A 72,089-nucleotide genomic window follows, 5' to 3' on the forward strand; every position below is an offset into this window, starting at 1 on the left:
GGCCGCACTTAAGCGACTGCAGCTGACGAGCTCGGTATGAGTATTTTATTATGGTGTAACTTCGTATAAGCTTATTACGATTATTGCTGATTTTCAAGTCGTGAGAGACTCTAATAAGCGCCCTGATATTCCAATCTGGTGACTTGGTAACGAAGTTCAACCTCAACATCAACAGTTTTAGGCAAATCATTCGAAGTCGATGTACGTTTCAAGTTCTGTAGCAACCGATCGGTGTAGAATAACAGGTAACTTTCTAAACACTGAATGGAAGCATTAGTCGGAGAACAGTAATTCTGAATCCAACTGGATGACCCCAAAAGAGAGCCTCCTACCGAGCGAGTTGGCTGTGGTGTTAGAGACTCACAGCTGTGAGCTTGCATTCGGGAGATAGTAGGTTCGAATCCCACCGTAGGCAGCCCTGAAGATGGTTTTCCTTAGTTTCTCATTTTCACACCAGGTAAACTCTGGGGCTGTACTTTAATGAAGGCCATCGCCGCTACCTTCCCAATCCTAGCCCATTCCCATCCCAAATCTTCGATGCGTTAGTGTGACGTTAAACAAGTACAGTAGGTAAAAGAAAAAAAGGAAAAACCTTCCTTCTTGGCAAGAAGGACTGGGCTACATGGAAGGCGCTCAACACACTACACATTGGAGACGGAAGGACAAAGTTGAACCTGAAGAAACGGGGGCTTTCGAATGACTACAAGCAGTTCAACGCTTATCAATGTACCTTGTGCTCAACAACATGTAAGATGTAAGATTTAATACCTGCCGAATAATGCTACTGACGTTGCCCGATACTGGGCACAGGCCATTTAATTACAACGAGCATTTGTACCAGTTCTTCGCGCGAGAATTTGCAGTGGATTATATGTTTCCTTCAGGAATTTATGCGAAGTAACGCGGGTTTATTCACACGTTTAATGCGATAATCTTAAAATGATATTTTCCTATGAAAGCACGTGGCAGTAACGTGAAATAAGATAAAGCTGAACAAAGTCGAGAGAGAGAGAGAGAGAGAGAGAGAGAGAAAATGACGATTTCCGAATTTATTGTACGGTACAGTTCTGTGAAATTCTCCGTGGTCCTCAGGTTGCATATTATATCTCTGACCACTGGCGTGGCGCTCTCACGTTGATGATACCTCTCTTAACACCTGCTCTATCGAAAAGTGTAAAATGGCCGTTTAGCTTTTCCCTTTACCCACCTTCAAGTGACATGCACGACATACCCCACGGGACTTGGATTAAGGATCTATACCAAATGAACAGGGAGAAGCTATAACAGCCCCTATATAAAAAGGAAAGGGTGAGAGACATAAAGAAAATTACACGCCAGTAAGTTTGACGTATGTTGCATGTAAGCTTTGGGAAGGCATTCTTTCTGATTATATTAAACATGTTGGCGAAATTAATAACTGATTTGATAGAAGGCAGTTCGGGTTTAGGAAAGGTTATTCCACTGAAGCTCAACTCGTAGGATTCTAGCAAGATATAGCAGATATCTTGGATTCAGGAGGTCAAACGGACTGTATTGCGATTGACCTGTATTAAGCATTTGATAGGGGGGATCACGGGAGACTACTGGCAAAAATGAGTGTAGTTGGACTAGACAAAAGAGTGACTGAATGGGTTGCTATATTTCTAGAAAATAGATCTCAGAGAAGTGGAGTACGCGAAGCCTTATCTGACCCTGTGATAATTAAGAAGGGAATTCCACAAGGCAGTAGCCTATTATTGGACCTGTATGTTTTCTTATATATAAATATCAATGATATGAGTGAAGAAGTGGAACGAGAGAAGCCTTTTTGCAGATGATGTTATTCTGCATAAAGTAATAAATAAGTTACAAGAATGTGAGCAACTGCAAAATGACCTCTATAATGTTGTGAGATGGACAGCAGACAATGGTATGACGATAAATAGGATTAAAAAGTCACGTTGTGAGTTTCACAAATAGGAAAAGTCCTCCCAGTTTTTATTACTGCGTTTATGGGGAGAAGGTTCCTTGTGGGGATCACTGTAAGTACCTAGGTGTTAATATAAGGAAAGATCTTTAGTGGGGTAATCACATAAATGGAATTGTAAGTATAGGGTACAGATCCTTGCACACGTTTATGAGGGTGTTTAAGGGTTGTAGTAAGTATATAAAGGACTGGGCATACAGTATATCTCTGGTAAGACCCCAACTAGAGTATGGTTCCAGTGTGTGGGACCCTCACCAGGATTACTTGATTCAAGAACTGGAAAAATCCAAAGAAAAGCAGCTCGATTTGTTCTGGGTGATTTCCGACAAAAGAGCAGCGTTACAAAAATGTTGCAAAGTTCGGGCTGGGAAGACTTGGGAGAAAGAAGACGAGCTGCTCGGCTAAGTAGTATGTTAAGAGCTGCCAGCGGAGAGCTGGCGTGGAATTACATTAGTAGACGAATACGTTTGAGTGGTGTCTTTAAAAGTTGGAAAGATCACAATCTATATATATAAAATACGAGTTTTGTCTGCACATTGCTCAGAATTTGAAAAGAATTGTATTTCTGTATCGATCATGTCCACAATAACCAGGAAATACACTTTACTTTTCCGTAATTTCTGTCTGTCTGTATGTTGCGATCAGCGGTATTCTGTAAGAAGGAAGTCAGCTGCCAGACGAAACTATCTTTACATCGCTCTGTTTTCAGACCAACTTTGCTTTACGGGAGCGAAAGCTGGGTGGATTCAGGCTACCTTATTCATAAGTTAGAAGTAACAGACATGAAATAGCAAGAATGATTGCTGGTACAAGCAGGTGGGAGCAATGGGTGGAGGGTACTCGGAATGAGGAGATAAAGGCTAATTTAGGAATGAACTCGATGGATGAAGCTGTACGCATAAACCGGCTTCGGTGGTGGGGTCATGTGAGGCGAATGGAGGAGGATAGATTACCTAGGAGAATAATGGACTCTGCTATGGAGGGTAAGAGAAGTAGAGGGAGACCAAGACGACGATGGTTGGACTCTGTTTCTAACGATTTAAAGATAAGAGGTATAGAACTAAATCAGGCCACAACACTAGTTGCAAATCGACGATTATGGCGACGTTTAGTAAATTCAGAGGCTTGCAGACTGAACGCTGAAAGGCATAACAGTCTATAACGATAATGTATGTACACGACCACTAAAAAACGGCCAAAGAGAATTTAATGAAAATCGGTATGCAAAGGAGTAAGTCGCTACAATCTAGCCTATGAATAATTTTATTTACGCTGAGTGAAATGGTAGTTTAGGGGAAGGCCTAAATGTAATTCTCAAATATTTATATGTTGTATCGATATATACTACATAACCGAAGTTAAATAATGTTATTTGCTTTACGTCCCACTAACTACTCTTACGGTTTTTCGGAAACGCCGAGGTGCCGGAATTTAGTCCCGCAGGAGTTCTTTTACGTGCCCGTAAATTTACCGACACGAGGCTGCCGTATTTGAACACCTTCAAATACCACCGGACTGAGCCAGGATTGAACCTGCCAAGTTGGGGTCAGAAGGCCAGCGCCTTAACCGTCTGAACCACTCAGCCCGGCATAACCAAAGTTATAGAGAATTAAATTTCCGACCATTTATACATTTTTACCGTACCGGCTATAACACAGATATTCATGAATTTGTATTTTTGTTGCTAAATCCATATCAACGCCGAGCCACGAGAATTTAATGAAAATCGGTATATAGAGTCGAGTAATAAGAAACTACAGTCTAAGCTATAAATAATTTTATTCACCCTGGATGAAATTGTAGTTTAGGGGAATGTGCCTAAAATGTAATTTTTATATACCAATGTTATTGGTCCTATCGAAAAGCACTATATAAAATAGTTGTAGAGAATACAATTTCCGATCATTTATCTTTTATTCAGTTTTACCGTACCGAATATAAGTGGTATTTCAGAGTCGGAAGAAAACAAAATGTGTAGGCCCATAATATCGAAAGTGCATAACATTGATCAACAATAACATTAGACTGACCATTGTTTGTTGTAGTGTTCTTTGTCTCTTATGCTGCCTCTCAACTCCGATAGATGGGATTACTGATGCGTACCGAGTATAACAGCGTAACTGAATATTGGCGGGAAATAGCCGGGAAGTTAGAAAACTTTCTTCTTTAGCATGCCCTTCCTCTGGTTCATCTATTTTCTGATACAGCTGGTACGTAACACACTGGATCATCATAGTATTTCAGCTATTCTATCCCTCCTCTGACGCGCTGTTTTGAATGAGCAGTGTGCATACTTAAGGCAGAGTCTCACTTAGTAATAACAATACAGCAAAGAATTTCACTACTTTATTATTATTATTATTATTATCATCATCATCATCAGCATATATATATACTTATTATTCTTATACTTTATTTTCTACAACAGGCCAGGTGAGGAGCGCAACATTGCGCACCGGTACTGGAACCGCACTAGGTACCCCCTCGGGGGTGCCCAAACTGACATATGGAGAAGTGGTGGTAGTGGTAGTAGTAGTAGTAGTAGTAGTAGTAGTAGTAGTAGTAGTAGTAGTAGTAGTAGTAGTAGTAGTAGTAGTAGTAGTAGTATAGCCTGGTCTAGAATAACTATTGAGGCCTTTTCCAAATTATAGCACCACAATATTCACTAAAGAACTCAAAATTCAACTCTGAAAACAGCCGTTTCTTAAGAAAAGCTTATTTCTCTTCACTGTTATTAAATTCTACATACAATTTATTCCGAACTAGCAGTGAAGAGGTTTCTCTTCTGGCTTGGAGGAAAAATTTGCCTTCAAGTCCGATAGATTTTTCCGCCGCCAGTGTAGTGAACTGATAGTTTCCGATTCATCGGGTACTCCTAGGAAACAGAATAGTAATTTGGCATAGTTTTTGCCCTGGGAGTCTCCTTCACTATTCGACCCTCTCCCCGCCGAAGTGTGTTCACGGATCACGGCTGCCTGCGGTTTGGTGATTCCAGGTCTCGAACTTTGGACTGTTAGATAGGCATCTTAGTCCTGTTCGTTAAAAGTGAGAAAATGTGTGGTGTTCCATTTGAACGAGTATTTTGTAATATGAAGGCATTGCTTTAAATCGCGCCATTCCTATTGACGTCATTGTATGTTCATTTCATTTGGGAAAACCACTAAGACAGTCTTTCTGAGGATGTAAAAAGGCATTAGGTATAACGAAAACATCCCAACCTGATTGTGACTGATGGTATGAAACTGGGTCTACCGTTACAGTGAAAATTATCTCAGTCTTCATATGAGAAAAGATGTTTGGTGACCTCCCGTCGCGTTTCTAGGGTAACGTTAAGAGCTACACAATTTAAGACAATCTTGCTCACTACGTGTACACTACCTAGCGTAGAATTCTGTATACAATGTATAATTCCGTAGCGAAGCACGGGTACATCAGCTAGTATAAAATTTTGTCTGTACATTGCTCAGAATTTGAAAAGAATGGTATTTCTGTGTCGGTCATGTTCACAGTAACAAGGAAATACAGTTTTTACTTTTTCGTAATTTCTGTCTGTCTGTATGTATGTATGTACAAGCATCACGAGAAAACGGCTGAAGAGAATTTCATGAAAATCGGTATGAGCCACTAGAATCTAGGCTATAAATCATTTTATTCACGCCGAGTGAAATTGTGGTTTAGGGGAAGGCCTAAAATTCAATTATCAAATATTAATATTATTAGTGGTCCTATTGATAAATACTACCAGTGTTCTCCCCAGAAATGTTCGTTAGTTGGGTGGCAGGAATGAGTAGTCGGGCGGGGAATACTACGTAGAAAATGAATATGATAAAACTTACTCCCCTCAGGCCATTAATAATAATATTAGACAGGTAAACATTAACTGCAAAAATGAACTATTTTAGCGTTATCATGAAGACATAACAGAGTATTTTGAACTTCTAGTGTTCTACTGCTCGTTCATAATCACTCGGTTGCTGTGGAGAGCCAGACGGGTTTGTTACGTCCCTCGGAATCTAGTGCTCGCATGCGATTCCACGCTAACCCAGACACCGCTCGCGCACGACACTACGTGATAAGCTGAACTCCGATGTAACTCGCGCAGTTATGCTGACAATAATGAAGAATTTACATTTAAATAAAGTTTTACAGTTTTTATATTTTAATTTGGAACACATAATGACTGAAATGTGTAGCCTCCGTGGCTCATGCGGCAGCGCGCCAGCCTCTCGCTGCTGGGTTCCGTGGTTCAAATCCCGGTCACTCCATGTGAGATTTGTGCTGGACAAAGCGGAGGTGGGTCAGGTTTTTCTTCGGGTACTCCTGTTTTCTGTCATCTTTCGTTCCAGCAGCACTCCATAAACATTTCATCTCATCTGTCTGCCCCAGAGGAGTGCAACAGGCTTCGGCAGCCAGCAGAGTTCCTATCATCGCCGCAAGATGGGAGCTTAATTCATTCCATCCCTGATCCGGTCACTGACTGGAAAACAGGTTGTAGGTTTTCAGTGACTGAAATATGTATTAATATTACGTAAACCGAGCGAGTTAGGAGCGCGAGTTGTGAGCTTGCATTCGGGAAATAGTGGGTTCGAACCTCACTGTCGGCAGCATTGAAGATGGTTTTCCGTGGTTTCCTATTTTCACACCAGGTAAATGCTGGGGCTGTACTTTTACAAGGCCTCGGTCGCTTTCTTCCCAGTCCTAGCACTTTCCTATCCCATCGTCGCCGTAAGACCTACTGTATCTGTGTCGGTGCGACGTAAAGTAACTTGGAATATTGTCTGTCTGTCAGGTCATCAGCCCAGAAGCTGGTTGGATCCTCAAATAGCACCACCAAAGGTGTGCAGTTATGGGGAAACTGCAAAAACCAATGGCAGAGCCCAAATGAGGCGTACTAGGCAAGATGAGGAGTGAGGTAGTCTGCCATTGCTTTCCTCACTGGACCAGAAGGTGCCACTGCAGCACGACTGATCCTATGAGCAACACCTTTCGTAACATTCAGACACTAGTTGTGCTCGAAATGTCATTACTCAGCACCACCCATACCCCAGCAGCTTCCATATTGTCACAGCCATGGATGAGACTGGGACTTCGGTGGAAGCTACACTTTGCTCTGGCCTGTACCAAGAGACGGATACAAAAATACTGCATCCATCAAGAAATGGCAACAGGCCAACTTGGAATATTATGTAGGCCTAATTAGTAGATATCTAGGTTATGATAGCCGGGCGGTCAGTGTAAACGGCTGGGCGGTGTTAGAAAGGTCCTAGGGAGAACACTGACTACATAACTAAAGTTACACAGAATTAAATTTTCGATCATTTATTATGTCTCATACATTTTTACCGTAGTGGCTATGATGACACAGATAGGCTGTTCATGAATCTCATTTTTTGTTGCTAAGACCACACCAACGCCGAGCCACGAGAAAATGGGTGAATAGAATTAAACGAAAATCGGTATATAGAGTCGAGGAAGAAGAAACAATAGTCTAAGCTATAAACAATTTTTACTGACCCTGGATGAAATGGTAGTTTAGGGATAGGCGCCTAAAATTTAATCTTTAATGCCATTGTTCTGGTTCATACATTGTCTGATACTAATGGTACGTAACACATTGGTTCATCATAGTATTCCAGCTATTCGATCCCTACTCTGACGCGCTGTTTTGAATGAGCAGTGTGCACATTTTGCAACGGCTCACTTAGGAATAGTAGTATGACCTGATCTAGAATTACAATTTAGGCCTATTCCAAATTATAGCACCACAATTCACCAAATAATTCAAAATTCAACCCTGAAAAGAACCATTTCTTAAGAAAAGAGTCTTCCTATTCACTTTTTGCTAAATTCTACATTCATTTTATTCCAAATTAGCAGTGAAGAGGGGTTTTCTCTTCTGGCTTGGAGGAAAAATTTGCCTTCAAGTCAGATAGATTTTTCCGCCGCCACTGTAGTGAAATGAGATGTTCCAATTCATCGGATACTCCTAGGAAACATTAGTAAATGGGCATAGATTTGCTCTGGGACTCTAAACTATTCGACCCCCCCCCGCCGAAAAAAGAGTGTTCACGGCTCACGGTTGTCTGCGGCCTAGTCATTCCAGCTCTGGAACTTTGGACTGTTAGATCGGCAACGTAGTCCTGTTCGTTAAAAGTGAGAAAATGCGTGTTTTTTATTTGATCGAGTATTTCATATTGCCTTTAATCGCGTAATTGCTACTGACGTCATTGTAATGACCTATGTTCATTTCACTTGGGAAAATCACTAAGACAGTCTTTCTGAGGATGTAAAAGAGCAGGGGGACTGAGTGTCTGTCATAATGAAAACTCCCCAACCTGATTGTGACTGATGGTAGGCACGCGGGCGTACCATTACAATGAAAATTCCCTAACCCAGTCTTCATATGAGAAGACGTTTGGTGACTTCCCCGTCGCGTTTCTAGGGTAACGTCGTTGTACTTCCTCTTAAAACAAAAATCACCACCACCAATCTAGGGTAACGTTAAGAGCTATGCAATACAATATAATACAATCTTGGTCACAAGGTGTACACTCCCTAACCTAGAATTCTGTATGCAATGTAGAATTCCATAGCGAAGCACTGGTACATCAGCTAGTATGAAGATAAAGCTGGAATTCAAGAGGAAAAATTGGGGCAAATATTCGTTTATAGGGAGGGGAGTTAGGGATTGGAATAACTTGCCAAGGGAGATGTTCAATAAATTTGCAATTTCCTTGCAATAATTTAAGAAAAGGCTAGGGAAACAACAGATAGGGTATCTGCCACCTGGGCGACTGTCCTAAATGCAGATCAATAGTGATTCGATTTGATTCGATCTTATTCGTAATCATCTGCGTTATCATCCGTCGTACGATAAATACGTACATGGCATTAAGGAACGGAATTAACATATTCTTAAACGTGTTATATACAGTCTTTTGATAGACCTAATGTTAAAGAAAATATTTGAAAATAATCTTCCTAAAAATACCAACTCCATGTGGTTACCATGATATGTAACTGATAACACAATCCTAAATGAGTAGACTCCAAATTCATAGTTTGGTTGAAGTAAGTACAGCAGTTTTCCACTTTTAGGAATATACGAACAGATAGATAACCAGACATACTGACACCGAAGGGAAAAGTTCTACCTCATGTTTCCCCAGTGTTCATTTACATTAGGTGGGGTTAATCTTTAAGCCAAGCGAAATATTATGCATCCTCTGACTTTCTTTCTCAAGTCTGCGAGGATGTCGGTCAATGGCTGCAGAGCATGAAGCCCGTAGAAAATAGTAATTTTCTCCGTCATTTGAAGAGTAAGCGGAATTATGTACATATCAAAAATTATTTAAAATGAAGGGGCGTTTCACATATAGCCTACAGATTTTACATAATCAATAGTGTAACAGAAAATTGATAAACATATTTTTATGGTCTTCCTATTCAGGGATTTTGAAATGATATCGAAATCTGCTCCTGGATGAGTAGACTCTAGACTAGATATGAACTTGAGATATATTCAATAGTGTTAAATAAAATTGAAAAAATCTCCCAGTCTTCCTAAAAAGCCCCAGTCTATTCAGTACTTTTTTAAATGATATGCATATCGAAACCTGCTCCTGAATTAAGGTATGGAGTTTGGTCGAGATCATTCAGCCATTTACCCTCAATGGTGGAACGAACAAACACAACTACTGATATGATCTTAAGTTCATCGAAAACGGACAAATATATAATAATATGGCGAAATGAATGGCATTACAGACAGCGGACCTACAACTTGATAAGATAAAGGCTACCCGACGATCAGACGTTTGTGAATGGTTCACCAGACTTATGCCTTGTTGATGTACTGTACGTATCTTAATTTATGGATTCTACTTCTTCCTGTTCATCATTTGTGTTGTATTTAACTTGTTCCGGAACACCAAAACTGGTGCTCCTGATACGAATAAAGAAAGAATTTCGGAAACAACGCTGGTTCCCAAACGTGATTTGTTAAGATTCAAAAATGAAATCTGTCGCATTAATACGGAGAAGCCGATTCATAATATAACAAATGCATTCCAAATATCTTCTTGTCTTTTCGTAAATGTAGGCGAGCCGAACATGTCCTCGAATACTACCGGCACTTTGTAAGAGCCATACGCTACCGCTTCTAGATGCTTTACTTGTCCTTTCGTACATTTCCCGCACCTTCCCACATTTGCAGCCAACAGAAGTTTGCAGTTTGCACTGTGTTTGAAAAGGAGTGCAGTAGTGAACTGCAACGTTTGACCGGCCTTAGAATAGGTGCTACCTGTCAAAGAATGAAACTAAATCATCGCGTAGTTTTCATCCCAACTCTGGTCATAATCCTGGATAGTTTCATCCTGAATCAAACATCAGTTTACCAGATAGGTCATCAGACAAATTTCATAAACTCATCAAATAATTGGGGTAGAACAACCAAATTTCGTATATTAAAGAACAATATGACAACGGAATTATCAGACTCAATAATACATCAAATCAATCGAATATAAAAATGACTGATAAGAAGCATGTTTGCGGTATTTCCGAAGTTTGCACGAATTCGTTTCAAGAGCTGTCTACTAATTAACAGCTCTCAGAACTTTTCAAGGTTTTAAAACTAGGAGTGTTGACAATTCCCGTGACAACTTCAACAGCTGAGAGGTTTCCCTTATAAAGACTTACGGCTTATTTCGTACAACTACACGACAGTAGATTCATTGAGCCTTCTGCATATAAGACTACACAAGAAAGCTGCTAAGGGTTACCCATTTAGAAGGTAGTGGATGGTTTCATATCAAGAAATGAAATTAGAAAGCGGGCATTCCATCAGAGAATGGAGACTGCTCAGGCAGTACATCCGATGGTAAAGCTTTTCATATTTTGTAATCATGAAATAAACAACAGGCCTATACAGTAAAAAGACATTAATTCAGAAAACGTATATATGGAGAAAGTTCTACTTTTTTAACTTGTGATTTTTGATAGCTTCGTACATAAAACATCCTTCAAAATATTTATCTATGAATCAAGTTCTATTTTTCCGTTTTCTTGTGAATATTATTGAAAGCTCCGTACACAACACCCATTCAAAAATGTATTTGAGAAACAAGCTCTATTATTGTTCTGTTTGTGAATATTTTTATTAACAGTTGTTCCGAATTTCATATGCCTGTGTACATGTTAATCATGCTCCCCCCACCGCAATCCTCTATTAACACTAATCAGAGAGACAAATATGGAACGAATCCAACACTTCGAAAAATGAAGGTATTAGCCAAAGAAAGGCATGGGCGTGAAAATGAGCACCGAAGTGTGCACGTAATATTGTGGGGGTCGGAAAAGAACAAGAGGTGACCAAGGGATGTCATATAGGATACGTGAAAGTGAGAAACCTGACACGTGGAAGCCACGACTCAGCTAAGGGCTTCGTGGTCGCCAACCCACGCTCCCAAGAGCCACTGGGGCCCCTTTTAGTCGCCTCTTACGACAGGCAGGGGATATCATGGTGTTATTCTACCGTCCCCACCCACAGGACGACGTCATAATCAGCTCAAAGAGTAAAAATACGATATTCTTTCCTAAAAAACCGGACGTGGGGCTGTTCGCTAGGAACTAACGTTTATGGTCACATGATCATCCGAATTATTTGGGTATGTCAAAGGAAAATATAATACGCAATGTGCATGAATGCGCAAATATACCTACCCCTGCATAATGGCATGGGAACATGACGAATGCACGTTGGATTAATTATGCCACCCAACACAACAGCTGCACGACCAGCCTGTAAAAGGAACGGCAACAAGGCAGTAGCGGTTACGCATCATTGCAGAAGTCGACCGGTCAGTCCTCTCGCGCTCTTTGCTATTGGTGTAGGTACAGCTGGCCAGTGACCCTGAGCTGGGAAGATCCCATCCAAGATACATACCGCGTGTTATCAGACTCAAGGACAAACAACGACCTTCCGTTAACAGGCGTGTAGACTCCAAGAGGCAGTTGGTAGTTTACCTTTTCAACAGTTATCCTCAGAAAACTGTGCCCAGCGCTTTGACTGAATGGTCGGCGTACTGCCCTTCGATTCAGGGGGCCCGGGTACAATTCCCGGCCGGGCCGGCGTTTTAGAACACGTCTGGTAAATCCTCTACCTCGGGGGCTGGATGCTTGTGTTCGTCTTAATACACATCTACAAATGCATACGAAACGTCACACGACAAACAACTATAGAAACGCACAAATGTGAATACACCTTTCCATACAGGAAAGGCATCCGGTCGTAAACCTAGGCTAAATCTATTACAAGTAGCAAGCTCAGGTAATTGCGAAAAGCCCAGGAAGAAGACGACAAAACTCACAAAACGGTGAGCTAAATCTTATAAAACATGAAATTTAACGGAATCTTCTTAAGTAAACATCTTCATTATATACAGTACTGTTATTCATTTCAGCGTTCAGTCTGCAAGCCTCCGTAAATATACTAAATCCCGCCACAATCCTAATTCTAACTAGCTCTGTGGCTTCGTTTAGTTCTAGAGCCTACCTCATTTTTAAATCGCTATAAACTGAGCTAAATACGGTTGTCTTGGTCTCCATCTGCTTCTATTACTCTCCGTGGTAAAGTCCATTATTCTCTTAGGTAACCTATCCTCCTCCATTCGCCTCACGTGACCACACATCGAAGCCGGTTAATGCGTATAGCTTCAATCAATAGAGTTAAATTCCACTTTAGCATTTATCTCTTCATCCCGAGTACCCTTCTGCCACTGTCCCCACCTGTTTGCATCAGCAATCACTCTTGCTACATTCATGTCTGTTACTTCCTACTTACGAATAAGATATCCTGAGTCCACCCAACGTTCACTCCCGTAGAGCAAAGATGGTCTGAAAACAGACTGATGTAAAGATAGTTTCGTCCGGAGCTGACTTCCTTCTAACAGAATACTGCTGACGGCAGCAGTGAATTCACTAAATTTGCTTTGCTGCACCTTGATTCAATCTCACTTACTATGCTACCATCCTGGGGGAATACACATCCGAAATACTTGAAATTATCTACCTGTTCCAGCTTTGTATTGAATCTTGTCCTGCAGGAGCTCTTTTGCTATCGACACGAGGCTGTCGTATTTGAGCACGAAAATACAACCGGACTGAACAGGGACCGAACCGCCAACTTGAGCTCTACTGTCCAAACTACAGCCGGGCTCAACAAGATTGGTACTTAATAATTAACATAATGTATTGGGAATATTTAGGATACAGTATAATTTAAGGTTTTTACAATAAAAATTACAATAAATTACAATTTACAATAAAGATTTTAAGAGTACACTCTCAATGTACATATGAGGAAGCTCTGTAAGCTTTCGTTACAAAGGGAATAACTATTCTTTTGAATCGTCACAACGGCGAAAATGAACGTTCGACTGAACTGTCGTGTACAACGGTGTATAGTAACAAACGCAAACATGTCCAAACCATTTTATCGAATAAATATGTATAAAACAGACGACTTGCCTTTGAACTAATATGATCGGTGCCGAAAAAATAAAGAAGTTACAAGGATACATTCTGTGATGCACGTGACGCGTCAAATTTTAGTCTGGAAGTATCAGTGCCCGTATTGTAGGCTAACACGTTTATTCCATAACAGTTTATACCATGAGCGCGAATACTCAATTTATAAATTTCTTACCTGTCGCATAATTTTAAAAAAATATTGATTTGAAAAACCTGTCGGCCAAGGCAATTATTTTCGTTACTTTCATGCCTGTCACCGCTAGCATACAAGCCCCACATTTTCACTATTTCCTGCAACTTCAGTCTGAAACAGGTGTTTTAGTGAAAATTTAGTCTTCGAATATATTTTTAATGTAACACCAACGTAATGTTAATTAAATGGGAGAGGTCTATCTCTTGACTGAAATTAATCAACAACCACGAAGAAGGTGAAGATCAGACCAACGTAATGGTAATAAAAATGGGAGAAGTATCTCTTGACTGAAATTAAATAATCCACAACCACGAAGAAGGTGAAGATCAGACATGGATTAATAATCCAGAACTTCCAAAGAAAACTGAGGAAATATGCCCTCAATATCAGACAAGGTCATTTAAAAAAATCAAAACAGAGGAGGAAACAGGATTAAACAGTAATGGTATTGTTTGCAGTAAACTTCTCGCCTGACATACAGTACTCCATAATAAAAATAAACAATTAAAACCGCTCGTACGATCAACGGCTAACTTTCTTGAGTCGTGCAGTGTCCAGCGGTCAGCTGTGAATGACATTTTGCTACTCCAGGAAAGGATGAGATCCAATTACCGTACAATGCTAATGGGCATAGCCGAGAAACGAACTTTCAACCCGTGCAATCACAGTTTGGTGCTAACTGCAAGCCCAGGAATGCGGTCACTATTAACCGAAGCAAACTTGGTAGACAGCTAAAACTGTGAATCTAGCTACATTAATTTCGAACTGCAGATTTTACCAGATGAATGTTACCTTTTCCAATCAACTTCCTTATTTTCGAATTATGTTTCTAAAGAAAAACTGGCGTTTGGTCAGAGGGATCCCGGGTTCGATTCCCGACAGGGTCGGGGATTCTAACCATCATTGGTTAATTTCACTGGCACAGGGGCTGGGTGTATGTGTCGTCTACAGCATCATCTCATCCTCATCATAACGCGCAGGTCTCCTAAAATAGAAAAAAAAACCTGCACCTGGCGAGCCGAACATGTCCTCGGACACTCCCGACACTAAAGGCCACTTCATTTCATTCATTCTAAAACAGAAGAAATCCGCGTAGTTATATTCTACTTACCCAACCAATCATTAAGTGCAGTAATTTACAAGGAAGATTAACAGTATAGAATAAGTGAAAATACGAGATCTGTGAAAATCAGAGCAAAAATAGTGCAAGCATCCTGACGTTTTGGTCATAGTAGGCCCTATTCGTTTCTTATGGCTAACACGCGACGATGTACATTTCGAAAACAGCCACTACTAATTCTTATTCAATTTGCGCTCCTGGTAATTTCCCCAATTTATTGGGGTTGGAACTTCGTGTGGATTTGGCCCCGCTTTATGACTGTATGTCCTTTCTGTAACGATTGGTAGTTTGGTGCAATGTATTTAGGTGAAGACACATCAAATTCCCGCCCCCACCCCAACCCGGCTAAAGGAATTAACCATTCGCATTTAAAAATTCCCTCCTCGGCCGGGAATCGAACACTGGGCGATCTGAACCGAAAACCACTAAGCTGATCATTCAGCCAAGGAGCCAGACCTATTATTATTGTCCGACTCCATGGCTAAATGGTGAGCGTGCTGGCCTTTGTTCACAGGGGTCTCGGGTTCGATTCCCGGCAGGGTCAGGAATTTTAACCATCATTGGTTAATTTCGCTGGCACAGGGGCTGGGTGTATGTGTCGTCTTCATCATTTCATCCGCATCACGACGCACAGGTCACCTACGGGCGCCAAATCAAAAGGCCTGCATCTGGCGAGCCGAACTTGTCCTCGGACACTCCCGGCACTAAAAGCCATACGCCACTGCATTTTTTCATTATTAATACTACGAGCAATCCCCATGAGTTTGGTAATTACGATGTCTCCTGCTTTTGGTCAAACTTGCAATAATCAGCACCGCACTTGTAGAAAGTGGGAATCCTACCAATTATAATATTTTCCTCAGTACCTTCCTGGCGTTATTAGACAATTAATAAAATATAAAACATGCCCTTCACCAAAACGTTATGAAGTACAGAATGCTTCCCAACCAGATTTTTTTTTTTTTTTTTTTTTTTGCTTTACGTCGCACCGACACAGATAGGTCTTACGGCGACGACGGGACAGGAAAGGGCCAGGAGTTGGAAGGAAGCGGCCGTGGCCTTAAGGTACAGCCCCAGCATTTGCCTGGTGTGAAAATGGGAAACCACGGAAAACCATTTTTAGGGCTGCCGACAGTGGGGTTCGAACCTACTACCTCCCGAATACTGGCCGCACTTAAGCGACTGCAGCTATCGAGCTCAGTCAACCAACTAGAATTATCACAATGCTAGTAAATTAAGAAGAGTCGTATTCATATACATAACGCACGTTCACACGACCAACAGGCTGGATCGCAACACAGAAAACCATAGTTCATAAAGAAGAAACAATTACACCTACGGCAAACGTTTAATTCAAAACTGGTTTCGCGAAAATTAAGCAATTACAGCAATTATGAAAGGACAAGAGAGGAACAAAATCGCTTTAAAATGGTCTCGCAGAAAGTAGGAAGCCCCGACGAAGGTCGCTAGAGCAGAAGAACACCGCCAGCAGTGACAGGAAAGTGTCACGGTACTATTAGGAGCGCAGCACTGCCTTTACAATTAAGACTCTTGCCTCCTAATCCAACGTTGCCAGTTCAAACCCCGGGCCATCATTATTATGAATCATCATCAAGACTGTTCAATATGTACGGTGTAATATTCGACCGACATAGTCACTACCTTTATCAATCACCATTGATCTGCATTTAGGACTGTCGCCCAGATGGCAGATTCGCTATCAGTTGTTTATTTAGTCCCTTCTTAAATGATTTCAAAGATATTTATCGAACATTTCCCTAGATAAATTATAGTTCAACCTTTCTTTGCCCTCCCTATAAAATATTTGTCCCGATCTGTCCTCTTGAATTCCAATCACGTCCCGGTGTTTTACACTACGCTGTGCCACTACATACAATATGATTAATAGATTTATGGCAGCTAATAGCCATATATTATTAGCTTGCTTGCATTCTACCCTGTAGAACCGAAACAGCTGGTTTAAGTCTAACGGCATACACACTCGATTTAATTTTACTCCAAGAGTAAGTTATTAATAATAATTAACTATTTTACGGTTTTCGGAGACCCCAAGGTGTTCTTTACGTGCCACTAAATATACCGACACTATGCTGATGTATTTGAGCACCTTCAAATACCACCGGACAGCCAGGAACAAACCTGCCAAGTTAGGGTCAGAAGGCCAGTGCCCCAACCGTCTAAGCCACTCAGCCCGGCAATAAGTAACAGAAGTAATTGCTAACACACAAGCCCCCATCTAACACAATCAGTGACCTTAAACTAATATACTATCTAATAGTTCAAATCGCTTTGAATTACCTGTATGAATGAACGTACCTTCCACGAAGTCCATAAACCTTAGTAATCATAACAGTGACTTTAAGGAACATCTTAATGTAATAAAATTCTATATAGAGGAAAATAAAACCCACGACCCAAAACTATCATAATCCATGGTAATAATTTCGTTTAATATGAGTTTACCAAAGAGACCACGAATCCTCCACACGTCTCAATAACGAAAAGTTCTCAATGACAGTAATTCTCGACTATGGATCTAACATAATAAATACGATTCCATTTCAGAGTTGGTCAATGACAGTTCATCCAAACTATGAAAATAAGCTTATTTCTCAATGACATCTAGATTACATGTACGGTGGAAACACGACAATCCAATTACAATGTATTATACATACACCTTCGTAACAAGAATATGTTTTATCTGTGTCTAGAAATTATTGTAAAACATACCTGTCCATGATTCGTGAAGCCATGCTTTCTTGCTATTTCTTCTGCATCACTAGACCCGCTAGGTATATGCACTGCAAACTGATTCATAAACACAGCAGAATCACGGCAAAGTCCAACCGACAGAAATGTCAACAAGAAACACAGGCACGAAATAAAACACCACTCTTGATGGAATTTCATCTTCAATGATTTACAACTGTCTCACGATGTCGAAGTTTTAATGAAGACTTCCCAGTTTATTCAAACCTGAAATCATACGGAAAAATTAGACTCATTCTACGACGAAAAGTATATAAATGACATGCCAATACTTGTCATGCCTTTTGGATAAAAGTACAAAACACAGCATGTTTGACATTCTGTCCTAATCACGTGGGAAGTTAATTGAGTACTGGCAATCGCACAACATTCACCTTAGACACAATTATAACATTCCACATGGCAAAAAACTATACTTAACTATAGCGTAACATTAGTAAATACTTAACTAATTAACGGGTGATGTTTGAAGAAGCTAGGAAATTTGATCAGATGGAGAGTAACCAACAAGCGCAAATGCTCTACTTTCAACTAGAAGGAACAAGATGAAATAAAACCATTACTGAGACTTAGGCAGTGACAGCTTCATATAATTAGGCGTTATCTTTTTGTCCTCAACAACATGTTGATGAAACAATTTCGAACATTCGTAACACACGCACACAAATAAAACTAATGTATACTGAATGGGAGCACCGAGCTCACCAACCACCACAACCCAAGTGTCGCACCTCACTATTCACCAAGGTGACGAACAAATGCAAGCAGCCTGTAGTTTCAGTGCTGCCAACACAAAATTCATAATTTGTACATGCGCACGTTCATTTTCTCTGAATACGAGTACCATGCCTAATAATAGTTTTATTGCAGCCAAATACCTAAAAAACTGAGTTACGGGAGGTCTATAGCATTAAAATAGCCTCTGAATTGCATGAAAAAGAGAATCATAACCAAACAGATTCATTTATGAACACTGTTTACATAGTTTACACCATGCACATTTGTTTTACAGCTGATGCTCGTCAGATTATATTTCACAGAGTACGAAGAGGACTGAAATGAAAATTATGCACAGCATTTGCAAAGATTGTTGCGAATTTTGAAGCTCACAGACGAATAACAAATACAAGCTAACGTTATGTAGGAATGTTGGATTCCTGTTTGTACCTAGAGTCATCTATGATAAAGAACAGGAACTAAAATATCGCAGGCTGACAGTCGATTCGATTGTAACCGGAAGTCGTCGCCATTGTCGTTCTTTCCCAGCATTCATTGCTTGTTCCGTCTTCTTTGCTGGTGAACCGTGTGTCGGGCATCATGGTGAGTTGGGCTATTTGCATGAAATAATCTTGATTGATCTGAGTAATCGTTTCTTCCTCTTGCTATATATTAGGATTATCTTCATTTTTTAGTACCTAGCGTGCTTTGTTTTGCTCGCTCTGTTTCCTGTTCTGCTTTAAAATTTATTCAACTCTGAACTTCAATGCTGTTTTAATTTGATGTTCTAGGGTCGTGTCAGGACCAAAACTGTGAAAAAGGCGGCTCGCGTTATTATCGAGAAATACTACACCCGCCTTACGTTGGACTTTCATACAAACAAGAGGATATGTGAGGAAATAGCAATCATTCCAAGCAAGCCTCTAAGGAACAAGATAGCTGGGTGAGATGACATTAGCACTAGTTCACTTCCGGGGATTCATTTGTATATAATTACGCTATTTGTGAAAGGGTGTGGTGGTTTATTATGTCATGTAGCGCTGATAACTTGGTACAGAACTTAATTTGGATATGCTCTGATTAATGTTAATCTTATGCATTTTAATATGCAAGTTACAGTTTCTACTGCACCATGCCTTCTGTATGTTAACATCTCATTGGCTTATCTGCTATTCGGTTTTGACCATGAGAACTGATGTGTATGAGCAAAGCTATACTAGGCGCAAGCATGAATGGTATATTAACACTAGAACAGCTGAGAATCTCGCATTCCTAGAACAGCTGTAAGAGGTCATTTTGACACTTAAGAAGAAATGCTTGGAAATGTTAAAAATAAAACACAAATGAATAAGCACAAGCAACTGCACCACCTTTCTGTTTCTCGAAGGAATTTTTCACAAATTTAAACAACTGAACACCTTTCTTTGGTCAGTCCTCTATGGTGCAACAATTATATATTTTCAGAAATACTTTAAGAAAACTAAAAACACCCTAAACAAATTTTGCTCTCTCAACTTCTACTTTTCATGCACATTTTCCACACTGCTTTGAGAGACTTGCTGTAGGCATCGCTGGATTTTTTGCCTTTACACAGACCCTTCTTCCGCTTTTTAGGTGGACACAGTCCTACTGCCTCCTCTTGTTGGCCTTGCTCGTCCCAGCCTGTTATTTTACTTACAAGCTGGAGGGTGAACCTCCTACCTATTACTTGCTTGTAAATGACCCAAGCATTGACAGCTGGTAGGTCTAGGATATTGTAAAAGACACCACCTGCATGCAGCCTTGGTAGTATATTTACAATCATTAGTCCAGCCCAGGGGCCACTCGCGCGTAGCAACTGTCGTTTTGTTTCCTCGCTGCGGCCTACTCGGAAAGGATGCTCTCCAGCAGTGCTCGTACTGCCAGCCTCTGTACTTAAGAACTATGCTTGCTTGCCATGGACAAGACCATTGGTCTAGACGGTTAGAAGCGGCGATTAGAACTTCAGTACATGTCACGCAAGATTAGTACCGCGGTAGTACCATGGTTACCGCTTTCATCGGCAATATATACGCGCGGTATGACTGTCCTATGTTTATTTTTCTCGCAGACGACTGGCACGACTCGCCGATGCTGCCAACCACTGTACTTAGGAACTAAATGGTACTGAGCCCTGGACCACAATTACATTTATCGCAGGTTAGGTTAGGTTATTTATTTTTCTCGCAGACTCGCACGACTTAGCCCTGGACCACAATGACGTTTCTCTTCACATTAATACACCACGGCATTCTATGTCGCTTACTGGTCACGAAATGATAGGATTGATAGAAGCAAAGCCTACTACTTCTTTCTTCGTACATAGCGCATCCAGTGCATCTGGCCATTGTTCATATAGAAAACGTATCTAATTATATTGACATGGCATCGTGTGATGGCTGTGTTATTAATGTAACAAGTTTTTCAGCGAATTACAAGAACAATTTCAATGATTTACTTCAATTCTATGTACGTCACAATTTGATTTCAAATAGCAGAGTATGTGAATGGTGTGGCCGTCACGTCAAATTATTAGTGAATGAGAAGTTCAATCGTGTTGTTTTTTCGTGTCGTCGCCTAACCTCCACTACATTAAGGTTGGTTCCATTTACATACATTCTTCTTCTCTATTATACATTCTTTATCATTCAGGTTACATTTCCTTGTGATTTTTTTCTTCCGGTGTGGGGAACGCTACGTACTACTAATAATTAGGCCTCTATTTCTTTTTTATATTCAATCACAAGTCGCTCGGATTTAAGCCTCTATTTCGTATTCATATTTAAGCATAACTAGCGCTATATGGTTTCAAGTGTTTAGAATCGTAATTACTGCATCGAAACGTCTCAACTATTTCATCACGTTATATAATCGTGGCTGGCGTTGGCACGAATAGACTCTCCATGGCCTGAAGATTTGCCCTATGAAATGTCACTACCATAGTTCAACATACCAAGATATAGTTACTCTTATTTGTTTCATATGCTCATTCTTTGACATTGCCTCACTTAGGTCTTTTCATTGCGTAAGTTGGTCATAACTTCTCTCTCTATTGAATTATGGGAATGACATTTTATTGGACTAGCCTTCAACCAATGAGTGTGTCCATTCGCCCACCGTCAGCCATGATTAATGTAATACAAACTTGCGTGACAACATCTGAAGTTTTACCGAAGTGGCGTTAGGCCCGTAATTTCGTGAGGAAAGTCGATCGGTCTGTACAGTTAGGATTCTTGCCGTGGACAAGACCATTGGTCTGGACGGTTAGAAGCCGCAAAGCGGCATTAGGTCCCTAGTTTCGTGAGGAAAGACGATTGGTCTGGACGGTTAGGATTCTTGCCGTGGACAAGACCATTGTTCTGGATAGTTGGGATTCTTGCCGTGGACAAGACCATTAGTCTCGACGGTTATAAGCCGCGAAGCGGCCCTAGGCTTCTAGCTTCGTGAGCGCGGCCACTTGCGCTTTTATTGTGCTGTGGTTGGTAGCGCATTATGATTAACTTCCTTCACGGGATGGAGATCACGTGCTACTTCACATTGCCAATAGGAATACAAGAAGCTACTTGAGAAATGAATATGGCGTGTAATAATATTACTGAGGTTATAAAAGTACATGTACTTCTTGGGGCAGGGCGGTGGGTTCCTGGACATCGCAGTGAACACATCTCTCCTCTCAGACGCTCTCCAAGTAAGATTGCATTAATTTCCACTCATTTATAACATTACAAATGTAGTGGCCCCCGGGCTGGATTAATACCAGTTCACTTTGACTCGACATCTGAATTTACAAGACACCTTGTCAGTAGAAAGAAAATCGTAACACGACATGTCTGTAAGAAGAATAATTTCTAAATAATGAGATAAATACAATAAATCCGCTAACTGGAACACTCATCTGACAGTAAGAGTTCAACAATACTAATAATCCAGGTCGGGTACACTGTTATCTGACAATGCAAACGGCTGTGTTGTAATAAGGCATTGTACAGGTGTCAAAATGACCCCAACCGCTGTCCAGAGTATGTCATATGAACAATCTATGAAAATGTAAATATTTTGCTGGGTGCGATACATCACTTTTTCCAGGACGGCAAAAGTTCAGAACAGCTTATATTTTCCAGTGCTACGCATCCAGGTGCAATTGCACTGTCATTTGTTTCTCTCTCGCTCGCTTAGGACTTGATCGTGCAGTGGACAGAGCTGCCAACGGTTCATATAGAGAAGTAGTCGTAGTGCAGTGGCGCTTCCTTTTTTTATGAATCTCGTGACAAAGCCATTGGTCTGGATGAAGCAAAGGGGGTCTGGGGGCATAAGCCTCCAGGTCAGAAGCCGCAAAGCGGCCCTAGGCCTCCAGTATCCCGCGTGACAAAGCCATTGGTCTGGATCAAGCAAAGGGGGTCTGGGGGCATAAGCCCCCAGGTTAGAAGCGGCCCTAGGCCTCTAATATCTCGCGTGACACCTCCATTGGTTAGGGTAGGTTAATGACAAAGCGATTGGTCTGGATCAGATTGCATTCACCTGTGTATTGTGCAGTTGTGTATTTCTTGTGCGCGGGTTGGTAACGGAATTCACTTACTTCATTGCTAGGAATGACGTCATATCCCATAGTGCCTCACCCAGTGGAAATGCTGGTACGTAGTTAGGCGATGGACTATGGCGCGTGATAACTTCTGTTAGGTTATAAAAGCAAAATTATTTCTGGGGGTTGGCGGGCGGGTTCTTAGCTGTCGCAGTGTACACATCGCTCCTCCACAAGGTATTCCACTTAAGATTTCCAACATATTACATCCTTATACTGCTATAAAAGTAATGTAAGTCTTACTGAATTTCTACTGAAAAATTTAAGGCAAGTGTCGTTTTGACCCCTTCTGCTGTTCTAGTGTTAAGGTGGTGTTAAAAAAAAAGAATTATCAACAAGGTAAGATTATCTTCACGGTTGTTATAGTGTTGAAAGCTATATTTTTGACTCGCCTCCATTTACTGTAAGCGGTAACCACAGACCTAATGTGTGAACACCACTGCATATGGCCTCAGCTACCGTGTGCAGACATTTTAATTTGACGCCATCTGGCTGTCTGCTTGTCAATTTCGACGTTCCGTTTTACTCTAGGCGCACTAGATGGCAGACAGAGTCAAGTTTTAATTAGAAACATTAGATGGTACACAGCCAGCGACTCATGATTGGTGTGAAAGTATGGCCTTCAAGATTGTTTGGATGAAGGGCAGGTTGTGGGTACGACAGCTTTGCTGACTCTTGCTTGGGCACCTTGTGGCTTCGCAAGAAAAGAAAGTGTACAACACCTTACTGGCCTCTTTTTTTCTTTCCGTAGTACGATGAGTCCGTCGAACATAAGGGCTAGCATCTTGTCTGACCACAGTGCTGCCACATTCTGTCAAAATAATGAAATTGTGAAGTTAGAAAGTGCCATGGCCTGTGCCACATGCAAGTACTGTGACTCCGATGTAGCGTGTTTAGTACGAAAGGAATGAAATTCACAATTTTCTTTTGATAATTTGGGTCATAGAAGTTGATGTTCTAGTTTTTTCCACTGTCGCACGTTATATGCTGATCTCTTGAGGAAATTCTTCATTAATTCTTGTCCACTGTTGAAGCGGTAACCACAGACCTAATGTGTGAACACCACTGCATATGGCCTCAGCTACCGTGTGCAGACATTTTAATTTGACGCCATCTGGCTGTCTGCTTGTCAATTTCGACGTTCCGTTTTACTCTAGGCGCACTAGATGGCAGACAGAGTCAAGTTTTAATTAGAAACATTAGATGGTACACAGCCAGCGACTCATGATTGGTGTGAAAGTATGGCCTTCAAGATTGTTTGGATGAAGGGCAGGTTGTGGGTACGACAGCTTTGCTGACTCTTGCTTGGGCACCTTGTGGCTTCGCAAGAAAAGAAAGTGTACAACACCTTACTGGCCTCTTTTTTTCTTTCCGTAGTACGATGAGTCCGTCGAACATAAGGGCTAGCATCTTGTCTGACCACAGTGCTGCCACATTCTGTCAAAATAATGAAATTGTGAAGTTAGAAAGTGCCATGGCCTGTGCCACATGCAAGTACTGTGACTCCGATGTAGCGTGTTTAGTACGAAAGGAATGAAATTCACAATTTTCTTTTGATAATTTGGGTCATAGAAGTTGATGTTCTAGTTTTTTCCACTGTCGCACGTTATATGCTGATCTCTTGAGGAAATTCTTCATTAATTCTTGTCCACTGTTGAACATAGAAGGCGCTGCTATTGCAGAGTGGCACTAACCTACAGGCTTAAGCCCCCCCCCCGTCCAGTGGTATTGTTGTTTCTAGCTGGACCTAAGTTCAAGCTGGCAGCCTTGTATAGCGGCCTGTGACTATTCTAGCCACACCATGTTTCTTCTTAACCCGTACCGGGCTAGTTGGCCGTGCAGTTGGGGGCGCGCAGGTGTGAGCTTACATCCCGGATATAGTGGGTTCGAACTCCAATGTTGGCAGTCCTAAAGATGATTTTCTGTGGTTTCCATTTTCACACCTGGCAAATGTTGGGGCTGTACCTTAAGGCCATGGCAGCTTCCTTCCCATTCTTAGGCCTTCACTATCCCATCGTCACCATAAGACCTATCTATGTCGGTACAACGTAAAGCAAATGGTAGTTTACTGACCCATTTGTGGGCAGTGGTAAAGAAGTAGGGGACTGGAAATAATGATATTGCATTGAAAATTACTCACATGTGTTTAGGACTCCATTTTGAATATTATTAGGTCCCGAAATGTAGCATTATTAGTGATTTTGTGCGTAATATTGGTAATATTTGCACACAAGAAGTAGGAGGATATATTTATGATAGCCGTCTTTGTTTCCAGAGATGTTATAGTATAGACTGGTTACTATACGCGCACTTTTTCTTGAGCCCGATTTTTACGGGGTGAGGAGCAAGGAGGGAGTGCTGCAAGTTCCGGTTATACTGCCAACTGGATGGAAATGAAATCTGAATTGAATCGATAATATGATCGATCGATATGAATTTTAAAAACATTTATTATCCTACGTCAACAATTGTGTCACATATACATTATTTATATTATATAACATTTCTCAATGCGAATCTTGTTACTAGCATGAATTATATAGTTTGGCTTTGCTGTGTAAACAACAACAGTACTAGTTTGCAAAGTGTACGCCAGATGTCGCACAGCGATGAATAAGCGATACATAGTTTGTGTTTCAAAGGTTGCCGATATGGATTTAATAGATAAGAAAAATGTTCCACCGATCAATACATTTATTGTGGATGAATTACTACACTAATACTGGTTTCGACCTATCTTGGCCATCATCAGCTAGCACACAAATTTACAGTCATTAAATGAATTACAAAGAAGTTACTTAAGAGCATCCGGATGTCTGATAAAAAATGGAAGTAAAATATATTGCAGTATGTTGCGTTAAAATGGCTCTAATTAAAAGTAGTGATGGTTAGAATAAACTAAAACCTATTGATTGAGCATGGACATGAGTACATAAACACATTAAAATATATATGCCACATCATAAGACACTAAAAATATATAGCACATTAAACACATTAAAACATGGTATATTTTAAAAACGTCTATTAAAATTTGAGTTCATGTTGCGTTGCATTCATCCTTCAATCCTCTTGTAGTTCTTGTGTTGATTAAGTTGAATATCGAGAATGTTCTATAGTTGGTATACTTTGCATTGATATGTTATGAGAACTCTTGTCAGTAAAAATTTGAAAATTGAGTTGATGTAGCAAGATAGGTTTTAATATCAGAGTAGTTGGTGGTGACACTTCTCTCGTCTATGTACGTTATATGGTCGTTATCTGTAAAGAAAAGCTAATATGAGTATCGCGTATGTATGAAGGAATGCCTGGATGTATGTGTGTAATGAAAAATGTACTTACTGTTGTTGCTGTGGAGGTTGTGTACCGATACGTTTGGATATTTGTTGTGCTCTGCTGTGAGTACGTCTAGGGCTCATGTGAGCTGTGTGGATGGATGTTGGTGGAGGGGATGGAGGAGTGGCTATTGTGAAGGTAGGGGCGGGGTTAGGTTTGTGATTCGTTGGTTTGTTATGACGTGTGTTTACTAATTTGAGATAGTCGTTTTTTATTGCAGGAATGACTTTGTCAAAAATGATACTGGTTTTCTCTGTAATGTCGTTAATGTTATGATTGGGGTTAGCGTATTGATCCAAAGTAATAAAGAAATCTTCGGTTATGTTGAGCAGGGGGCCTTTAGAGTTTATGTTTAATATCATCATGTCATTATTGATGTCTGTGAAGTTGTGCTTAGACTCTTCTACATGTTGGCCTATTGATGAGAAATGGTTGTGCTTTACTGCATTTACATGTTCATTATAACGGACGGTGAAGTTTCTACCTGTACGTCCAATGTAGCTTGTGTCACAGTTGTTACACTTGATGCGGTAGACACCTGATTGGTTGTACTTATTATTATTATTGACTGTTTTGGTGTTGTGTATAGTGTTGGTGCTGTTGTGTGTGGTTTTGAATGCTATTTTCAGGTTGTGCTTCTTAAAGATATTAGTTATAGTATATATATTGGTGTTGTTGAAGGTAAATAGAACATAATCTTTTTTCGGTTTGGCTGTTTTGATTAATTTAGTTTTAGGTTGGGATTTTATTTTGTGGATGATTTTGTTGACCATTTCTTTGCTGTATCCATTGTATTTGGCTATGTCGTGGATTAATTTTTATTCATTATTTCGATCTTCTATTGTCATTGGGATATTGAAAGCTCTATGTATCATACTATAATAGGCTGCTTTTTTGTGTGTGTTGGGATGAACTGAGTCATTCTTTATGGTATTTAAGGTGTGTGTGGGTTTCCTATAGATCTTGTAAGATAAGTGAGTGTCATGTCTGGTTATTGTTAAGTCCAGGTAATTCAAGGTACGGTTATTTTCTGTTTCTTTAGTGAATTTAATTTGGGGGTCTAAATTGTTAAGATTGTCTAGTACAGTATCTGCATCAGTGAATCTATTATCTATAATTACAAAGATATCGTCGACAAATCTACACCAAAAATATATATTATCTATTTTATTAATTGACGTGTGTTCTAGGTGGTCGATATATATTTCTGCTAATATTCCGGAGGCAGGAGATCCCATTGGTAATCCTTGTTGCTGATATATGGTATCATGAAATTTGAAGTAGTTATACAAATACCAAAACCTAAAAATCAAGCTAATGAACGCAACCAAAAGCATTGCCTTCTTGAAGGAATGCCTTTCAAACAACTTAACACCGAAATTTCTCCAGAAATACAATAGCAAACATAGACGAACTGCTCAGACACGCAAAACACTAAACAAGACTAATGAAATTTGGTTAAAAGAAGAAATAAAATTCCAATATCGTAAGAAACAACATCTCAATAATGAACTTTATTCAACACATCTCAAAGTATCCCATGAACTCCCACATAGCTATTGGAATTACTTCCAACAAATTTCTAGAAGTAAAATAGAAGATTTAGCCATAAAGAAACAAAACACATTAAACAAAAAACTGGAAACACTGAAACAACAAAGCAAACCAAAACCATTAACCATAACTGAAAATAAAGATCCTTCCCAACATAAATTCCATCCACCCGTAAAAAATCTCACACTAACCGCATTTGACGATCGAGAGACGGCCATGTTGAGCAAGGGACCCAAACATAACTGGGGTAATGCATCATCCTATCAGAATATAATAAATGCCGTTACTGAAACAGAACTCGCTTTACAGAAAATTCCGTACGATATACGAGACGAAGTTAGACACGAAATCAGTAGAAAGATCCCGCAATATATCAATAATGTTCACAATAATAACCTAAACATGAATACCGCCAATAAATCGAACCTAAACAAACCCAAAAACAAAATAAAGCAGAACAATCTACTAATAACAAAAGCCGATAAAGGCAACACTACGGTCATTATGGATAAGAATGAATACATAATTAAGACTAAAGAATGTTTCCAGGACAACACTTTTTCAATTATATGCCGAGATCCAACCAATAATATACAAAGAAATTTAAAAAATCTACTCAAGAACACACACTTTATTCTCACCGAAACAGAATCTGCTAAACTTATAACCATGAACCCCCAATTACCATCCGCAAGGGCCTACCCTAAAATACACAAAGAAAATGTACCCATGAGACCGATTATAAATTATAAAGCCAGTCCAACCTATAAGTTATCACAATTCATTCAGAAATTTTTGAAAAAGCATTATTCATTTTTAGCAAACAAAACAATACAAAACTCAATAGATTTTTGCAATAGAACCAAAGAACTAAAGATTGAAAAACATCATACCCTTACTTCATTTGATATAACAAACATGTACCCTAACATTCCTATTAAACAAACAGTCAAAATAATTGAATCTAACCTAAAAAACCATAGTAACTTGAGCACCTTAGAAATAGAAGAATTCGTGATTCTGCTTAAATTCGCCTTAAACAATAACTACTTCAAATTTCATGATACCATATATCAGCAACAAGGATTACCAATGGGATCTCCTGCTTCCGGAATATTAGCAGAAATATATATCGACCGCCTAGAACACACGTCAATTAATAAAATAGATAATATATATTTTTGGTGTAGATTTGTCGACGATATCTTTGTAATTATAGATAATAGATTCACTGATGCAGATACTGTACTAGACAATCTTAACAATTTAGACCCCCAAATTAAATTCACTAAAAAAACAGAAAATAACCAGACATGACACTCACTTCTCTTACAAGATCTATAGGAAACCCACACACACCTTAAATACCATAAAGAATGACTCTGTTCATCCCAACACACACAAAAAAGCAGCCTATTATAGTATGATACATAGAGCTTTCAATATCCCAATGACAATAGAAGATCGAAATAATGAATTAAAATTAATCCACGACATAGCCAAATACAATGGATACAGCAAAGAAATGGTCAACAAAATCATCCACAAAATAAAATCCCAACCTAAAACTAAATTAATCAAAACAGCCAAACCGAAAAAAGATTATGTTCTATTTACCTTCAACAACACCAATATATATACTATAACTAATATCTTTAAGAAGCACAACCTGAAAATAGCATTCAAAACCACACACAACAGCACCAACACTATACACAACACCAAAACAGTCAATAATAATAATAAGTACAACCAATCAGGTGTCTACCGCATCAAGTGTAACAACTGTGACACAAGCTACATTGGACGTACAGGTAGAAACTTCACCGTCCGTTATAATGAACATGTAAATGCAGTAAAGCACAACCATTTCTCATCAATAGGCCAACATGTAGAAGAGTCTAAGCACAACTTCACAGACATCAATAATGACATGATGATATTAAACATAAACTCTAAAGGCCCCCTGCTCAACATAACCGAAGATTTCTTTATTACTTTGGATCAATACGCTAACCCCAATCATAACATTAACGACATTACAGAGAAAACCAGTATCATTTTTGACAAAGTCATTCCTGCAATAAAAAACGACTATCTCAAATTAGTAAACACACGTCATAACAAACCAACGAATCACAAACCTAACCCCGCCCCTACCTTCACAATAGCCACTCCTCCATCCCCTCCACCAACATCCATCCACACAGCTCACATGAGCCCTAGACGTACTCACAGCAGAGCACAACAAATATCCAAACGTATCGGTACACAACCTCCACAGCAACAACAGTAAGTACATTTTTCATTACACACATACATCCAGGCATTCCTTCATACATACGCGATACTCATATTAGCTTTTCTTTACAGATAACGACCATATAACGTACATAGACGAGAGAAGTGTCACCACCAACTACTCTGATATTAAAACCTATCTTGCTACATCAACTCAATTTTCAAATTTTTACTGACAAGAGTTCTCATAACATATCAATGCAAAGTATACCAACTATAGAACATTCTCGATATTCAACTTAATCAACACAAGAACTACAAGAGGATTGAAGGATGAATGCAACGCAACATGAACTCAAATTTTAATAGACGTTTTTAAAATATACCATGTTTTAATGTGTTTAATGTGCTATATATTTTTAGTGTCTTATGATGTGGCATATATATTTTAATGTGTTTATGTACTCATGTCCATGCTCAATCAATAGGTTTTAGTTTATTCTAACCATCACTACTTTTAATTAGAGCCATTTTAACGCAACATACTGCAATATATTTTACTTCCATTTTTTATCAGACATCCGGATGCTCTTAAGTAACTTCTTTGTAATTCATTTAATGACTAAATTTGTGTGCTAGCTGATGATGGCCAAGATAGGTCGAAACCGGTATTAGTGTAGTAATTCATCCACAATAAATGTATTGATCGGTGGAACATTTTTCTTATCTATTACATTGAATCCAATCAATACGGAATATGAAACTTATAAATAATAATGCCGATATGGATGTCGAAGGTAACCGAGGTCTACCGATTCAGCACTAGGGAGCTCCGGGCTCAAGAAAAAGTGCGCGTATAGTACTTTGACTTTACAACAAAGCATGGATGTTACAACTCCTCTAATTTAGTAGCTGTAATTTATCTTTGCAAATTTAGGCCAACCTCTGTCATAAGGGGACCACGCTCCCTTTGAAAGGCTCTTAACTATCGCCGCGGCGCAATCTGCCCGCACGGCAAGAGAAAATATAATTTAGTAGCTGTAACATATCTTTGCAAAATCCAGACCAAGCTCTGTCATGAGAACAGTGGCCCCTGCACTCCCTTCGAGAGGCTCTAAACTATCGCCGCGGCGCATACTGCCCGCACGGCAAGAAAAAAGTATAATTTAGTGGCTCTAACCTATCTTTGCAAAATCCAGGCCAAGGTCTGTCATGACAATAACATATTTGCATTGCAACTTCCATGCTTTATGTTGCAACATCCATGCTTTCTATTGTAACTTCCATGCTACCATGCGTTCCAATGTCAAAGAAACCAGTCTATTCCATAACATCTCTGGAAACAAACAAAGATGGCTATCAGGAACACATCTTTATACTTAATATGTGCAATTATTACCAATATTACCCACAAAATCACTAAGAATGCCACATTTCGGGACCTAATAATATTCAAAATGGAGTCCTGAACACAAGTGAGTAATTTTCAATGCAATATTATTATTATTATTATTATTATTATTATTATTATTATTATTATTATTTCCAGTCCCCTGCTTCTTTACCGGAGCCCATTTGTGTAGTGTGCTGCCTCTTTGGTGTGTGCATGGTGTGGCTGACAAGAATCCGTTGTCACGGGTCTTTACCAGAGATTCTTTGAAGGGGAGTGAATATCTGCTCATGTCGATCAGTGTCCTGTATTGTTTAGGATATTTTCTTCTGCAGTAGTTGGTAATGAAACTTTTCTGGTTGTTTTTTCCCCTAGGAGTGATGTCATATTGCATGTAATTCCATCCAATGCCAGTTGTACTAGCTGCAGAAAATTGTGAGGATGATGTGCGATTATCAGTCTTAGGGTATAAAAGTAAACATACTACTTGGGGCATGTTGGTGGGTCTTTGGCATACATAGTGAACCCATCTCTTCTCTAAGTTAATCAGGGAGTGATATGTTTGCTGTGTGGGTAAAGGCATTAGGTTGAACTGACAGTGGGACAATTGGGGGTAGAAATCTAGTGTATTCACTCCAATTTGTAACACACAACTTCGCTAAGAGATATATATGAATTATACTTGAAAATGCTTGTAGAAAACAGATGTGTTCATTACCAGTGCCACGGACCCGCCCAAAAAGGCACATTTTCTTTTATAACCTAATGAAAGATTTCACGCGCCATTGACTACTAGCCGGCTAGGTTGGAGCACAGCCATTCGCCAACATGTCGTCATTCCCAGAATTCCTAACTCACTGCTTCCATTACCAACCCGCGCAAAATAAAATTTAAAAAATGTAATTTAGTAGCTGTAACCTATCTTACTGCCTTTGCTGGCAGGACCTAGTGTTTACAGTGCACTGTCTTCTCGTATAGGCTAGAGCAATTTTGTTACTTACATAGATCTGTCTTTGACAATATGAAAGTGACTGAGGTATGAGCGATGCTAGTAATGCCAATCCTTATGCAGCCAGTCCCTGCTATGAATGGTGTGAAAATGTTGCTCATAGGGTTGGTTGGTGTATGCATTTCAGTGGGCTTGGCAGGCTGATATGTAAGCAACTCTGGCTCGGTGAGGAAAGCAACGGGAAACTACCTCACTCCTCATTTCCCTATTATGCCTCTTCAGTGTTGCTTAGGCCATCTATGACAACTGGTGGCAGAGCTGTTGAGGATCCCACCAGTGGCATCGCTGACGGACTGAACATACATACAACCTATGTTAGCAAATCCAGGCCAAGCTCTGTCATGAGAACAGTGGCTCCCTTCGGGGACCACACTCCCTTTGAGAGGCTCTTTAACTATCGCCGCTGCGCATACTGCCTGCACGGCAAGAAAAAAATGTTTCTACTAGTATCGTATAATGTCATAACAGTTTGAAGATCGCTGGTAGACGCTCCTATCGGCAATCTCGTGAACGAAAAAGAAAAGAGCATCACCCGCCGCAGAGCCTCTGTGTACAGCGAGCGGAGTGAATACACTAGACATCTGCCCAATTGGGAGCTGGTGCAGGTTAATATCCTCCTAGCAAGTTGTTTTCTTTCTTTCATTATAGCCTACTGATTACTTGTTGCTAGGAGAGGTGTGGACATTACCATACAACAGATAATACTGAATTGTATTTTGTTATATTTAAGAATATTTTACGCCCACGTTGGAGCACTTTAATCAATCCGTATACAGTTAAGTCGTAAGGCTACATATTTGGCTGTGTCTTCTTCCGCTCTCAGAACTACTTCATTCTTTCTGACCTGGCTGCCCTTTCTTCGTCCGTTCTGGTGTAGTGGTTGCGTGTAAAAGTTTTTTAGTTTAAGTCTCAAGTCTGTTTCTCAGGATCCCCTTCTCTTCTCGGTCTTAAATTTGCTACATTGTCAAGCCTAAATCATCGTGGACTTCTTTGAACCAATTATTCTTGGTTTTACTTTTCCAAAAGTAGTTGAAAAGATGTTTCAGTACCCGGGTTACTGGTAGTCTTGATTATGTGGCAGAAAAATGCAACCCTCCTTTTCCGCATTGCATCTATTGACTCTGTTTCCTGGTATACAACTTCATTAGGTAATAATCACCATTGTCCCTGTACTTGGTGTTTTGTTTATGGTTGTTCTAAAGCTTCTTCTTTCCGTCTTCTGTAATTTATTTGTTGTTGATTTGGTATTCAAATTGAATAGTGTTTCACTAGCATAGGTTGCTTCAGGTTTAATAACGGAATTGTAGTGTTTGAATTTTACATTTATCGAAAGAGATTTCTTCTTGTCGGGTTATGTAGCGCAAATATATGTACGAAATGTCACTGTAATATTTGTCCCAATTGGAACATAATAATTGCTTTTTACACAAATGAAGGAATCTGCAATAAATTAAGAAATACCGTTGTTACTAGAGAAATAGGTATACGTACTTAGTAGACAGGAGTCCCTTAACGTTGTATTCCGCTGCTTGCGCCGTCTTTTGTTTCTTGAGGTCCAGGGCTAGCACCGACGAATGGGAGTGCTATGTCAGTGAATTCTCATTGTCTGGTTACGGTACACAATCACGCCATCTCCAGTTCACTTGTAGGTGCCGTCATATGCTATTAGATCTGTTCATTAGGGTACAAGGAAGGAGTAGAAGTGCGAAAGTATAGTCCGCACACTTTATGTTGGTGCATTTGTGTACGGGGGTGAGGAGTAAGGAGGGAGGTGTCCCGGTATCGATAGTGCTACCAACCGAAGGAAAATGAAATCTGAATTGAATCGAGAATATGATCGATCGATACGAAGTTTCTAAACCGTTATCATCTTAAGCCAACAACTATGTCACATACACATTATACAACATTATAAAACATTTCTCGATGCGAATCTTGTTCCTAGCATGAATTCTATACTTTGGCTTTGTTGTGTAAACAACAACAGTACTAGTACGTACAGTGTACGCCAGATGTCGCACAACGATGCTTAAGCGATTCATAGTTTGTTTCAAAGGTTGCCAGTACGAATCTCGAAGATCGCCGAGGTCGACCGATTCAGCACTAGGGTGTAAATGCACCAACATAAAGTGTGCGGATAGTACTAGGTTGTTGTACTATTACCTGCCGAACAAAGCCCATACGGAAGCGATGCGACGTAGCAGAAAAAAATAGTTTGAAGGTAGTAGAGTAATACATATTATTCTCTGCAAGTAAAATATTTTGTACTATTTCTTAATTTACCTCAGATTTTAGACTTTCATTGTGTAAAAGCAATTATGTTCCATTTGGGACAAATATTACAGTGACATTTCGTAGATATGTTTGCGCTCCATAACCCAGTGTGATAGTTGGTGTTTCAGCCTTGAAGGATGGCATCATTTCAGTCTTTTCAAATATTTGTAGTCGGGCTTTTGCTGCTATTTTTTTTGCATTCTTCAATTTTGTGTTTAGCCTCTTCCACACTATTTGCGAGCAGCGCAAGGTCATCTGCAAATGCCAGGCTATTGAGTTTGTTTTTCCAAATCTTGATGTTTGGTTGGCATTTTTTAGTCCACGCTCGCATGATTTTCTCCAGTGTGCATTTAAGTAGTAATGGTGAGAAACAGTCATCCTGTTGGATATCCAGTGATTCAGACAACTCCCCTCTGAATTCAACTTTTGATTTAGTGTTCGTGAATGGTAATTCCAGTTAGGTTGATCAGTTTCTGGTGTAATCCAAATTCCTTGAAGATTTTCAGTAATGACTCACGATGGATACTGTCATACATTTTCTTGAAGTCAACAAAGGTGATGACTTTTTGTTTCTCACTCTTTGATGGTTCATCATCCGCTTAAGACTGATGATTTGATCTGGACAACTTCTTCCGGGGCGAAATCCTCCCTGTTCTCCAAGTTCTTGGTCGAGTTGTTCCTGAATTCGTGTTAGGATAATTCTAGACAGGATCTTATGTGATATCAAGTAAAGAAATTGTGGATCCAATCTATAACCCCTTTCGTGTATTGGATGAATTATAGATGTGTTCCGTTCTTCAGATTCTGTGAAGTGTTTGTGGAGGTTTTTAAGTGTTTATTTGCATTCTTCCACTGCTCTGCAACCACTTGATTCTCTTCTGCTACCTTGTAGTTCTTGAGCTAACCCATAACTTTGATTATTTCATTCAAATCTGGTGGTATAACCTTTCCTAGACGTGTTCTATTTTTTTGGATACAGCTCAAATTCTAAGTATTCTTTTGGTTGCTCAGCGTTTAGTAATACTTTGAAGTGATCGGCTAGAATTTTGACGTTCTCTTGATTGTGTGCTTCCCTTGTTTTTCATCATGAGTGTGGGTGGAGTATACTTTGATTGATATTGTCTAAATGTCCTGTAATAGTCCCTTGTCTTATGTTGTTTGAATGACTCATCTGATGTTTAGGTTTTCTTTTTGATGGTCTCTTTTGATTCTTCTTATTTCTTTGGCTGCTTGTGTTCTAGAAATGGTTCTTCTCAAGATTTTTTGATTTGTTGGTCATTTAGCCATGCTTTGTGCCTTTTCTGTATTGCCATATTACGTTCCTCATTCCACCAGGCCTTTCTTTCTCTGTCTAATACGAGTAATTTCTTCTGCAATGTTTTTCAGCTTATCAATAGTCGTTTCCAGTTAGTCGCTTAGTTGGATCTCTAAATACAATGCATTGTTTATTAAGTAGCTGGGGTCATATTTCCTCCTAGTGTATTTCAGTGGTTTGCATTTCTTTCTTGGGTTTACCGGGCGAGTTGGCCGTGCGCGTAGAGGCGCGCGGCTGTGAGCTTGCATCCGGGAGATAGTAGGTTCGAATCCCACTATCGGCAGCCCTGAAGATGGTTTTCCGTGGTTTCCCATTTTCACACCAGGCAAATGCTGGGGCTGTACCTTAATTAAGGCCACGGCCGCTTCCTTCCAACTCCTAGGCCTTTCCTATCCCATCGTCGCCATAAGACCTATCTGTGTCGGTGCGACGTAAAGCCCCCTAGCCTTTCTTGGGTTTGACTAGATTTTTGTCTTTGAAATAGCCTATAGTGGTCTGAATCTATGTCCACCCCATGAAGGGCTTTGACATAGATTTCTTTGTGGTTTTTATCCATTGCTATGTGGTCTATCTGAAATTCACCCATTAAGGAATGAAATTACTTTCAACGATGTGCAACTGTATTTCCACCATGTCCTTACGATGCGCCCGTTTTATGTGATTCCATAAATTTGACGTTCCTCCACCTGTACAATAGATTTAATTGCAAATTTTACAAGTAGTGGATTTTCTACCTGGACTGTTAGTAAAATACTGCCGTGCTTGGGAGGACTTTCATGGCATTATTGCTTCTTTCTTATTACAAATATCGGTAGAAAATATAAACATAGATATATGTAGCATAAGGAAACACAAATAGAACGGACGTCTCAGTCTGGAGTCTGAACAACAGCTCAGTGGTGTTGCAAGTGTAGCCTGGCTGGAAGGTTTACTGAAGCACCCGCAGCGCTATACGGAGTATTTGAGTTGAATCGGTGCTCCGCTGTGACATCACGTAAACCTGAAGAACCAAGTTACTCTACACTTCTACTCGCTCCGTCCCCACCACTAGTGGGAGCGTTGTGTACCCTTGCAGTAGTATCCGCCTGACAACACAGGTCCCCACACAACTGAATGCCAGGAGGACATATTATTTTTTCTCTATACTTAGTGCTCTGTATACTCTATGGGGCAAGTGCTATTGCAGGTGACTGTAGGGAGGGAGTCCTAGTGCTCATTGCCTCAGTCATCCCGTATTAGGCATCGTCCAACATCGGACCCTGAGCAGTACCTGCTATGACCAGGTGGGTATTGCCTTGGCTGCTTGGTTCGGCTACAGGGACCTGTGATCGGAGTGGGTGGGATTCGGGGAGGATGATTTCGGGCATGGCTTCGAAATGTCATCGCCCAGCCCAAGGTGGTCCCCCACCAAAGTTTTTAACTTTTGCTTCCTTGAGAAGTTCGACTCCCTGGGAACATACGCAGTGTGAAGGAATGATATCCAGCTTCCCTAGGTTTCTGGTTGCTACCAGAACCGATGGGCATGATTTTAAGCTGGTAAAATCTATCCTTTTTAGTAGACACATTGAAGGCGTCTATGGCGAACTTGAGGATCTCAAGAAAATGCTCAACAGTAGTTTGCTTTCCAAGACTCGTACAGTACTGCAAGCCGATCAGTTGCTTAAGTGCGTTCACTTTGGCAAAATCCCCGTCATAGTGGAGGAGCACAAATTCTTGAATCTGGTTCATGGAGTTATCTTCCACCGCGACCTTATTTTGAGCACTGACGAGTTGATGGAAGACCTGAAGAAACCTGACGCGACACGTCTGGCGCATTACGCGCAAAGTCAACGGTGTGAAGAGATTGCCACTGGTGCCTTCATTGTCTCATTACCAGACAAAGTCAAGGTAACAACTTATCCTTGCGATGTGAGGCCGTACATTCCACCTCCTATGCGATGCTATCAATGCCAGGGATTGGGACATACTGTATGGTATCTCATTCAAACATGTGGTACATGTGGAAGAGTAGTTTACGGCACAACTCATTCCACTGTTGCGTGGTCAAATGAATATAGTAATGGCCAGATTTTAAGGTACATGTTTCACCCCTCTTTTACTGGCCATCATCAGCCTTATTCAATACTCAAACAAACTTTGGTCTGAGGACTTTATCAAAATGACATGAACTGAATTGACGAACTCTTAATGGTATTGACACTGTGGATTCATTATATTTACAGTACAATTAGATAAAGCATATGTACAATACTAAAATCACATTGAAAATTAAAATGTTTGTCTAAAAGAATTATTTCTTAAAAGCCAGCTCCGTGGTGTAGGGGTAGCGTGCCTGCCTCTTACCCGGAGGCCCCGGGTTCGATTCCCGGCCAGGTCAGGGATTTTTACTTGGACCTGAGGGCTGGTTCGAGGTCCTCTCAGCCTGCATGATTAGAATTGAGGAGCTATCTGACGGTGAGATAGCGGCCCCTTTCTAGAAAGCCAAGAATAACGGCCAAGAGGATTCGTCGTGCTGACCACACGATGCCTCGTGGTCTGCAGGCCTTCGGTCTGAGCAGCGGTCCCTTGGTAGGCCAAGGGCTGTAGTGCCATGGGGTTAGGTTTGGTATTATTTCTAAAAAATAATTCATGTCTGACTCTGAAATGGATCCTCTTTGTAATAAGCTTGAACAATATGCAATGCTTCGGGACCAGGTTATCAAACTCAAGGCATCCGCGGATATGATACATCGTATATGTTGTGGTTGAGATTTGTTATTAAAACTGCTAAAAATAAGTGGCCAAATTGAAGGCGGCATGGATTAAGCTAATGCGAACGCTTTCAATAAGTGTAATATGAACATAGTCTTCAGAACGATTAATACAACTGAAGACATATTCAATTATAAGAAGATTAATTATAACAACAACAGGTATTCGGGTTGAGGAGTCTTTAGATTAACATGTTCTCTGTGGAATTTCCTATGTTGGATAGCTTGGACGAAGCTTTTGTATAAGGTACATGGAGCATTTCAGTGCAGAAAAACATAAATATTTGGCAATGAGTGCGCATATGAGGGAAACCGGGCATCGTTTCACGTCAGTAGAAAAAGATCTCACAATAATCAGAAATACGGGCAGAGGTAAACTTCTAAATAAATTAGAGTATAATACATCTTTTTGGACAAGACATATATTAAAGATCAAAATCTTAATGACACGAAAGCCATAATAGTCCTTCTGATATTTAAAACCTTAGAATTAAAAGCTTCCTCTATTTCGCTAAATATTAAACCTACAGTTGCTCCTCCAAACAACCCCCCCCCCCCACGTTAGCATCGGCATGGAAAGATCCGCCTACCCCCTCCCCCTCGGCATTCCCCTCCACCTCTACCGCATCTATACAACACTAGGGGTAAAGTCCAAACAGACTAATGCTGCTGAAACATTAGGACGACCATAGTATTTGGTGAATGAGTAAGTACCTATTTCGTACAACAAATTATTTTTTAGTGAAATTTACATGATCTAGTCACACACCATCATGTTCGCTTTCTGTTTCATTACAAAATGACCCCGTTCTTTTCCACGGGCATCTACATCTTCAAGGGGCATTACGTTTTTATGAGATTGTCATATGAACATATCACTAACTCTTCTGAATAGTCTTAGCAGTGATTTTGACCAGCGTTCCATTAAAAAACTGCCTAGCTCTTGGTGCTGATAATGCTCCAGTAAAGGTAGGTTTTAAGAATGGTGTGGCAGGATGTTTGAAACAGGAAAATAGTAACATAATCATGGTGGGCTGCTCGTGTCCCCTAATTAATCTTGCTGCACAGAAGGGTGCGGCATGCTTGTCTGTAAATGTAGATCAAAGTACAATTGATAAGTTTTATTATCTGAAAAGCAGTGCAAGGAGCAAAGAAAAGTTCAGAGAATTTCAGACTTTACAAAACACAGAGATCGGGAAAATTCTGAAGTATGTGCCTACTCGATGGTTATCACTAAGGTGTTTAGATAGGATTTTGCTGCAGTGTGACCTCAGATTTCCTAAGCACATTCTAAGTGCAGATATCTTGTTTGTCTGAGAAGATGTGAAGCATGGTCATAACATTTCACCACACTCCTCAGTTAAAAGGAAAACCCAGTCATCATTTTCACCCACAAAAATGAAACTACTGACGACACTAAGAGCCATGTTTTGTCACGTGAAGAGCGACTGTTCATGTTCCTTTCTTCAAATTTACATTAATCTATTTGCCTTTTTCGCTCAAGTTTTATGGATATCTTTGAGAATACAAATGTAGCTCTTCAGTCAAGTATGCTACACATCCACTTACAAGTCAGTTTTGGAGGAACTATTGAAGGATGTGATGACAAGGTTTGTGAAACCACATGTTAGTAAAAGCTCCTCTCTTCTTGATGTAGATTATCTTACTCCAGCAAATCAAAAGGATGATTGTGATGTGATGATAGGGAGCTCTGCGTTTGTTTTTGTGACGACTTTGAAGTCCGAGGAAAAGTGCATATTCCTTAAGCCTAGAAAGTGTTTCTTCATCATGTGACTACATGGTACACAAATTTTCATTCAAAGATGAAGTTTTAATTAATGCAGAAGTTGAGAATATTTCTGCTATAAGCAAGGCATCATTCTCTAGCCTGAGATTTTTCATTAACAAGTTTCTGAACATTCTGCCTAGTGAAACGAAAGATTTATATCAAGAAACTGATATTCTGCACTCTTAGTTCTGTAACATTCAGCCCTAGAAACAGACCTGGCAAAAGGAAGATTTGATGTTCAGTGGGCATTGGTAAGTGAGATGAAATTGGCTGGTGGTGTACTTGAATATGACACTCTCATGTGATGCTTGCTGTTTTATCAATTCCACATAGCATTTCAGAATGTGAAAGGATTTTTAGCAGAGTCACAGCAACAAAAACACAGTTGAGATCCTTGCTGTGTGAACAAACTTTGAAGAAACTTTTAACCTTGAAATCAGTTCAGCAAGGCAAGTGTTTTGAGCAAAAATTTAGTTCAGACTTTCTGAAGAGGGCTAGGTCAGCTACAGGTGTGTTGAAAGGATAAGTCACATGTTCCTGAAGTTGAGGTATGTCCTGTATTTAGTATTTTCACATATAAATTAATGGAATAAATTTGTGTGTGTGTGTGCCAGCATGTTTAGATGAACTGAAGCTTACAAGGACTGCAGGTCCCTTCCGCAAGAAAAAGTTCCTGGCTTACGTCACATTCTTGCAGGTGTACCACGAGCTGTCTCCAGAAGGAAAGGGGGGTGATGTGATGACTTCCACAAACATTTTCCTTGTACGTGGTGAAATGTTAAATAATTCCATTGGTCGCAGTAGTGAAAATTCGGACTTAGTTTTTGGATAGTAATTCCCTGTCTCTAACATGCTATGATACTCAATAAACATTCTTGTCCTGTGCTGTTCCAGTCATATATTGTGTACTACTCAATGTTTATATGTCGGTTAACTGTACAAAAACACATCATTTTCGCACCTCTACTCATTCCATATACCCTAATGGATACATCTAATAGCTTTTCAGAGGCACCAGTATGCCAGAATTAGTCCCGTAGTTATTTTGCTTGGATAAATCTACTGACACAAGGCTAACATATTTTAGCACCTCCAAATCCTACCGGACTGAACTATGGGCGAACATGATATCTTGTACTCGGCCAGTGTCTGAGCCAGCCAGCCCATGAACCAGACTTTTATTGATGGGCTGATGACCTAACAGGTGGGCTGACAGTGGTTATTCTTTAATAACAGATCTTTTACAGAGGATTATTTCAATACAGAACTCTTTGTCATACTTTCCTGTCCTTTGCTCGACTTGATCGGTGCTGGTTTCCTTTTCTTTCCATCAGTGTCATTTCATTGTGAGAATGTAATGTAGTTCTAAGTCATGATCAAATTAATATTAGTCGTGTGGCCTCTGGAGAGGTTGCCATTCATAGGCAACTTGCATGTCTGAGTGTGATGACGTTGAGGTTGGGGGAGGCTGAAACCTAGAGCCTTCGCTTGTCATATCTGTGGCTTGGTTCTAAAAGGGCGAATATCTTTTTTTTTTTTTTTTTTTTTTTTTTTTTTTTTTTATCGAAATTGAGATATTAACTGATACAAACGCGTTTTATCCTGGCTTGCAACATGTTAAAAGGGCCAATGCCTCTGCTAAGTCTAAACGAGCAGTTAACGTTTAATTAAATAAGCCCTTGCCGATAATGTTAGATTACCAATAAAGAGTAGAGACCTGGCAATATATAAAGAATACGATATAAAAAATTAGCGTTTAATAAGGTGACTTCCACAAAGAAAGTATAGTTATTGAAAACAATAATTGGAAAACTATAATCAAAACTTCAAATGCTTGTAGCTCAAAAACAGGTTATTTGACATTGTCCCTTTAAGAACCAAGCCACAGATATTACACCAACGGGTCTACCCAAGGCTTTAAATCTCCATCTGACAGACCATCTCTCCCTCCCACCAACTGGACTTGTACCGGCTAACCATGTTTTCCGACGATATAGACTTGACGCTTGAACAAACATGGCCACCAATCGGGAGCCGTAAGTCATGACATCTACAGAGGTTACTATTGGTTAGAAAGCCTTCAAGGACCAGGCATCCATTATGAACTGTTAAAGGCACGTTGGTCCTAGTGTACTGGAGAGCACAGTATGCAACAGGATATAGTTAATTTTGTATATATAGGAACCGTAATACAAAACAATCGTGATTATGACTATTAGGTTCAGGTAAAGTGCTGTATACATGTTTAAAATATCAAGAAATGCTATTTTTACCCTCGTCATTACTTTCCAGCTAACTGTTACACTACTTCCTAGCTGACTGTAACTAATCTGTGCCGGCAGCATTTGGGGGTAGGCTGTTTGGATGAGGAAGGTGATAAACTTGTTTAAAAGAAAAGCAAGGCTATAATACTGGATGTACTCGGCACTCTTAATATTTATCCATAGTGATTTAAAATAAACATAATTTCCACTGGAATTTGGAGGAGGCACATAGATTATTTCAATGTATGTTTGTTCCTCTTGAAATATGATTATTGTAAAAGTGGTTAGTGTATTTTGTTGCTTAGCCACACAAAGACTGATTAAAGTAACAGCTATTGGAAAATACTTACCGTTTTCTGTTTTAGTTCAGCTTTGGAACTGATTTATGATTTTCTATTCCTGTGTACATAATTTCATTGACCACGTTAATAGGTAATTGGTTATCCTTCATCTTCATTTTTCTTTGTCCTAGATTTGTCACTCACCTTATGAAGCGGCTGAGGCACAGTCAGGTGCGTGGAATCTCCATCAAGCTGCAGGAGGAGGAACGTGAAAGGCGTGACAACTATGTTCCTGAGGTTTCTGCTCTTGAACAGGATATTATTGAGGTTGATCAAGAAACAAAGGAGATGTTGAAGATGCTGGTAAGTGAATTCTCATTCTCTGCATTATCAATGGTGTTTCTTTGACTTGTTACTTTGTGACTAAATTGTACTGTGGTGGAAATATTTATTGCATCACCGTGAATTACTTTGTCTTTTTGTATTTTACAGCTGCTTGTTTGCTTCAGTTTATACCGGTCTCATTGTTGTTAAACTTTGCTGACATATTCTTACCTTGATAGTTTGACTTCTCGCATTTTTTCCAACAGTATACAACTCTGTTGTTCTTTGCTTTTACAGTGAAGCCAGTGTTTATTACAGTCATTTTGAGTTGAGACTTTGCAGGAAGGAGATGTGTAGGTCAGTTGAATTAATGCCAGAAATGAAAGCTGCTGTACTTCCTTATTGGTCTGTTGGTCTCAGCACCAGAGGGATAGCCTCTAAGACATGTTTTAATCAGTCTATGATTTCAAGGTTACTGAAAAATACAGGGAGGAAGGAAATATTGATCATGAGAAAGGGAGAGGTTGGATAAGGGCATCTACTGCCGATCAGGACAAGACATCGAAAAGACTTTCGCTCAAGGATCGTCGCCTGTCATCAACTGAACTAAAGCGAAGCTGGGAACAAATGTGCGACATCTTGTAACCAGTAAGACTGTAAGAAATAGACTACTGGGAGCTGGATTCTCAGTCTGTCATCCTAGAAAGAAGCCTTTATTGACCAAGATAATGTGACAGTAGAGGCTAAAATGGGCAAAAGCACATGTGACATGTACACCACAGATGTGGAACAGAATAATATTTTCAGATGATTCCAAATTTAATCTCCGTGTTTCAGGAGGAATAGTAGTTGTGCATTGCAGGAAAGGTGAATTTTTGCTATCTATAACACATACAGTAAGAAACCCACCAGGACAGATGGTCTGGGGGTGCATTTCCGCGTCACGGAGCAGGTCATCTGGACTCCATAAATGGCACTGTCAACGCGGATGCCTACATAAGCATCCTTGAAAGGAAGCTTATGCCAAGAATAAGAGACCAGTTCGGAGATGTTTCCACTTGCATTTTTCAGGATGACTCCGATCCTTGCCACAGAGCTTTGGAGGCGAGTCCTATGTACTAAGTACGAAACGGTTGACGTTCATGGTTAATTATCACGCATTTCTACATTTCAGGTAAAATCCTTCCTTAGACAAAATGGGGTTCGAGTGTTAAGAGTGGCCTGTAAATTGCCCTGATCTCAATCTTATTGAGAACTGTTGAAGGGTTATGGGAGATGATGTCACCAAAAAGGAGTCACGGCATAAATGGGAAATGTTGGAGACTCGTGCGTGTGTGGTTTCATGAACTCAGTGAGGATTCCTATATAAAGTTAATTCTGTCAATGCCTTCACGAGGCCAAGTGGTGATTAAGGTGCGTGGTAGAATAACAAAGTATTAAATGTTACAGTGTATTCATATGAGGCAACAGTGCATTTACAAACAATAGAATCAATCCATGTTATGTTACAACATTAATACAGAGTTTCTTTCAAAATTGGTATACATATTTGTGAAGAGCAAACAGAAGAGCTCACATAGCCACTTGCATTCATTTTTCAAGAAAGTGTTAAATTATAAAAAAAGTTGTGTTTATAAAAACAAACATTAAGAATAAAATAAAATAGGCAAAAATTATTGCATACGTTCATTTCTGATCAAAATAGAAAGAAATGAAGGTCAATTCAGGTCAGTTATTCATTGAATATAACAAAAATTAACTATAAAAGGTGATGCAATAAATATTTCCACCACTGTATGTTGGAATCTAATTGCTCAATAGCATTTTGACTGGATTTTGACATCGGGCTTCTGTGGCTTAGTTTCATCTCAGAGGATATAGATGTTGATTCCCATAGGGAATCTGAAATATTTGTTCCGAATGAGTAAATTTATAATACCAATATAAATGGTCCGTTATTGGACATTATAAATTTTCCAGCTAACTCATTCCTGGTTGCCAGCGTTTTGCCCCCGTGTGCTAGGCTGGGCTCATCAGTTGGTACCTAGCACACCTACCAAAACTCTGGCTAGTGCATACCGTGGAGGCCACTGCAGGCATCAATTTTTGATAATGAGACACACTCATAGTGCATTGGCACTGCCTGTGGCTACAATTAGCCTACGGAGTGACCTCCACGGTATGCACTAGCCAGCGTCTTGGTAGGTGTGCTAGGTACCAACTGATGAGCCCAGCCTAGCACACGGGGGCGAAACGCTGGCAACCAGGAATGAGTTAGCTGGAAAATTTATAATGTCCAATAACGGACCGTTTATTTTGGTATCATCTCACAGCTGAAATTCTACCTACCAAGTCGTCATAAGATTTATATTTGCAGAACACACAAACTTGCTGAAACTTATTACATGTTGCTTCACAGCTCTTTCGATCAAAACAAACAAGATTGCATAAAGGTTGCAAGTCTCATTGAGGATTGTGGTAGGTCTCACACTGCATTATTTGTGTCCACATACTGTGAGGAGTATCCCAAATAGTAATCCTTGTGCCTACTTAGTTTGCTAAAGTACCATTAAAATGGTGTACCACATTGTTACATTCACTCCCTTTGTACGATCAGTAGTAACTGGTAGAGGGTAGCAGTACCTGTCAGTGGTTGAGGCGTAAAATGAACAACAGGTTCTTCTCCCAGTTTTCTTGGGTGTTGCTAAATCAGCATTAACGGTCATGCTCCTGCAGTGTGGAAGGCAATGGGAAACAATCACACTACCTTCTCAATGGATATGGCTGATGCAGAACGCAATCCATCAAACTATCCGGCTGATAACCCTTCTGGTCTAGGCTGTTTGGTGTGAAATTGGCGACTGGGCACACTAAGATAGACTCCCAGGCCTCATGGTAAATATGTGACCGGAAAACAAACCATCTCTTTGACGCTAGTGCAGAATAGTTGCATGGAACGTGAAATGGTCAATCACAGCGGGTCTGTCCAAAACGCATTGATGAATGGATTCTTTAACTCTACAAAGGGGAGCACCGTATTTTTCTGTATGAGTACCCAAGTACAAATGGCATTGCTGTTATTGTTCCCAATTAACCTACCAAATTTGGTTAGTGGGTGTATATGTATGAATGAAGAATAATGCATGTCACTTTCAACACCACATCCTGCAGAATTCAAAATAATATAGATGTATGCACCAACATCTTGCTGACTAAGAAAAGTAAAGAAATTCTATGAACTAGATGTGGTGACAACATACCAGGCAGGGAAATAACTGTAGTTCTTGACAATGTCAGTGCAAAATTTTGTGCAACCACCACTGATGAATTCAGAAATGACAAAGGGGAAAGATTTCTCCAATATTCTACGGAACATAACTAGAGTTCGTGGTTTATAGCGTTTAAAAATCAGAAATTTAGCGTTTTGTAGCAAATTGGTTAAAAATAGGCCTAATTTGCTAATTGAAACAGACTTTCAACCTATTAGGTCGTGTTACGTACAATTAGTACGTGTTGAAGAGATGTTAAGTACAGAACAAAAATGGCCAACCGAACACCAGTGTGATTCGAGCCCACAACCTTCGAATTCACTATGGAAAATAAGACAAATATCAACATAGGACTGCAAGAAGTATTAACGCACACACACGAATATACCTACAGTAGATCCTCGATAATTCAAAATCCCACGTAATTTGAAGAAGCTCTCGTTCCCAGAAACATGAAATACAGTTTTGCAAGTTATTTAAATTGTTTAATTCGAAATACGGATAATTCGTAATTCGAAGTACAATGTCGGCCCCATTACCGAAATTCAGACTTTTAATTCGAAACTGCCTTTACATTTTAAAACAATAGTAAGTTACAGAATAATTTCAACTCTAAATTTATCCGCGTCATAATAGAACGTGTGTTCCGGAACGTGGAGGGGTAGCTTTCCGCACTTACACTCACTTCGGTGGGTCTACAGTGCGCTTCGTTATTGCCAAGTTGAATGAAATCGGAATTCTCTTGTATTCAACATATTAAGGAACGCCGTAATATCACGCAACATGCAGTGTGCAGGAAAACAGAATGCACGAACACTGGCGATGCCATCAGTTGACGAAAAAGCGTGGGTCATATAATAAATTCGTAGGCATCGAACAATATTGTCATTGCCGATCAAACACCATTGCTTTCTTTAATGCCAAGGCTAAACGGAGAAAAAGCCAGCCGGAGTATCGTACAAGGGTGAGGCTCATTGTACTGTGTTGCAATGCACACGGAAGCGAAAAACTTTATCCCCTCGTCATAGGAAAGTTCAATAAGCCACAGTGTTTTAAGGGCGTCGGGCGCTTTCCGTACAAGTACGAGGCATCTAACAATGCAAACAATACAGTTATCCAAAAAAAACATTTGCACAGGGGAACCAGCATAATTTATCCTCGTCTTTGAATTGTGTGATATTTTATTCTTTTTATGCGTAAGGTTATGTTTGTCAATGATTTATCCAAGTGCATTATTAGAACATTGTGAGTGCTCCTTGTTGGATACATTTCGGAAATAGATTTTTCCGTGGCATTTGAAAGGTTTAAACTGCGAATCGTGGTGATTGAATGCGTTAATGGATCGTAGAATACTTTGTGACGCGGCAAGTGTTTACATTTCTGATGTACGAGAGAAGTGCTATGGCAGGAAATTGTATTAGGATAGAGTGATAGGAAAGTTCGATTAGCCACAATGTTTTAAGGGCATCAGGTACTTTTGGTGTAAGTACAAGGCATCTGAGATGCATACTGTACAGTAATCCCACGAATAAAGCACTTGCACATGGGAGCCAGCATGGATTTCTCCTCACCTTTGAATCGTGCTCGTTTTGTTTTGTTGTGTGAGGTTAAGTTTGTCAGCGAGTTATCCAAGTGCATTATTAGAATACTGTAAATGCAGCTTCTTGCGTACATTTTCGAAATATTTTTTTATGGCATTTGAAAGGTTTAAACTGTGAATCAAGGTTAACTGCATGCAGTAACGGGCCTTAGAATATTTTGTAACGCGGCAAGGTTTGGCACTTCTGAATTACGAATAGGCAGTTAATTCAAAATCACGTAATTCGAAGTCCGATTTTTTTAGTCCCAATGACTTTGAATTAACAAGGTTTTACTGTGTATATATATATAGAGTTTTGTCTGTACATTGCTCAGCATTTGAAAATAATGGTATTTCTCTATTGCTCATGTCCATAGTAACAAGGAAATGCACTTTTTTACTTTTCCATATTTTATGTATGTATGAACACGCATCACGAGAAAACTGCTGAAGGGAATTTAAATAAAAATCAGTCTGTGAAGTTGGAGGATGAGCCACTGCAATCTAGGCTATAAATCATTTTACTCACCGGGCGAGTTGTCCGTGCGGTCAGGGGTGCGCAGCTGTGAGCTCGCATCCATAGTGGGTTCAAATCCCACTGTCGGCAGCCCTGACCTTCCAACTCCTAGGCCTTTCCTATCCCATCGTCGCCGTAAGACCTATGTGTGTCAGTGCGACGTAAAGTTTCTAGCAAAAAGAAAATCGTTTCACTCACGCTGAGTGAAATGGTAGTTTAGGGGAAGGCTTAAAATTTAATTTTCAAATATTTATATTCATTGAAAATCCTGTGAACAATTGCTATTTAAAACAAATATCAATCCATTTTATCAGGGTGCGGCTTTGGACTTTGAAAGCTCTTAAGCACATTAATTCTACGCAGATAAAATTTTCCAAATAAGTATTGCAGGTGGTGGTGTGTTTTTTCATTCCAGTGTATTTATGGTGTGGTCTGTGTATGTGGGTTTTTTTTTCTTTTTTCTTTTCTTTTTTTTTCAATGTATTAAAATTCTAAATCCTATCGTTTGCTGTTCCATTTCATGTGTGCATTATTTGTGTATTATTATTAAATGGTTATACTCTTCTTTGCACAGGACTTCAACAACATCAGTGGACTGCAGCTTACCCAGCCTCCAACAGTCTCCTTCGGCCGTCGTCCGTAAATGTTTTTCTTTGTACATTTTCATGATAATAAATTTATAAATTGATTCTAAATATTTCTCTGAATAATATCCCTTACCACATTACTAGCTATAATTGGTCTTATGAATTATTGTGCGATTGTTCACGTCAGAGTCATAAGAAATAATTTTATTTGAGCAAAGAAGTTTGGAGTACCTGTAGTATAATTGTATGCCCTCAGCTACTATGTATGTATGTCCAACCCTTGTCCCATTTCTATATGGGATGGAGGATGTAGTGAGGTTTTGCTGCCAGATGACTTTCCTAATGTCAACCTTATCGGAGGAGTTGATGAGATGAAATTAATGATGTATATGATAGTAGGAAGGGCAAGAGTGAAACCCGGTGCGTGGATTAAATGCCTTCAAATTGAAGGAAAGCTGAGAGCTTGCACAGGACGTGTGTGATGAGTAGAGACGAGAATTATAGGCACGAAAATCATTTAAAATAGGCAGGCATATAGGTTCTTAAATTTGCCAAAATCGGCACTAACATGTAAAATGGGCTACATAATAGGCATGAAAAAATACTTATAATTCAATAACACGCTCAATTACTATAAAATTAATTTACATCAAGCAACGTTTCAATGTTTTCGAGTAACAATCTTGTTCTTATATCGGGCAGAATGTTTTGTACTGAGAGAAATCTCTTAACATCACAGGAAGTGATTGGACAAAACTTCAATGAAGCCACTTCATCTGGTTTTAGTTCGAATGCTTCATCTACCTCACCTCGTAGCACCCAGGCTACTTTTACCGTCGTTTTCCATCATGGATTCTGCTGCAGGACTCTTGGAACTTTTTACTGACGGCGGCTTTCTTCTCAGAGGTTCGGTCAACATTTCTCCTGACTTCTTCCACAACCCTAAATGTCTCCACCGGGGGAAAGCCACTCCTCTCCTACTCGGCGATTGCTCCCGGCAGCTTGTTGAAGTCTGAAGATGCTCCATTTTACGCAAGGGGGATATTAGCTCCCATCATTTCAGTGCACTGGTCTATAGAAAATTGTTGGTCGCTGTTCACAGTGGACTGGTAGAAAAGCTGCGATGACAACATTTTCTGTACTTGTGTCAAATGCATCGCAGTATTTCTATGTTGATCTATATGGTATTTTTTCACATTTGAATTGAAAAATAATATTTACTTAAATTACAATGTTCTTATATTCCTAAAGCTGGGCTAATAGGCAACAATGCTTAATATAAACATAATAATGGCGTATGGCCTCCGGAGAGGTCTGGTGCGGGTCTTTTTCTCATAGACGGCCTATTAGGCGACGTGCATGTCTTTGATGATTTCTAATGTTGAATATGCCACACACACCCAGCCCAGGAACCATTGGAATTAACCAATTAAGGTTAAAATCCCCGACCCGGCCGGGAATCGAACCCGGGACCCTGTGAACCTAAGGCCACTACGCTGACCATTCAGCCAACGAGTATAAAAATGCATTTGTTTCATTAAAAACAGAGACTATTAGAGGTGATGTTTCTAGAAGTACAATACTTTAAACTATGAACAAGAGAATTCTTAATTACATGGAAGTATGTCCTCAAAATGTTCAGTTATAATCTGGCAGTTTCCTGTCGAGTTCAGGTGGAAAAAAAATCATGAAAATGACGCCAAACAATACCTGAGTAGCGTGGAGGAGAGATCCTTCCTACATGCTTCCCAGAAACTCCCCAAGCTGCCTCCAGCAGTATTCTTATTTATATAGAAAAATTAAAAGTGAGGCACTAGAAATCTCAGATTTGTGAACATTTTATACAACGTATGTTGCTATTCGCCTGCTTTGGTCACCTGGGTCAGCTGTCATGAAGACTATTTTCTGTTGCCTGCAATAGATCCTGCATCTTGTGTGCCCACAAGGCAGCCTCCCTCGCAGAAAATTAGAAAACCGCGTGATTTGAAATTGTCGTGGCATGCGCCCATAAACTTACTTCTTGTCAATTTAGCAAAACTCTGGATGGGATGCTAGAACTTACGTATCCCAGACTAGCTTTGCTTGTCTCCCCCCCCCCCCCCCCCCCTCAGCACAACGGGTACAAACCGGACCTCACCAATCCAGACCAACGGTCTTTCCACTTGTAAAGATAGCCTGTGTAGCCTTGTTAAACACACTGTGACATCGTCCAAGCCATGCCATCTTGTACGTCTAACCTCTGTGAGATCGTCCTACCTGCACCACATTCGATCTTCACCCTGTTTCGCGAAGGCATAGCGGAAGCGCAATATAATTGACTAGTGCGTACACATAGCGCGGGTGAAAGTTACTCACGGTTTTTAAAAATTACAATTCAGTTGTAGTCCACTTCTGTGGTGAAGTAGTTAGCGTGATTAGCCGCCACCACCTTAGGCTCGGGTTCAATTCCCGGCTCTGCCACGAAATTGGAAAAGTGGAACGAGTTCCACTAAGCCTTTGGAGGTCAACTGAGTAGAGGTGGGTTTGATTCCCTCATCACCGCGCGAGTTGGCCATGCGGTTAGGGGCGCGCAGCTGTGAGCTTGCATCCAGGAGATAGTGGGTTCGAGTCCCACTGTCAGCAGCCATAAAGATGGTTTTCCGTGGTTTCCCATTTTTACACCAGGCAAATACTGGGACTGTACCTTAATTAAGGCCACGACCGCTTCCAATTCCTAGACCTTTCCTATCCCATCATCGGCATAAGACCTATCTGTGTCGGTGTGACGTAAAGCTGCTAGCAAAAAAATAAAATTCCTACCTCAGCCATCCTCGAAGTGCTTTTCTGTGGTTTCCCACTTTTCTTCAGGGAAATCCCGAGATGGTGCTTAAAGACATGGCCACTTCCCTCTTATTTGCCTGTCCTTTCCAATCTTCCCGTGCCTTCACAAGGCCCCTGTTCAGCATAGAAGGTGAGGCTGTCTGGGAAAGGTACTAGTCCTCCCTGGTTGTATTCCCCGACCCAATGTCTCGTGCTCCTGGACACTGCCCTTGACACGGGAGAGGTGGGATCCTTCGCTGAGTCCGAGGAAAAACCTACCCTGGGGGGTTAACAGATTAAGAAAGACAGAAATAAAATATTTCAGTTGTAAATCTTTATTTTCGCGGGAATTGGATCAGAGTTCAAAATACCAATTTTAATTTTCATCCACTCTGTGACAAGAGACCATCGGTATTCTAACTCCTCTTTCAGTAATAAAATGATTGTCCATATTTTAGTCATATAAATTATTGAAAGTTCATGACTAATATAGCATTGCAACAAAATTAACTTTCCACAATACGTAAATTAATAGGCCTATGAATTGCGATCGTAGTTCAGTTACCAAAAAAAAAGAGATAAGGAACAAACGAACTTACCAAGCTTGGCCAAAGACTACTTATCCATCCGTAGTGAAATTGGGATCCTCTATGATCCACCGCTTCAGCCAGTAGCAAAGAGTTTTCTTTGCAATTACATTTTTTACGTCACGCCAACACAGATAGGTCTTATGGGGCGGATGGGATGGGAAAGGCCTAGAAGTGGGAACGAAGCGATGTGTCCTTAATTAAAGTACAGCCCCAGCATTTGCCTGGTGTGAAAATGGGAAACCAATGAAAACCGTCAAGGCTGCGGACAGTAGGCTCGAACCAACTATCTCCCGGGTGCAAGCGCACAACAAACTTGCCCGATGATTTTTCTTCGGGTATTGCCACAGACACTTTTCTTCACAATAAATCGCAACACGTTTTGAAGATAACGCGTACAACAGTTAACATCGAGAAGGAGGTATAAGGGTTCGACGTTGATTGGTTCTCGCATATGTCTTGAGAATGTTGAAGGCTTCGAGGTCAAATTGTTCCTTGTTTGTCCTGACGGAAATTTCCCAAGAACTATTTCTGGTGACTTCCAAGAATTACCATTTTTATTCGTGGGGTAAACAGATCTTGAGAAATGCGGAGATAAAACTGTCCAGCGCATCAGTTACAATATAATGCACTGGAAGGAAACCGGCTTCTTTAAAATAGATTAAATAGGCAATTATACTCGAAATAGGCACAATAAAACCAAGCCCACTGAAATGCATGGACCAACCGACCCTATGAGCAACATTTTCGCACCATTCATAGCAGAGGCTGGTTGCAGAAAGAATGGCATTGCTAGCATCACTCATACCTCAGTCACTTTCATTTTGTCAAAGCCAAGGATAAAGCTGAGACAGATCAATGAAAGTAACAAAATTGCTCTAGCCCATACCAGAAGACAGTGCACTGTAAACACTAGGTCCCGCCAGCAAAGGCACAAAAAAAAAAAAAAAAAAAAAAAAGCACCTAGTGACTCAATTATTACTTTAAACTCATAACCGCGATCACATACAACCTATGCATGGCCCGCGTTTGCGACCATATTGCTTCTAATCGAAACCTGCATTAGTCAGAGTATTGTCGTCCGTCTTCGTTCGTGCTCCAGTTGTTATCTTTGGCAGACTGTACTGCAATGACGTCATGTTCGTTACTAGTGGCGCTGTGCTGTGCAGGACTCCACTCGCCTTGGACGGGTAATTACTGAATCCACAATAATTCTTTCGCAGTTACAAAATGGAATATTGTACTCTGTATGTAGTTCATATACAGCTTAAGTTTCTTACTTTTAGATATTGAAAATCATGTGAAACTATCTCTATTTTTTAAACAAATGATAGCACTGCCTTCGTACAGGATACAGTAGGTGTAAAGGAGGGATGGGAAGGAAATGAGGGAATTGTAGAAGACGGGTGGTCTAATGTTTTAAGGGGAAGGAGATTGCAGGCTAAGGGCTTTGTTCAGGACAGGTGTCTGTGAGAAATCTGTACGAGTCACTGCAGGTAGAACAACCGAGGGAAGATGAACAGGGAACTGCTGCTGATATGTGTGGAAGTAGGAGGAAAGGGAAATGTAGTGTAAAGGGAAAGACAGGTGGAACGCGGTCATGTGAGGGAGAAAAGGCTAGGAGGAAGTAGCTTATGCAGCAGTGAGAGAAAATAGGACTGACCAGCAGGGGAGGGGTTCAAATGAGGTGGGTAGGGTTGAGGCTCTGGTCATGGGGGATTCCATTGTTAGACATGTCGGGAAAGTGTGCGGAGGAATCGATTCGACCAGGGTAGAGTATTATCCAGGAATCAGATTGAGGAAAGTAGAAGAGAAGGAAGAGGGAATGGAGAAGATGGTAGTGTTTAATGTCGGTACTAACAACGTAAGGCAAGCAGGTATAAGTACCAACATAGTTGGAGATGTGTGGGATCTGGTAAATGCAGCACGATTGAAGTTTAAGGAACGAGAGATTGTTATCAGTGGAATATTGTGTAGGAGGGATACTGACTGGAGGGTGATTGGGGATTTAAAGGAGACTATGGAGTGGGTATGTGGGAAACTTTGAGTGAGATTTGTAGATACGAATGGGTGGGTAGGGGACAGGGATCTGCACTCAGATGGCCTTCAGTTAAACCGCAGTGGTACTATAAGTTAGGAAATTTGTTTGGAAGGGTAATAGGGAGGCACATTCAGGGAAACGGGGTGGCCTATGCAGCGGTGATAAGGGAACAGGGAACTGGAAATCAAGTAGGGATGACATAAAAATGTTAGTGCTCAATTGTAGAAGCATTGGAAACAAAGGAATTGAATTAAGTAATTTAATAGATATATACTTACCAGATATTGTAATAGTTGAATCATGGCTGAGAAATCATGTAATGGATGCAGAAATATTCTCACGGAACTGGAGTATGTATCATAGAGGTAGGAGGGGGAGTATTCATTCTGGTGAAAGAAGAATTTGTAAGCTACGAAAAAGTTACGGATGAAAAACATGATATTCTGGGTGTGAGGCTCATCTGTAAGGATAATAGGCAACTTGATGTCTTTGGAGTGTACAGACCGGGAGAGGGTAGCGCTGACACTGATTCAGAATCATTTGATTAGATAATCACCTATGTGGGAAACGATAAGGAAAGGAACATGATTGTAGCAGGTGATCTCAGTTTATATAATAATAAAGTTTTATTATGAATCCACCTGTTCAATACATAATTGGTTAAACATTGCCAGGTTGATATCTATAACAACTCTCCAAGGAGCAGAAGCTCAGCAGGTTAGCGGGGATACCGCAAGATTAAGCTAATGAGGCCCACCCCCTGCTCCAGTGATTGCAAATGTCCTGTGACAACTGGGGGATTTCTGTGAGTGGGCACAAGTTTATCTCAGTGATCGCAAACGTCCGTGACTTCAAGCCCACCCAATAATCACATGTGGAGAGTAATTGTATATCAACAGATTTCAATACGGATTAAAACATGAGATTAGTCACTTGCAATGATCTCAATTTACCAAATGTCAATTGGGAAGGTAATGCGAACGACAGGAATTATGAACAACAAATGGCAAATAAGTTAATATGGGAAGGGCACCTGATTCAGAAAGTGATGGAACCAACTAGAGGGAAGAATATTTTGGATGTGGTGCTGATAAAATCAGATGAGCTCTATAGAGAAACCGAATAGATGGTATTAGTGATCACGAAGCTGTTTTTGTAGTTAAAAATAAATGTGGAAGAAAGGAAGGTATTAAAATTAGGACTATTAGGTAGTACCATATTGCTGATAAAATCTATGACAGCAATGACATTTACAGTAAGATGCAAAAGTTGGAAACTAGAAAAGCAGGTGGAATTTATAAGGTTTTGGGGGATATACTAAAGACAGTAAGTTGGGATATAGTACCATATCTGAAGTGCTTGTTTGATTATTTATTGTTTGCATGAAGGAACTTTACCAAATGCATGGAGAGTTGCTATAGTAGCCCCTGTATATAAAGGAAAGGATGATAGACATAAAGCTGAAAATTACAGGCCAGTCAGTTTAACATGCATTGCATGTAAGCTTTGGGAAAGCATTCTTTCTGACTATATAAGACACTAGCTGATGTATCCGTGCTTCGCCACGGAATTCTAAATTTTATACAGAATTCTAGGTTAGGTAGTGTAAACCTTGTGAGCAAGATCGTATTAAGTTGCATAGCTCTTAACCTTGCCCTAGAAGCACCACGGGCAAGTCACCAACGTCTTTTCTCATATCACGACAGGGTTAGGGAATTTTCATTGTAATGGTAGGCCACCTTGCCTACCGTCAGTCACAATCAGGTTGGGGAGTTTTCATTTTAATGGCAGACACTCGCTCTCCGCCTGCCTTTATAGATTCTCAGAAAGACTCTCTTAGTGGTTTTGCCAACTGAAATGAACATGGGTCATTACAATGACTTCGGTAGGAATGGCGCGATTAAAAGCAATGCCTTCATATGAAATACTCGATCAAATGAAAAACCACACATTTTTTCACTTTTAACGAACAGTACTATGCTGCCGAACTAACAGTCCAAAGCTACAGAGCTGGAATGACCAAGACGCAGACGTCCGTGATCCATGAACAATCTTCGACCTTTTTTCGGTGGGGCGGGGGCGTGTTTAAATAGTGGATAGTCCCAGGGCAAAAGCTATGCCCGTTTACTTATCGGCTTCCTCGGAGTACCCGATGAGTCGGAAAATCTCAATTCACTACACTGGCGAGGGAAAGAACTATCTGACGTGGAGGTAATTTTTCCTCCAAGCCAGAGAAGAAACAAGATCTTCGCTACTAATTTGGAATAAAATTAATGTAGATTTAATGAAAGTGAAGAGGAAGAAGCTTTTCCTAAGAAACAGCTCTTTTCAAGGTTGAATTTGGAGTTATTTAGTGAATTTTGGTACTGTAATTTGGAATAGGGCTAAATTGTAACTCCAGACCACTTCGTACTACTACTCCTACTACTAACTGAGCCTCTGACTTAAGTGCGCACACTGCTCATCAAAACAGCGCGTCAGGGTAGGTATCGAATAGCTGGCATACCATGATGAACCAGTGTGTTACGTACCAGCAGTATCAGAAAATGTATGAACCAGAGGATTGGCATGCTAAAGAAGAAAGTTATCTAACTCCTCAGCTATTTTCCGCCAGTATTCAGTTAGGCTGTTTTAATCGGTACGCAGCAGTAATCCCATCTATCGGAGTTGAATGTGAGCATAAGAGACAAAGAACATTACAACAAACAACGGTCAGTGTAATGTTATTGTTGATCTATGTTACGCGCTTTCGATATTGTAGGCCGTCACATTATTAATTGTCTTTTGGTTCTGAAATACCACTCTAATCATAGTCGGTGCGGTAAAACTGAATAAAACATAAATGATCGGAAATTATATTCTCTATAACTTTTGTTGTGGCGTTTATAAAAGTAGGAAAGATCACAATATGAAGATAAAGTTGGAATTCAGGAGGACCAACTGGGGCAAATATTCATTTATAGGAAGGGGAGTTAGTGATTGGAATAACTTACCAAGGGAGACGTTCAATGAATTTCCAATTTCTTTGAAATCATTTAGGAAAAGGCTAGGAAAGCAACAGATAGGGAATCTGCTACCTGGGCGACTGCCCTAAATGCAGATCAGTATTTATTCACTCATTCATAGGACCAAGAACATAGGTATTTAAAAATTAAATTTTAGGTGCCTTCGCCTAAACTACCATTTCACCCAGGGTGAATAACATTGTTTATAGCTTAAACTGTAGTTTATTATTCCCCGACTCTACATACCGATTTTCATTAAATTATGTTTACCCATTTTGTCGGGGCTCGGCGTTGATATGGACTTAGCAACAAAAATCCAAATTCATGAATATCTCTGTTATCATAGCCGGTACGGTAAAAATGCATAAGACGTAAATGATCAGAAAAATTTAATTCTACATAACTTCAGTAGTATTTATCGACATGACCACTAATAATATAAATATTTGAGAATTGAATTTTAGGCCTTCCCCTAAACTACCATTTCACTCAGCGTGAATAAAATTATTTATAGCCTAGATTGTAGCGGCTCACCCCCTGACTCTACATACCGATTTTTATTAAATTCTCTTCAGCCGTTTTCTCGTGATGCGTGTACATACATACAGACGGACAGAAATTACGGAAAAGTAAAAACTGCATTTTCTCGTTATTGTGGACATTATCGATGCAAAAATACCATTATTTTCAAATTCTGAGCAGTGTACAGACAAAATTCTTATTTTATATATATATAGATGTTTGCGAAATTAATAACTGGTTTGATAGAAGGCAGTTTGTGTTTAAGAAAGGTTATTCCATTGAAGCCCAACTTGTAGGATTCCAGCAAGATAGCAGATGTTTTGGATTCAGGAGGTCAAATGGACTGTATCGCGATTGACCTGTCTAAGGCATCTGATAGGGTAGATCATGGGAGACTACTGGCAAAAATGAGTGCAATTGGACTTGACAAACAGTGACTGAATGGGTGGCTCTGTTTCTAGAAAGTAGAACTCAGAGAATTAGAGTAGGTGAAGTTTTATCTGTCCCTGTAATAATTAAGAGAGGGAATTCCTCAAGGCAGTATTATTGGACCTTTATGTTTTCTTATATATATCAATGATATGTGTAAAAACGTGGAATCAGAGATAAGGCTTTTTGCAGATGATGTTATTCTGTACAGTGTAATAAAAAAGTTACAAGATTGTGAGCAACTGCAAAATGAGCTCGATAATGTGAGATGGACAGTAGGCATTGATATGATGATAAACGGGGATAAAAGTCAGGTTGTGATTTTCACAAATAGGAAAAGTCCTCTCAGTTTTAATTACTGTGTTGATGGGGTGAAAGTTCCTTTTGGGGATCATTGTAAGTATCTGGATGTTAATATAAGGAAAGATCTTCATTGGGGTAATTACATAAATATGATTGTAAATAAAGGGTGCATATCTCTCCACATGGTTATAAGGGTGAAAATTTCGTAACCCAGTCTTCATAAAATATCAGAAAAGACGTTTGGTGTCTTCCCGGTCACGTCTCTGGGGTGACGTAAAGAGCTACGCAATTTAATACAATCTTGCTCACGTGTACACTATCTAACCTAGAATTCTGTATACATTGTAGAATTCCGTAGCGAAGCATGGGTACATCAGCTAGTTGAAGGTAAAACATTTATTTTACCCTTTCTTACAAGTATACTTCGGCTACCAAGACGTTCATACGAAATATTAGCTAATTCAAATAAACCAGAAGAACTTAATCCACGATCAATTATAAGAGAATAACTTCTAATGAAACCTCAAACTCTCAAGTGTTATTAAACCCCCATAATACAATTCCGTATATGAGAAACGGAAGAATGAGCAATTAAAGCTTTAAATCCCTTTGATAGAAACACACTAAACCAACTAGCACGCCACCTACTAAACTAATCGCGACCCAAATATAATTATACCTCAATCCCAGTGAAACTATTATTGAATAAACACGTAATAATCCATATCCTTTGTATTTCCTGTAGTATCGTCTCTCCATAAACATCAAACATACAATCCAATAATTCATCCTGGGTTGTTTTCGAAGTATTTTTGATAACTGTAGAATTGAGAAGGTGATCGCTTAGAATATAAGGAAAGATCTTCATGCCACTAGTTCGGGCAATAGATCAAAGAATACCCCGCGATTGTGTGAATTGTCACCTTCTTTATGACCTCGAAGAGGAAGTTCATGTGTTCCGCAAAACTTTGGAGGGTTAATGTGAGGCGAATGGAGGAGGATAGGTTACCTAGGAGAATAATGGACTGTGTTATAGAGGGTAAGAGAAATAGAGGGAGAACAAGATGACGATGGTTAGAATCAGTTTATAACGATTTAAAGATCAGAGGTATAAAACTAAATGAGACTACAGCACTAGTTGCAAATAGAGGATCATGGCGACATTTGGTAAATTCACATAGGCTTGCCGACTGAACTCTGAAAGGCATAACAGAATATAATGATGCTATACGTATTGTCTGGAGATTTCACAAGAGCATCTACCCTATTCATAATAAAAGACAAGTTATTAATTAATTTCTCTACGTACTATTCACTATTTGAAACACTACTTACTAATCACTGTTAAACAAAAACTATACAGAATTTTTGCTCTCCACTCCGCAACTGCTAAAAGCGAACTGTAAACTCTAACATTCGAAATGTGTCGAAAGCTTCACTCTGTGAAAGGTCACAAGAACATGTTACAAGGAGGTTGGAAGAATATAAGTGAGTTTGCAATAACACCGCCGCTACAGCTTCGCCTATATTGTTCTTTTTCATTGCGTGCAAGTGAAAGCTAGCCCCTAGCTTGGCATTTTAAAAAGCATTGAAACATTCACTCCCTCAAAGTTTCACTAACTTTCAAAACAGTTAACCAATACTTACAGTAAGGACTGTGAACGAATTGGTCCTATGTCAGGATAAACGTACAAATAATGTAATATAATCATACTTTCACATTCTCATTTCATTACTTCAGGACAGTGGTACTCAGATATAAATTTGATCTCATTAAATTAATTATCAAAAATATAAATAATATAACATTTCTAAACTCTTATGTCCAAAAATCTGGTGGGGCTAAACCCCTATAGCCCCAGGTGAACACATATTATTGTTGAAAACACATCTTTAACTCATGTTTTCATCATGCAGTTATCACTTCGAAATACGAACGAACACCTCTGCTAATGTAGAAATTACAACAACGTGCTACCAAACCACAATGTAAAAAATACTCGTAAGTCCATATCCAAGCAGAAAGTGAGTGACGTCATCCGTATGGACCCGTCCAGTGTAGTAGGCTGGAACTACCTGTTGATTTGGCCGTGCTCCGGGCCATCCTACTCAAGCAAACAAAATGATGTACACGCCACAGCCACGCCCCCCCTTACCCCCACCACGCTGCCAACCAACCATTCAACTACAAACCACTCCCACCTTACACCCACCAGCGCCCTATGTCGTTCCCCCTCCCTTTTTACACCCATTACCTCCCTAAGCCCACTGACGTCATAACTAAGCCCATTTTCAAATTTTCATCGTTTGATATAGTACCTGCATAACGTACCTACTAAGATTGATCTAGAACGACACAATCTCCTACTATGACTGGTCCAGTACCCGCATAAATATATATTTATTTGCACTTTTCTCTTAGGAACATGATGAAGTATGACGTCTATTTTTAGTACATGCACTCTAATTTTACAAATTACTTTAAGAGGATATATGAACAATGTCAATAAAAAGACAGATCCGTCTTCACATATTTTCTATTCGTACACTTCATTCTAGGAAGTATTCCAAACACAAAATAATTAACAATTCCACAATATTATTATCGTGTTGCACAACCTTTTGCCTTAATTATTTCCTCACATCGTCTTTGCATAGAATAAACTAGTTTCTTGCTTTGCTGTGGACTGATGTTCTTCCATTCTTCTGTAATGACTCGATGTACTCTTGCAATTTCTGACCCTCCTTTTCAAAACTGTCCACAAATGTTCAAACCGATTTAAGTCCTCTGACTGAGGATATTTGAGTCGATGTGGAGCGTTCGAAATCAGCCATGTTTTTACTAGTTCCGGAATATGTTTAAGGTCATTATCATGCTCAAACATGTAATTACAGAGAAAGCCCATTCTTGGGCACTATCACTCAAGTTGTACACAGCTTTATCCTTTCTTCCATCAATGAAGTGCAGATTTTTTACTGCTTGACAGGACGTGCAGGCTCATCACTGAATGGAACCACCTCCATGTTCTTCTGCTGGGATAGTAATTTCTTTACAGTGTCCTGATTTATGCTTTCTCCAAACTCTGCAGACTCTATCCGAAACAAAAGGATTTATTTTTGTCTCATCAGACCATATGAGCTGATCGCAAAATCCTTGACTTTTTGCAACATGCCCTTTGAAGAATGTCAACCACTTCAATATGTTTATTTCACTAATGAAAAGCTTCTTGCGTTGAACTCACCCATGGAGGCAATTTATTCCTTTCCCAAATTGTGGTGTACAAGAGTGCGCAGTTTTGGTACACTTAATTTAGGATCACGTCTAATTTGATGTAAAATATTCACTTCATTTTCTCTCTCACGATTTTCGTCCCAAATTACTTCACGTATCCGCATACTTGAATTTATTGACGATATTGGATCGTTGAATACGTTTTACCAACTATCATACGTATTTCCCTTTATGATACCCCTTAATTATTATTTCTTCAGGTCGTCCGGGAGCTCTCTTTTCTTCACCATCTCACACCGATGCTTCATGGGAGTGTAGTCAAGACATATACAGGTATAAAAGCGCAGCTTGATGCTGAGAGGTGGTACTAACTTGCAGGAGTGCGAATAGAAAAGGTGTAAAGGAAGTTCGGGTGTTTTTGCTTTCTCAGATTGTGCATCTATTTTCCTAATGTGGTAGGCCTATTTAATATCTGAGTTCATGTATTAAAAATAGGCATAATACTTTGTCATCGTAGCAGAAAAATGCAAACAAATATATATTTGCTAGCTGATGTACCCGTGCTTCGCTACGGAATTCTACATTGTATAGAGAATTCTAGGTTAGATAGTGTACACGTTGTGAGCAAGATTGTATTAAACTGCGTAGCTAAAGCAGAAAGTTTCCTAACTCCCCAGCTATTTCCCACCAATAAATAGTCAGGCTGTTTTACTCGGTACGCAGCAGTAATCCCATCTATCGCAGATGAGTGGCAGCATAAGAGACGAAGAACATCACAACAAACGATGGTCAACGTAATGTTATTGTTGATCAATGTATGAGCTTTCGATATTGTAGGCCTCCACATTTAGTTTTCAGTCTAGCGGAAGCCAGTAAGGAGAACAGACGTGTCGTGTGACGTGCGTCTGTGGAGTGGAGTGGAGTCGGAGTGGGGAAGCGGTCGGGCCAAGTGGACGGCAAAGAGATGGATAGGATGAGCTGGGTAGACGTAGAAGTTATGAGAAAAGTGGTAAAAGAGGTAGTACATGAGTTATGCCCGTTCGAGCAATTAAAAAAGATGCTTCAGGAGCAAGTCCAGGAGTACGAAAAGACGAGACAGTGGATCCAGGATTACATGAAAAATACGAAGGCAATAATGAAAGACAGCGAGAAAAATCTGGTGTCACTAAGGGAGAAAATAAAAAATATGGAAGAGGAGGTGGTAAACCTGAAGAAAGAAATAGCAGTTTGCAGACAGGAGCGTAAGAAGAAATCCATATTTATTTACGGGGTTGAGGAAGAAAAGTCAAAATCTAAAGTGGACATTATTTACAAAGTGGTAGATCTCATACAAAATAAAATGAAAATTAATTTCAGTGAGGTCGATATAGACAACGTGGAGAGAGTTGGCAAGGTGGGAGGGTACAGGCCCATAAAAGTGTCGCTGCTATCTTCATTGATGGCAGATATAGTGATAAGGAACGCTGGTAATCTGCAGAGTGAGAAAATTGGAGTTAAGAGGGATTTCGGAAGAGAAGAGACTAGAAATTTCAAAATTCTAAAGAAACACTTAGTGAAAGCGAAAATCCAGGGGCTGAGAGCGTATATTAGTGGTCAGATACTTGTGGTAAGCGACAGGAATTGGACCCGGAAGTGGACAGTGTTGAAACTGAAATCAATGGATGAGAGTTTGAGGCAAGAAGAAAAAAGCAGGGCTGAGAGTTCGAGGCAAGAAGAAACTACCAGGGTTGATGTGAGGCAAGAAGGAAAAAGCAGGGCTGAGAGTTCGAGGCAAGAAGAAACTACCAGGGCTGATGTACATACTATAAAGGGAGGAACACTGAGTAGATGGGGTTCCTGGGAAGCGATCGTAAAAAGAGCTGAAGGAAAAGGAAATGCAAGGAGGATGGAAGTAGTCAGGAAATTAAAGAACGAACTAGTGTCGGAGGTCAGCGCGAGTGAAGAAAGCAGGATGCAGGGAGAGAGGATGGAAGAAGAATCACAGGGAAAGACAAGTGGACAGAATCGGAGCGAGAATAATGGTTTGAGGGAGGAAGCAGAAGTAAGAAGTGCCGTGGTTAAAGGGAGAAGCTTGAGTTTGAAGGAGCTATGGGGTAAAAAGGGAAAAATGGAAGAAGGAGTAATTACGAGAAGTAAAAAGACAAGTAACAGTAGTAAGTAACATGGTTTGCCTGTGTTATGAAATAGATGTATGTAAGGGGCGGTGTTAAGTATAAGAGATTGTTGTGTCAAAGTTGAAGTGAATGATGGTGGAGTTCAATGGATGGATGATAAGAGAGGTAGCGAGGTTTAGAGGGTATTCATTCAAGTGAAGGTGTCTTTATGTGTACTGAGATCGTATTGGTGAGTGATTTATTAGTTAATGATAAGAGGTATATATGTAAGGATATGTGGTATGGAATTGAAGAGAATGATTGTGGAGTGCGATGGATGGATGATAAGAGAGGTAGTGAAGCTTAGAGGGTATTTATTCAAGTGAAGAATGATAAGAGGTAGATATGTATTGATGTTTAGAAGTTGGATCAGAGTTTAGATGGGTGGATGATAAGAGAAGTAGCGAAGTTTAGATGGTACTTACTCAAGTAATGATGTCTATATGTGTAGTGTAATTGTTACGAGTTTGGAGATATAAAGGAGGTTGGATGGTATCTACTGGAATTGAAGTGTTAAGTATGAAAGGTGATGATGATAGATATATGATAAGAGAGGTAGCGAAGTTTAGATGGTATCTATTCAAGTGATGGGGTCTGTAAGTGCACTGTAATGGTTAAAGTGAAGAAGTTATGGTGTCTATAATTGTAATGGTTAAAGTAAAGAAGTGATGGTGTCTGCATGTATATTGTATGATGGATGAATGATAAGAGAGGTAGCGAGGTGATAAGGTGTTTTAAGTGTACTGTAGTTGTATGGCACTTATTCATATAATGGTGTCTTGAGATATAAGATGATGGATTGTTGAATTCGAAGGATGGATGAGAAGAGGGGTAGCGAAGTCTAGATGGTATTTATTCAAGTAAAGATGTCTTAATGTGTATTATAATTATAAAGTAAATGAGGGCTGGAATTGAAGTGTTAAGTATGAAAGATGATGATGGATGAATGATAAGAGAGGTAGCGAAGTTTAAATGGTACTGGTAAGTGATTTATTAGTTAATGGTAAATCGGCAAGCAAAGTTGGTTTTAGATGATTATTTAATTAGATTAAGCATGGTTGAATAAGATGAGCAGGAACAGACAGGTAGTGCAGTGAAAAAGTTGCAACATGAGTAGCATACGTATTAGCAGAATGTGAGTGCAACGAAAGTATGGAATCAGCAACCACGAGGGAGTCAGTAGAGGAAATGTAGTAGGAATGGAATGTGCTAAGGTTAGCGTGTATGAGGTCTGTGATATTCATAATACCGCTGAAGCATGGAATCAGCAACCCTGAGAGAGTCAAGTAGAGGAAATGTAGGAGGAATGGAATGTGCAAAGGTTTGTGTGTATACTCAGCAGGGGCATGGTGGCGAATGGATGATAAGAAAGATAGCGAAGTTTAGTGGGTATTTATTCTAGTAAAGGTGTCTTTATGATAAGAGTTAGATATGTAATGATATGTGGCATGGAAATGAAGTGAATGATTGTTTAGTTCGATGGATGGATATTAAGAGAGATAGCGAAGTTTAGAGCGTATTTATTCAAGTGAAGGTGTATTTATGTGTATTGAGATAGTATTGGTGAGTGATTTATTAGTTAATTATAAGAGGTACTAGGATAGAATTAGTATAGATTTAATGTTGTAAGTAATTAGTTATAGGCTTAATTTAGATGTAGGGGGTGCCCTAGCATGTGAGCTGGTCATCCGTCCATGTTAGAGGCAGCTTAACAGATTTAGCTAGGGGTGGAACCATGCATGGTTGTCTGGTATTCCGCCTGTGTAGGGGTCCACCAAGTTAGTTGTGTGAAATTTGGCTTAGGCTGGACAATGTTATTTTTCTTTATAACGGATCAAATGGGTATTATTACTGTAGATCTAAAGAAAAAATAATAAATCTACATATACACATTTAGTTTTCTTGGTACCACACCTAGCATAGTCGGTACGGTAAAACTGAATAAAATATAAATGATCGAAAATTGCATTCGCTATAAATTCTGCTATGTAGTACTTTTCGATAGTACCAATAACATAGGTACCCCATTTAAATATTAAATTTTAGGTGCCTTCTCCAAAACTACAATTTCATCCCGGGTGAATAAAATTGTTTATAGCTTAGGCCGTATTTTCATTTTCGCTGACTTTATATACCGATTTTCACTAAATTCTGTTTACCCGTTTTCTCGTGGCTCGACGTTGATATGGACTTAGCAACAAAAATACAAATTCATGAATATCTCTGTTACTCACCATACCCGGTACGGTAAAATGTATAAGACATAAATAATCGGAAATTTAATTCTACAGTTATGTAGTATTTTTCGATTGGGCCGCTAATAATATAAATAGTTGAGAATTTCAGGCCTTCCCCTAAACTACCATTTTACTCCGCTTGAATAAAATGATTTATAGCCTAGATTGTAGTAGTTGACCCCGACTTTACATACCGATTTTCATTAAATTATCTTCATCCGTTTCTCGTGATGCGTGTACAGATCAATCAATCAATCAATCAATCAATACTGACCTTCATTTAGGGCAGTCGCCCAGGTGGCAGATTCCTATCTGTTGTCTTCCTAGCCTTTTCTTAAATGATTTCAAAGAAATTGGAAATTTATTTAACACCTCCCTTGGAAAGCTATTCCAATCCCTAACTCCCCTTCCTATAAATGAATATTTGCTTCAATTTGTCCTCTTGAATTCCAACTTTATCTTCACATTGTGATCTTTCCTACTTTTAAAGACATCTCTCAAACTTCTTCGTCTACTAATGCCATTCCACGCCATCTCTCCGCTGACAGCTCGGAACATACCACTTAGCCGAGCAGCTCGTCTTCTTTCTCCCAATTCTTTCCAGCCAAAACGTTGCAACATTTTTGTAACGCTCCACTTTTGTCCAAAATCACCCAGAACAAATCGAGCTGCTTTTCTTTGGATTTTTTCCAGTTCTTGAATCAGGTAATCCCGGTGAGGGATCAGTATGGTTCCATGCTGCTGTACGAAGGTGATATGAACTTGCTTTTGATGATCAATAAACTCAATTTATCAAAAGAATGTCTAAAATTGATAACTATACCCCTCTCTGTACCAACTCCAATGAAAAAGCCACTCCCTAGGATAAGATCCTGGAACCAAACTCTTAGTTGGGGTCTTACCATAGACTTATGTGCCCTCTCCTTTACAGCCTTACTACAATCCCTAAAAACCCTCATAACCATGTGTAGAGATATGTACCCTTGATTTACGTACATACATACTGTACCCTAAAGAGTGTTCATATCTTTAAGGCGCTTGATATTAAATTAACGAGCATGGATCTTATCCTAGGGAGTGGCTTTATCATTGGAGTTGGTACAGAGAGGGGTATAGTTATCAATTTTAGACATTCTTTTGATAAATTGAGTTTATTGATCATCGAAAGCAAGTTCATATCACCTTCGTACAGTAGCATGGAAGTGTCGTGGCTGGTTGGTACCTCCGAGTCCTAGGATGGCGCTGGACATCGCCTGGGCAGGGACCACGCCTGCTCGGATGAGGAGTTCTGGAATGTCTCGAAGATTGGCACACGTTCCTGGTTTCGATTTGAGACGTAATTCACACTTGAGTTTTCTGCACAGCACTCCACACATTCATGGCACAGTCTGAACAGATATAACCTTTTAATAATTGTTACTGCACTCTGGATATTAAATCGAAACGTTCTGGAATAATCACTCGAAGAACAAGATGATTTGACTTTGTACAATTAGAAATGCAAGTTCATAACACAAGCTTACTGTAAGTTAGAATGTTCTAGAGGATTACTGTCACTACAGTTCTAAATGCATAGTTCTGAAGATTTAAAACACATTGGCGATGAACTGAATAAATAGCTCGGAAACTGTCTTGTTCCGTCGATAGGCGAAGTGAATAGCCATTAAATAAAATAATATTTGAAAGAAAAAGTCTGATTTCATAAATTATGGATTCACTCAAAATACTGGAATGTTCTAGTCTTTCTGGGAATGCGACATGCGTATTCTGAATTGTCACAGTCTTTAATGAAGATAAGAATCAAAATACAAGTCCCAGTGCAGCACTTGGAAAGTATTGCATATTTCACAATTAAACGTAATATTGAACGTCCCCTAAGTTCCACAGTTTTTACAAGACGTAAGTTCAATGAGGCACTTGGGAAAACAAGTCATATCGTTCACACGAAAGTTTATGTTGGTAGGGCATAAGTTCATCCTACACGCTCGGAAAATTTCAATGTTCCAGAAATTGATTCACAAAATATAAGTTCGAAACGTAAGTTCAGTGTGGTACACAACACTCGTGAAAATTCAAAGTCCTTTCAACCGTCGTCGGATAACTAATTCCCTCTGTGGCACTTCAAAAATAATAACAAAGTTCCAATGTGTAGAAATAACAAAGTTCCGATGTGTCAAAATATTAAAGTCCCAACACGACACTCGAAGAAAATAAAGTTCCGATGACAATGTTCCAGTATGTCACCTTAAGAAAATAATAAAGTCTTACCGCGACACTTGGCGAAAATAACAAAGTTCTAATGAAACGCTTCAAAAAATAACAAAGTTCCTATATAGCACTGTAAGAAAATATCAAAGTCCAATCACGACACACGAAAGAATAACAAAGTTCCAATGTGTCGATATGACAAAGTTCCAACACGATGCTCGCAGAAAATCCCGATCAGGCACTTCAAGAATATGACAAAGTCCCGACACAGCACTTAGAGAAAATACCGAAGTTCCAATACTTGGATTTCGAAGACTGTCAACTATGAGTTCGGCACACACAATGCTCCTCCAGTCACCCGTTTCGCAGAGACGGTGGAGCGACAGATACTGAATTCGTAGGTCGGGTGGTCCTCCTTTTATACCCGTTCGCGTGAAAATGTTTAGAACCCGGGTATTATCTACCCTTATAACTCCTATAATACTCGGTGGATTTTCTTGAAATCTTGACAGATTACGTCCATTGTAATGGTTTTTAAGATGGCAGTTTCGAAATAGCGATAAAGTAGCGCAAAATGTACTTTTGAGGGTAAGCTGGAACATTACCATATATGGTCGCGTATAGCTGGCTTACGGCGGCCACGTCACTCGCTGGGCATGTCACTGCGTTCGGCGGGCTGCCTACCTTCCACCTCGCGCGAAGTTCAACAAACATACTTCGGACTTCTCTCGTAGCGGCGTTCCCGGTACAATACATACATGCATGCGGACAGACAGACAGATTTTACGGAATAGTAAAAAGTGCATTTCCTTGTTACTGTGGACATGACCGATACAGAAATACCATTCTTTTCAAATTCTGAGCAATGTACAGACACAACTTTTATTTTATATATATTGTACCAGGAATGCTGGTCCGAGACAGTGTTCCCGACGTATAAAGTCATAATACGCGCCAAGCGCAACATCTGGCCGGTTGCAAGCAAGTCAGCTGCCGAGCGACGTGGAGCATGTGACGTCACGTTCTGCAGAGCACGGTCAAAGCTAAATTTCGTCAGCCGGGAGAACCTTCCAAACATTCTATTATTAATAACGTTTATTTGGATTAACGTAGGAGAAAATGAACAATGTCATCGTGTTGACCAATTGTTTGTGATCATCATTCCCAAGTTTGAAAGTAATCCAACAAAGATTAAGGGAGATATTTAAGGAAATAAATTAGCCTCAATTCTCAAAGATCCTGTATAAAATGGAGGCATATTTGCTTGTAAAATCAGTCTACTTAGTGCGACAGTCGAGACCGGACGGTCGGCTGATGGTTATTTTACGCCGCCGTGATGGAGTTACCAGTTCGATCCTCGACAAGAGTTTAAAGTTCGCGTGTTAAACTCTAACTTTACAATGCTTCCATCGGACTTAGAAATTTCAACACCGTTCGCGTGTGATAGTGAAAGTTCCACTACAAATTAAGGTGCATTTCGAGTGATTTAACTGTTTATGTGACCAGCACAAGAGCAATTGGAACTTGTATATTTTCTCTCACGAGTACGTTTTCATTACCAAGTGATTAAACATAATTCAGTGTTTGAATTTAAAAGGTGATCGAGTTTTATGACAGTAAAACGTCAAAGTGTACGTCTACTTTACCAAGGTGATAGAATCTTTCCGACAGTGAAACGTCAAAGTGTACGTCTACTTTACCGAGTGATTAAACATAATTCAGTGCTTGAATTCAAAAGGTGATAGAATTTTTCTGACGGTAAAACGTCGAACTCTACGTCTACTTTGTCAAGTTACTGACATAATTAACCGAGTTAAACATTACCAACAAACATAGATTTTTTCCCAAGTGAAAAACATTCTCGGTAGGACTTGGTCACGACTTTGTGATTTAATAAACTGGTATTTTACGTTCGAAAGACACTTCTTGTTTCTTAGGATTGGACTTGTATCTGTGAATACATCGAACTCAGGACAGTTCTCGAACAGACTGTGTCTTCATTTCAGCGTTATTAATTGTGAATCGGGCCTAAATTCACAAGATTAAATTCTTAATTTACGATTTGTTATAAGTGATTAATTCAAAATAGAACTGTGTGAACTTGAAAGAATTCACAAGTGAAGTACTTCATTTTTCTACGTTATTCTTTAGCCGATGTTGTTAATATTTGAATGTGATAAAGTGACATATTTATTGCATTTTCGTAAGTGGTTGATACATCACAAGTTCAATTCCATTTTACATTACGAGTTCAGTTCAATTTCATATTTAACTCGGTCTAGTATTATCGACTATGTAAACTTCAACTTCAGTGACTTCAATGCGATCAGATTCCAGGGACGTTCTATCGCTACTTGCGATCTATTTTAAATCATTATTACTAATAACTTTGTCTGTGCAGAAGTCTAATGCCTAAAAGAGTATATTAAGGGCACAAGTGGATTGTCGTGTTCCATTTCTACAAGAGCTCCTAGATCTTCGAGATCTTCCAGACCTTCATCGGAAGATGACGCAGATGTGAATGAGTATTGCAAATGCGCACTGTACCAGTACCAGCCCAATCCAAGGAGGGACGCTATAACTTCTGAACTGAGGTGATTTGAAATTTAACATTTATTTGGTGAATAAACTCTTCAAGAATTTTAAGAAAAGTTCCATTATACTTATTTCTTGTTAACCTCTTCCCTGTAACACTTCAGACAAAAAGACAGGAGAAAACCCTGCGTCAGTCTCATGCCTTGCTAGCTGACTTAAACAACATTTACTGTTACAGAGAGGGGGAAATACGTATAAATGGAGCCCCGGACGTTAGTGGCTCGATCTGAATCAGTATAATAGGCGCTCAAGTACACTGACTGACAGAGCAAATGCAACACCAAGAAGGAGTGGTCAGAACTTTATGCCAATTGCAGGGTAGACTGACGTCACTGAGGTATGCTCATGATGTGAAATGCGCCGCTGTGCTGCGCACGTAGCGAACGATAAATGGGACACGGCGTTGGCGAATGGCCCACTTCGTACCGTGATTTCTCAGACGACAGTCATTGTAGAACGTGTTGTCGTGTGCCACAGGACACGTGTATAGCTAAGAATGCCAGGCCGCCGTCAACGGAGGCATTTCCAGCAGACAGACGACTTTACGAGGGGTATGGTGATCGGGCTGAGAAGGGCAGGTT

The 72,089-nt window shown here is 39.8% G+C and overlaps 1 protein-coding gene across 1 annotated transcript; it reads left to right on the forward strand.

Moving 5' to 3' along the window:
• The first annotated feature begins 18,799 nt into the window (after positions 1–18,799).
• Positions 18,800–49,505, forward strand: RpS17 (ribosomal protein S17). Its single transcript, XM_067136713.1, has 4 exons — positions 18,800–18,924; positions 19,113–19,264; positions 43,313–43,484; positions 49,385–49,505. Exons 1-4 carry the CDS (start codon positions 18,922–18,924, stop codon positions 49,451–49,453), a joined length of 396 nt encoding a protein of 131 aa, XP_066992814.1. The 5' UTR covers positions 18,800–18,921; the 3' UTR covers positions 49,454–49,505.
• The last annotated feature ends 22,584 nt before the right edge of the window (positions 49,506–72,089 follow it).

This window comes from Anabrus simplex, chromosome 1 (genome assembly GCF_040414725.1).
Source record: "Anabrus simplex isolate iqAnaSimp1 chromosome 1, ASM4041472v1, whole genome shotgun sequence".
NCBI lineage: Eukaryota > Metazoa > Arthropoda > Insecta > Orthoptera > Tettigoniidae > Anabrus > Anabrus simplex.

Bases quoted from the DNA above. Each gene is read 5' to 3' on its own strand.
- RpS17 (XM_067136713.1), top strand. The intron at 19,265-43,312 runs GTGAGATGACAT...TCTTTGTCCTAG, and splicing joins CTAAGGAACAAGATAGCTGG to ATTTGTCACTCACCTTATGA. The intron at 43,485-49,384 runs GTAAGTGAATTC...TTCTTTGCACAG, and splicing joins AGGAGATGTTGAAGATGCTG to GACTTCAACAACATCAGTGG.